Source organism: Zingiber officinale, chromosome 11A (genome assembly GCF_018446385.1).
Source record: "Zingiber officinale cultivar Zhangliang chromosome 11A, Zo_v1.1, whole genome shotgun sequence".
Lineage (NCBI taxonomy): Eukaryota > Viridiplantae > Streptophyta > Magnoliopsida > Zingiberales > Zingiberaceae > Zingiber > Zingiber officinale.
Genome location: NC_056006.1, coordinates 9,533,985 through 9,605,158, shown reverse-complemented (window position 1 = coordinate 9,605,158; position 71,174 = coordinate 9,533,985). Strand labels below are relative to the sequence as shown.

Genomic DNA, 71,174 nt, shown 5'->3' with positions numbered 1-71,174 from the left:
TTATTATTTTCATAAGTTGATTCTATTTTTTTTTTCCTTTCCTTTTGGTCTTATTTTTATTTTTTAACTTTTGGCTTTATATTTTGGTTTGAACATTTTAGATACTTGATGATCTCTATTGAATCTTCAGAGTAACATGACATTTCACCACAACATCTAGCATTTAGTCTCAACTATTTTGGGGCCAGCTACATGAATTTTATATCTTGCCACTTTCATTTTGTTGTATAACTTTTGTTAGGTTGATATCAAAATTATACTGGTAACTAAAGTAAATAAGTTTGCAACTTGTATCTTTGCTACGTCTTCGGCTCTTGATATAAAAATATTATGCCTAGGCCTCTTTTCATTTAATTAATTAATTGATATTCGAGTCTGAGTATTTTTTTATTCAATGCATACTGATGATATCTGATATGATTATTGTTTTGTTATTTAGAACATAAAGTTTGAGAGAATATCCAACATCTAGTGCATTATTGGCAATATAATGCCTTTTATCTATTCTTTAGGCTTCAATGTGGAGAAGGTCCAGTATAAAAATGTGGTATTTACAGTCTGGGATGTTGGTGGACAAGAAAAATTAAGGCCTTTATGGAGGCATTACTTTAGCAACACTGATGCACTGGTAATATGTCATTACTTAAGCAACGTGGTCATTTTAAGCCCTAAATATTGCTTCTTTTCAATTTGAAATTTTTTTACGGCAACATAATATTGAATGTGTTTTTGTCTATTATGGTTCGGTGTTGAAATTGGTTTAATTTTTACTTGTTTTTATCAATGATTTCTGGATGACTAACCATCCTATGATTGCCCATATTTTGTTGCTTACTATTTAGAGATCCTTCAGTCAGTTGTTAAGTTGCTGGTACTCTCAGCTGTACTTCTGTTGGGATCAAACTTGTATGTTGGAAATTTATGAACTGTAGAAAAAAATGATATGATGAATGAAACACAATAGAAATTAGGGCATTCAAGGCCTCCTATGTGGCTCTGCTTATACCATGACCATCAATATCTTTGAGAAAGATACATGTGATCGTAAATTATTACAACAGTAAAACTGCAGTAGATTAGATTCCCACATTCGGTGCAAGAGAGAAGGTTCTTGATATGCAATCTTGCCCTTGGAAGTAGCTTGGCTATTAGTGATTGATGTCCTGGGTACTAATAATCAATCTTACAGGACATCAAGGTTCTCTCCAATTTCAAGGAATTATAACTATGTTCCCTTTAGTTTCATTTATTTATTGGTTAACATAATTTTAGCTTACATTGTCACAGACTCGCTCCACATTAGACTAATCACTAATTATTTTCAATGTTATTTTTTTGATGCATTGCTTTTAGATCTATGTTGTGGATTCGTTGGATAGGGAAAGGATCGGAAAAGCTAGAGAAGAATTTCAGGTATAGAGTATGATTATTTAGAATGTAGTTGTAATTTGGCTCTTTTTCTTCTCAAAATTCTAATAATTGCTTCATAATACTTCTTTCAGACTATTATCCGCGATCCATTCATGTTGAACAGTGTCATATTAGTATTTGCCAATAAGCAGGACTTGGTATGTTTGTATCCTAATTTTCATGATGCCATTCTTAATTTAATAGATTATTTATATTGCAAGCATAAGCTTTTAGTTTGGTTATCTTTTGCTGTTTATCTATTTTTTAAAGGGGAACAGAGAGGTGAATTCTACCTGTTTAGTAAAAACATACCTCATAGATATTAAGGTTATCCTGACAGTTTGTTTTCAAGTCTCAACTGTACTATTTTGTAAATGCTTCATGCAAATCTCACGATAATTGTTGAAATTCTCTGGCCAATTCTTCCCTTGTATGTCGGTTGCTCTTTGGATCAACCTCGTGTCTGTGCCAAAATTTACTTTTCTTAAGTTATTCTTCTGTAATTTCTTTATCCATCATCTAATGTTCTAGAAAGCAGTCTACACAGTTGTACTATGTATTTTAAACAAGAGACCACATTCCACATCGCAAAAATATGCGTTATTCTGCCCCTTTAGGAGGTTATTTTCTATGCGTTAGAATGTTCAAATACCAAATGCTTCATATTATGTAGATTGGCGAGCTCCTAACAAGTGGTATTTTTCATTTCGTATGGCTTTTATTATTATGTATGTTGAATCATGACTATACAATTGTGGCTTTAAGATTTTCAAGTTATTCGCGTATTTGAGAAACAAACCATCTATCTTGATAGATTCACAATGCTTATAACTGTCTTATCTCATTCAGAAAGGTGCAATGACGCCAATGGAGGTATCCGAAGGGTTGGGTCTTTACGATCTGCGGAACCGAACATGGCACATCCAGGGAACCTGTGCCCTCGCCGGGGATGGTCTCTACGAAGGACTCGACTGGTTAGTCACAGCTTTGAAGGAGTTACAAGTCCCAGGGCGACATTTAACTTGATCCATCTCGACTCCTCAGCTACCTTAAGAATCTTAAGATCGACTCATTCGAAGATGACTGTATATTTTCTTCTCTCTTTTCCCTCATAAATGTCTTTTTGGATTGTAGGAAATGTAGACTGATTCACAAGTCATGGATTCATGTGATGCTATAAGTTGTGATTTTATTTTCCTTTTTTTTTTTACATGTTAAAAGAATTAATCATAATCCATTTTATTTCTTGATGATGTTTTATGCAAAATCTTATGTAAGATTTTGTTAGATTACTTGAAAGATAAATCTTTAGAACATTTATTGTTTGTCCATTATGTAATTGATATTATTGAAAATATAATCAATCAATATGTATTTTTTTTATTTTATTTATAGTATTTTTATTTAAATTGATTTATTTATTATAACAAATATTAAATAGCCAATTTTCTATCTCTGGAAATTCCAATTAAATCAACTATGATCTTTAAATATTAATATTTTCAATGGTAAGATTAAAAAAAAATATTTTGCCACTTATTTTTATTAATATTATTCATTTTAGGCTGTAAACGAGGCCTAGGCTCAACTCAATTTATATTGGCTCAACTTGAATTCGCTCGAGCACGTAGAGTTAAATTTGAGTTTGATGTTTAATTACGAGTAAGATTGAATTTTTTTTTTATTATTTTATTATTTTAATAAATAAATTAATATATTATTATTATTGGCTCATTTGGTTGGACGAGCCATCGAGATAGTAATGATTAGACTTAAGTTTGATTTGATTTCTAATTAACTCAATTTGAGTTCAGTTAACTTTAAGCTGAGTTGAGTTTTGATCGAGCCATCATTTACGAGTGACTTGATTCAATTGTATCTCTAATTCACATATATTTTTTTTTCACTACAGTAGGAAGAAAATATAAATATTACTTGATTATTTATAAAATATATTAGCTGTATGAGAGACTGAAAATAAATTTCCAAGAGCTTGAATCTGGATTAAAGTTAGACATTTTGTAACATCAATTTTGATATATCTTATACAGAGAGCTTGAATATTTTACGAGGGATAAGTAGATAAGAGAGGATCCAGGTCCACTTTTGAGATGAGAGGAGGGTTTATAATATAATTACGGTCGAATTATAATTATAATTCAGTCATAATTAATTATAATTTTTTATTGGATTCATTTTGAGTTAAGATGGGCTGTCGAAGGTTGTTGATGATAGAGAGATAGCCGGGCTACCAGACTCCACTCCGAACAAGAGACGGCCTCCGGCTGCACATCCTAACTCAAATTATAGCATATGTGAGAAGATAAATCTAAGAGGAATCATAACTAATTATGATTGAATTATGACTACGATCCGATCATAATTATATTATGGAATTGATGGACCAAGATCCCATCTGTAATTAGATAGCTAGATAATTCATGGAGGGACACAAATCTATATTTATCAAACGTTGTATTTACTTATCCAAAATATATATATATATATATATATATATATATATATATGAGTTATCATAATTATTTAGTTTGTTATTTTTAAATTTTACTAAATTCATTGTTATTTTTTTCTCACAATTATTGAATCTAAATAAATTTTTAATTATTAACCAAAATCTATTGCTTTTAAATATATTCAGATTTCATATCAATTTTGAAAATTCATTTTGTATTTATTAAATACACAAAATAAATTCGTACTAAAATTTGTAGTTAATTTTATATTTATCAATCCATCTAAATTAATACTCTTTTATAAATTAATTAGGCTCCTTGTTGAAGCCTCTTAATTCGTAGTCAGATGCTTTCGGAGCTATAGTATAACGGTAGGATATTTAATTTGTCACTTTGATATTCGTGGTTCGATCCTTAGATATTTGAATTTATCCTCTAAATGGCACATGTAATTAAAGGATGTTAGACTTTTGAAGTGGCGGTTGGTGGAAAAATTTCATGGGACTGAGCCAATCACTTAGGACTCAGGGGCATGTAATCAAAGGATGTTAGACTTTTGAACTGGTGGTCGGTGGAAAAATTTCATGGGACCGAGTCAATCACTTAGGGCTAGATGAATTTATCATTTTTTTCTCCAAATGGGATGTACAATTAAAGAATATTAAGTTTTTGGACCGCCTATCGCAAGTGCTTCTCGATTTTTCCCAATGATTGGTGGAAATTTTTTTTTTAGGTTGGATTGATCACCTAGGACTATTTGAGTTTATCATTTTTACTCAGATCTAGTTAGGTTTATCATTTCTTTACCTGAAGTCGGACAAAATGCTCTCATAATTTACTTATTTGTAGCTTATCGTGGATCATCGATTCTAAATTGATTCAGTTAGGCGATATCACCCCTTTTGCTCTAACGGATTTGTAATCCAAGCTCATCCTATCTGTCACTTGTCTTTTCAGTCATCATAATTTATCTTCTCTATATTTATCATGGAGCAGGCTGATGGAACTTTGGAGACGAGTATAATCACTTTTTATCACAAATTTATAGTCAAGCTCTTCTTTCTTATCTCTCCGTGGTGGACGTTTCGGCACCACATCGACTGGGGAGTGATCTCGAAAAAGTATGAGAGTAAACTCATGATATGCTTTGTCTCAATATTTTTTTTTCTATTTTAATACTTATTTTTACACTTTCATATACTGTTTAGATTATCTAGAATTTATATTACATTATCTTCCTGACTGAATTGATCAAATTTTTTTAATAAAAATTAAATAAATCAAACTCATAAAATATCAATTAATTTGATAAAAATTAAATTAATCAATTTTTTAAATAATGATAGATTTAATTGAAAATGAAATTGTTTTTTTAACAATAATTGAATGAGTGAAGATTTACTGATTCAGTTTTTATTTTATTTTAATTTATTTAGCTTAATCGAATAAAAAATTTAAAAGTCTAAATAGAATCAAATTAATAAAAAAATAACTTTTTAAAAATGAAATGTTAAAATAATTAAATTAAATTTTAAATTTAATCAATTCCATCGATTTATTTAGTTTAACTGAACTTTTATGTTTTTATTTACCAGTACCAACTAATTATACGGGGCACTTTGTCCTGTCTGTAATTGATGTTATTGAAAGCCAAATCAACCAATATTAACCTATAGTATTTTTATTTTATTTATAGTTCTTTTATTTTAATTGATTTATTTATTATAACAAATATTAAATAGCCAATTTTCTGTCCCTTACATTCCATTCTAATTAAATTAACTACTTAAAATTTTGCTAAATCCCTTGTATGCTATTTATTTATTTATTTTCACAATTATGGAATCTAAATAAATTTTTAATTAATAATCAAAATCTCCTTCCTCTAAATTCATTCAGATTCATATCAATCTTGAAAATTCATTTTGTATTTATTAAACAAACAAAAAAAATGCATACTAAAATTTGCAATGGATCTAAATTAATTCTAATTTGAAAATTAATTGGGCTACTTCTCGTTGAAGCTTCTAGATTCGCAGCCCAAACCCTTCCTATTTATTCCCCTTCTTATTTATTCTTATCCTTCGTGGAAGTTTCGGCACCGCATCAGGGAGCAATCTCGAAGGCGCAGTAGAGAGGTAAACCTCGCGATCCGATTTTGTCTCAGTATTTTTTTTTTCCTTCTATTTTGATGCTTGTTTTTGGCACTTTGACTGTTCGATCTAGGGTTAGTGTTCCATTAGTTTCCCGATCTGTTGTGACTTCTTATTTATTCCCATTCTTATCCCTTCGTGGACGTTTCGGCACCGCATAGAGGAGCGATCTCGAAGGCGCAGCAGAGAGGTAAACCTCGCGATCCGATTTTGTCTCAGTATTTATTTTTCTATTTTGATACTTGTTTTTGGCACTTCGATTAGCTTCCCGATCTGTTGTGTCGGTACAGGATTCATTTCTAATGATTTCTTTCTTTTTTTTTTACTGACAATTTGGCATTTAGGGTTCTTAAAATCCATAGGGACTCAATTTTACAATTAGGCTGATAGGGTATTTTGTCTTAGTTTTTTTTTCCCTCCTATTTTGATACTGTTTGATCTATGATTTGGGTGCCATTAAATTGAGTCCCTATGGGCTTTAAGAACCCTAAATGTCCAATTGTCCAGTAAAAAAAGGAATAAAGCGTTAGAAATGAATTCTGTACCAATAATAACAGATCGGGAAGCTAATGGAATCCAAATCCTAGATCAAACAATCGAGGCGCCAACAACAAGTATCAAAATAGAGAACAAGAGCAAGGATCACTTAACTGCTCACCCAGTTCAACAGGCTAGAACTATAGAAATTAACCTCAAATGAATTTTTTCTTTTCAAAAAAAAACATTAGATAATTTTTTTTTTCAATCTATGAAGAGAGAAACATTTTAATAGTCAATACTAATCATAATATTTTAATAGCCTTAATAGTATGATTCAATATAAACCAACTCATTTGCCTTGAATTTTCCTATGTGGTATTATTTCACCTTTCCATTGGAGCCAATTTTAGAAACCTCTTAAATTTTACATTGTGAGACTATTCCACTTTTAACTTTTTCAATTTGTTTTAACCATCCAACACCTAATTTATTAAGTTTATAAAGACTATTTGACTATATGATATGTTCAACAATAACTTGCCGAAGGATATGTTTAGTAATAGAAGTTCAAGGTCTTCTCTGACTCAGTTGATGCACTCTAGAACATCAATTTACGGTCGACACTTTAAAAATTACATAATATAGAGAACAACACAAGTTGATATGAGAACCATCTTAATCGTCAAATTGAGCAGTCATGGGCTTTAAGAACTCTAAATGCCTAATCCTCCAGTAAAAAAGGAAGAAAGTGTTGACAAAAGAACCCTACCATCCTAATTATAAAATTGAGTCCTTACGGGCTTTAAGAACCCTAAATGCCCAATTATCCAGTAAAAAAACCTGTAAGACATTTAGGGTTCTTAAAGCCCATAAGGACTCAATTTTACAATTAAGAGGGTAGGGTTCTTTTGTCAACACTTTCTTCCTCTTTTACTGGACAATTGGGCATTTAGGGTTCTTAAAGCCCGTGATTGCACAATTTGACAATTAGGATGGTTTTCGCATATCAACTTGTGCAATGTTCTACTGTGGATTTACATTTGATGAAATATTGTAAGATTTTCCTTTTTACATCTCTATATTCTGTAATTAAGTGTCTATCGTAATTGATGTTCTAGAGCCCATCAACTGAGTCAGAGAAGACCTTGAACTTCTATTACTAAACATATCCTTTGGCAAGTTATTGCTGAACATATCATATAGTCAAATAGTCTTTATAAATTTAATAAATTAGGTGTTGGATGGTTAATCAGATCAAAAAGTGACTTAATAAGAGAGTTAAATGAGAAATAAATTGAAAAAGTTAAAAGTGGAATAGTCTCACAATGGAAAATTTAAGAGGTTTCCAAAATTGGCTCCAATGGAAAGGTGAAATAATCCCACATAGGAAAATTCAAGGCAAATGAGTTAGTTTATATTGAATCACACTATTAAGGCTATTAAAATATTATTGACTATTAAAATGTTTCTCTCTTCATAGATTGAAAAAAAAAAATGATCTAATATATATTTTTTTAAAAGTCCATTTGAGGTTAATTTCTATAGTCCTAGCCTGTTGAACTGGGTGAGTAGTCACAAGAGCGGTACCACTACAACATTGTGGGTCGACCATCGAACTCTTCCCCCATGTCTATATAAATATATGCCAACACAAAAATTCCTGTGATAATCTTGTCAATGCCAATGAACCAAAGATCTTCATGAAAAGGATAGTGCTCAATATTAGTAATGATATAATCTTTCATGTTGCCCAATAGAGGGAAAAAAATTTATATAGTTCATTATTGAGTAAAGTTGTAGACCTGACAGGTGTTGCAGTATAAAAAAGTATGTTTATTACTTAAACAAATGAGACATGAATCGATGAAAGAAAAAATAGTCATGTTTGACAAGGTACCCCAAAATAATATTGTTGACCCTGGTAAGATAAGCTATTCCATACATTTTTTCTTTGAAGAATATTATACCTCTGGGGATTTCTTAATTACACTTATTGCCTATATTATCCATTTATTCAGAAAGATTCTTAATGTTATACACGTTTTAGGTGTTGTTATCCATGTTTTAGGTGTTGTTACTAATTATAGTTCCACTTTCGCTGTAGTTCAAGCATGTCGGCAGCAAAAATTATAGGAGCTATCGCGGGATCTGTAACTATTTCATACGTATGCCATACCTTAATTTCTGACAAAAAGATATTTGGAGGTCAGTTAATTTACACAGTACTGGAGCCAGCACTACTTCCAATTTGTCAGTGAGGTAACTGCTGCATTTGTTCCAAACCAGGTACGACTCCAAAAACAGTCGCCGACAAGGAATGGTGGGAGGCAACTGATAAAAAGTTCCAGGCCTGGCCTCGTACCGCCGGACCGCCCGTCGTCATGAACCCAATTAGCCGGCAAAACTTCATCGTTAAATCACCTGAATCGTGAAGCAAATGGTAGCCACTCAACTTTTCCCGCACCGAGTTTTGCTAAACTTCGGGTAGCAAGTTTGAATTCTAAAGTGGTGCTGAACTTTAGGTTTGAAGTTTTTCAAATTTAACCTGGTTATGTTTACTTTTAACACTGCATGGATTGCTGGAGATGTGCTTTGGTTGTAATAATACTCCAGAATGATTTCAGTTTTTTTTCCCGATGATCTCATATTACGACAACCTGTCTGTTCGACTGCCTGAAACAAAGGTAAGCTTGGATGCTAAGCTGATGCAGGTTGTGCCGAGTTGGTTGGTTTCTTATCGTACCGCACTTAAAAGCTTTCGCTGTTCTTTACAATCTGATTCCTTTCTAGTAAAAGGAAGGAGATGCATTAAAGTAGTTTTAAACTGATCAAGTTCAGGTGTTTTAAGTGACGAGTTAGCACATTCTTTGTTGCCCGACATGACTTTTAAAGATCAAGCAGTCCCCTAGGCTGAGTGATTCTGATAGGATTTGATATACTGTCTGATCCGGTGGTAAGGACGGGGGATCTTTGTTGGCGGGAGATTAACGACACATGGAGGTCAATGGTCAAGAGGGTCAACCTCAAGGTCGTGCCGAGCAGACAGTGGTCGTGCCGAGCAGACAATGGTCATGCCGAGCGGATTGGCGGGCCGACTGAGCAATTGGCCGACAGAACATCCAGTCAGGGGTCTCCTAGGCCGGACGAAAGACAACCCGACCAGGGGTTGGGTTTTTGATGCTCAAGGTAAAAGAGTCTCTGGGCCGAGCGGTAGAGTTGTAAACAAGCCGAGTCGAGCTTTGGGGTGTTCAAGGTTGTTTGATAAGATAACCGAGTCGAGCTTAAAATGAACCAAGCTTTTGAAATGAGTGTTCAAGCTTGGCTTGGTTTATTTTTTATGAGCTTGAGCTTGTTTGAAGCTTGACTTGAGCTTGGTTCATTTAGATTATCAAGCTCTCAATTCAAGTTTGGCTTGAGCTTGGTTCGAGTTTGGCTTGAGCTTGGTTCGAGCTTGGTTTGAGCTTAGTTTAAGCATAGTTCGTTTAAATGTTATCAAACTCTCAATTCAAGCTTGTTTGATTGTTTGAAACTTTTAATTGTTTGATTGGTTATTAAGATTGATAATTTAAATTTATTTATTTTATTTTATTATTTATTTAGCATATTGAAAAGAATTTTATTAATAAATATTGTTCGTGAACGTTATTCACGAACGTTGTTCACGAACGTTAACGAGCAGAACGCATATGTGTTCAAGCTTGTTTGTTTAGCTTAACGAGCTTGCTTTTTAATTAATCTAATGTATATTGAACGAACATAAACAAGCTCTTATCAAGTCGAACACTAAGCTTGTTCACGAACGCTTGGTTCATTTATAACCCTACCGAGCGGACAGGCCGCTCGACCGAGCCACAGGATAATAAGGCGCAATCCCATCCGAGCACATGAGCAGGGCTTCCCCGCCCGATCCGAGGTATGCGCATTCCCGGAGGCCATGAGCGCCGAGCGGTCGGTCCGCTCGGCCCGGGAACAGGCAAGAGGCGCAAAGCGACAAAAGGAACAACTGGTAACATCATCCTTGAGACACCTACCGCCGACAAACAGCATGGTCGGCGGCCGGAGCGGGCAGAGTATCGTACGGTGGAAGTTTCCACCGTCACGTTAGGGATATGCTCGGACGATTGCGGAATGGCGTCAGACATGCTTTTCTGACACAATCCTACTGATGTATGTTTGGGGAAGCGTGTATGCATCGAGAAGCGTGCCCGCACTTCCCCGGGGTCCTATATAAGGACCCCCAGACTTCGACGGAGGTATGCGATTCTCATCACTATAGCCACAATAGCGTTACTTTGCTCCTCTTCTTCTTCACTGTCTGACTTGAGCGTCGGAGGGTCGTTGCCGGAAAATCCCTCCCGGCTCGACTTCTTTGCAGGTTCGTCGGAGGTCTACACCATCATCAGAGGATAGCGGAGAGTGCCACGTCCCCAGCGTCCATCGACTTAGCGCTCGAACAGGATCAAATTGGCGCCGTCTGTGGGAAGACCGTCGAGCGGCGACATTAAACTCTAGAGTCGGACCGACGACTATAAACCCCCCGGCTTGAAGACCGTCGAGCAGCGACGTTAAACTCTAGAGTTAGACCGGCGACTATAAACCCCCCGGCCGGAACACCGTCGAGTGGCGATGTTAAACTCTAGAGTCGAACAGGCGACTATAAATCTCCCGGTCGGAAGACCGTCGAGCGGCGATATTAAACTCTAGAGTCGGACTGGCGACTATAAACCCCCCGGCTCGAAGACCGTTGAGCGACGACGTTAAACTCTAGAGTCGAACCGGCGACTATAAAACCCCTGGCTGGAAGATCGTCGAGCGGCGACGTTAAACTCTAGAGTCGAACCGGCGACTATAAACCCCCCGATCGGAAGACCGTCGAGCGGCGACGTTAAACTCTAGAGTCGAACCGGTGACTATAAACCCCCCGGCCCGAAGACCGTCGAGCGGCGACGTTAAACTCTAGAGTTGAACTGGGACTATAAACCCCCCGGCTTGAAGACCGTCGAGCGGCGACGTTAAACCCTAGGGTCGGACCGGCGACTATAAACCTCCCGGACGGGACAGCATCGCGCAGATATACTAAGGCCCAGCGTCTAGGGCCGATGATCAGCAAACCTTGATCCTAAGGACAAAAAGAAAACAATGGCGTGCGCCTACCAGCGCCGACCAGCGAAAAGCTAACGGAATGGAAGGTTGTTCGATCGAGCGGTACAGTTGAGAAAAACACTTCAACGAAAAACTAACAGAAGCTCTATGCGGAATGAAAGTCGTTCGACCGAGCGGTGCAGTTACAAGAAACACTTCACAGAAGGCTAACAGAGCAAAAATTAGCATTCCAAAGTTACATTTATAAGTTCGCCGATTTGGAGGGTTACAGAAAACACTTCATTCAAGATAATTGAAAACATGCTTCGGAATGGTGGTGAGAAGCGCTGCATGCTCCGTAGCAGGGATGACCACGGATTCGGGGAGCTGACCCTTGGACTTCAGATAGTCCGCCGTGGCGGTGATGGCCAACTCGAAGGCAATGACCATCCGATCGCAGACCTTCTCAACAAATTCCGCCGAGCGGATGTACGTCTGCCTCAAGGTGGCGACACGGCCTGGCTCCGCCTCCTGGTACTCCTTGAAGGCGGCGTGGGAAGCGTCGAGAGCTTCTTGCAGGGTCTTCAAATCGTCCCTGAGAGCCGCCGCCTCGACCGAACGACCCTTCTTCTCGCGGTCCAACAAATCTGCCAACTCCTTCACACACTGCTCCAAAGCTCGGGCCTCCACATTTTTCGCTTCCAGATCGGCGATAGCGGTATTTTTTCGAGTGGTTGCGAGTTCTATCTTCCGGTCAAAGGTCTTGACCTGCTTCTTGAATTGGGCCAACATGTAGGCCTGGTCGGCCGTCTTCTTCCGCTCAGCCTCTAGCAAATCCTTGGTCTTTGCGAGCTCCTTCTGCAGCTCGGCATACGAAGGGCCTTGAGAAGAAGACGGATCGCCCAGATTCTTCAGTCTCTTCAGCTTCTCCTCCAACATGGCCAAGCGGTTGGCGACAGTAATTTCTTCCACTCATCTCTGATGTACGCTGGAGTGTTAAAATGCTGACCGGGAAGACTATATAAAAGAGCAGAAATGAGGCTTACCCTTGTGGACTGTTGCATGTGCTGTCAGTCAGTTTGTCGAGCGGTATCATGACAACACGGGCCCGGGCGTTCGCCCACATCGCAGCAAGGGGCCCCTTGATAGTGATCATGTGTTCAGGAGCCGTCGGCTGATCTGACTCGGCCATAAACGCCTCAGTGGGGAGGTGCAGGGTGACCTTAATAGTGCGGCGCCGGCCCGGAGTAGTGTGAGCGGACGCCGAAGGATCGGAGGTCGGGTTGGACATCGAGGACAGAATGTCCGAGCGGCGGACTCGGCGGGGTACAGGAGGAAGAGAGCTGACCGACACCGCTTCGATGGGGTCCGTAGGCGGATCAAGTTGGGAGGGGGTCCAGTCGAAGGAGAGCGCCTCGACCGATGGCGCTTTGCCACGGGGAGATGCGGTGCCCGTCCGCTCGGACGCTTGCACTACAGAGGTGGCCGAACAGAGGGGAACCTCCACCCGGCGTCTCTTCTGGTTGAGGGGGAGTTCGTCGTCCGGCTCGGAGTCATCCTCCTGAACGGAAGGGCCCTTGCTGGAAGTTGCACCACCAGTTGCTTCCGCGGGTGAAACTCGAGCGGCCGACTCCCCTACATTTGCCTCGCTCTCATCCTCGTGAGAGCCGACCGGAGCAATGCCCAACTGCTCCATTTCCTTGGCAGCGGCCGCCTCGAACGCCGCCACTTTCCTCTTCAAGATCCCGAACAGCACAGACTCCATTACGATGCTCGCTGCAAGGAAAGGGGAAGAAAATCAGTTAGAACTCAAGGCAAATGCACAAGTAAATTTCTTACCAAAGCTGCTCGGGAGGGGGGTCCGGCTTGGACTCAAGCCAAACATATACATCATGCCTTCAGGAAGAAGCTTGTTGATGTCGAGCTTCAGACCGACGAGCATATTGGCTGCTTGAAGATAATCCGGTCGGGTTTTATACCTCTTCAGTTCGGGGGAGGTGGGTGGTCCGACCTGCCATTTAGTACGAAAAGGGAGCCGCCCGGGAAGACGAAGAAAGAAGAAGTTCTCTTTCTAATGTTTGTTGGAAGAGGACAGTTTATCAAAAAAGACCAAACCAGGCCGAGCCTGAAACAAATAAGTGCCCGGCTCGGACTATTTGGGATAGTAGAAATAATAGAAGACTTCCGGGCGGAGGGGAATGTTGTGTATCTTAAATAATACCACAACTCCGCACAGAAGGCGAAAAGTGTTGGGAACCAACTGGGCAAGCGGAATGCCGAAGAAATCGCAAACTTCGACGATGAAGCGATGGAGAGGAAACCGCAGACCGGCTGTGAATTGGTCGCGGAAGAAACAAACAGTGCCGCGCGGCGGTTTGTGCGGCCGAGCGGAAGGCAAAGGTAAAATCAGTTCGAAATCAGAAGGGATGTCAAAAGCGTTTATCAGGCTCTCGGCATCACGCCGATCGAACCGCGACTCCATGGTAGTATACCATGGGCTGAGAGTGAGGTCCGCGGGCTGGGAAGAGCTAGCCATCACCGGAACAGTGGAGGAGGCAGGGATCGAAAGAAAACGCAAAGGCTCAGGGAAGACGAACGAAACAGTGATCGAAAGGCAAGAACGCGGCAAGGAACACAAAGAAAACACGAGAACCGAAGGGAGAGATCCAGAAAACCTTACAGAAAAGATGAGGATCGAAAGAAGAGGGCAAGGGGTCGCCGGAGTGTCGAGGAACGAGGTCACCGAAGCAAGGAGCGTAGGAAAAGGCTTCTGAGCACGCGACGGCGAAAGTGCGGCGGAAGAAGGCGACGAGAGCTTTATAAGGATGGGCTCGATCCACCTGAGCCGTCGGATGCAGGTCACATAACCCGAGGCCCGCATCCAACCGTCCATTTCAAACCGATGAGCGTCGCATCGGGCGTAAGGCAGCGGGCGTACGATGACGTCAATAGCGGCACGTGGCACTCGGTCAGAGGAGGACATTTAATGAGCCCCATCACGAGGCAGAACCCACCTGCTCAACCATAATGACGGAGATTTGCACGCATTTCGAGAAGATCCCGCGGACATCATCACAGGCCATCGACAGGCCAGTTGGGTAGCCCTCGGCAATTAGCCGACCGGCGCTATTCTACCCCATAGTGGCCGAGCGGAGGTACACTCTCGGGAGTGGCAGGATGACTGTCGCTTGACCAAACTCATAGTCCAGTCAGTCAGACTTAGCGCCTCATTCGACTAGACTTGAGGGGGAGACATGTGATCCGGTGGTAAGGACGGGGGACCCTCGTTGGCGGAAGGTCAACGATACGTGGAGGTCAATGGTCAAGAGGGTCAACCTCAAGGTCGTGCCGAGCGGACTGGCGGGCCGACCGAGCATCCGACCGACCGAACATCCAGCTAGAGGTCTCCCAGGCCGGACGAAAGACAGCCCGACCACGGGTTGAGTTTTATATGCTCAAGGTAAAAGAGTCTCTGGGCCGAGCGGACAGGCCGCTCGGCCGAGCCACAGGACAATAAGGTGCAATCCCATCCGAGCACATGAGCAGGGCTTCCCCGCCCGATCCGAGGTATGCGCATTCCCGGAGGCTATGAGCGCCGAGCGGTCGGTCCGCTCGGCCCGGGAACAGGCAAGAGGCGCAAAGCGACAAAAGGAACAACTGGTAACATCATCCTTGAGACACCTACCGCCGACAAACAGCATGGTCGGCGGCCGGAGTGGACAGAGTATCGTACGGTGGAAGTTTCCACCGTCACGTCAGGGATATGCTCGGACGATTGCGGAATGACGTCAGACATGCTTTTCTAACACAACCCTACTGAGGTATGTTTGGGGAAGCGTGCACGCATCGAGAAGCGTGACCGCGCCTCCCCGGGGGTCCTATATAAGGACCTCTAGACTTCGAGGGAGGTATGCAATCCTCATCACTGTAGCCACAGTAGCGTTACTTTGCTCCTCTTCTTCTTCACTGTCTGACTTGAGCGTCGGAGGGTCGTCGCTAGGAAACCCCTCCCGGCTCGGCTTCTTTGCAGGTTCGCAGGAGGTCTATACTATCATCAGAGGATAGTGGAGAGCGCCACGTCCCCAGCGTCCATCGACTCTCGGACAGGATCACTGTCCAATTACTGTCTCACAATTCAAATAAAATATCTTGTGTTTACCATATGCGTATGGGCAGTATAAGGTTATATAAATAATATAGGTAATGGTAAAAACTAAAGATGTCTATTTAAAATCTCATTTTTTCATTAATTATATATATATTTTTATCGTTTCCTTGAATAAATTATAATGATTTAGACATCGAAAGAATTTTATGTGGATGTCGGATTCTCTGGATTATTTTTTGCAGTCTAGAGGATGATCCTTTTGTATGTATTGATAGGATGAATAACTCTTATTTATAAAATAGGTGACGACATTTCATCTGCATCAATACATATAAAAAGATTATCTTCTGAATCGTATTTTACAGTTCAAGGGATCTATTCTCGATAATTTTTGTGTTATTATAGAGTCCATTATAAAAAAAAATATCAACCATTTTCAATTACAAAGAAAAACAATTGTCACTCAGTTACAAATATAATTATTTATATTTTCCTCCTAATGGATGTTTAATTAATTTTTTTCCCTCGACAATGGTTTTATGCGAATTCGAACTATCACGCATTAGCTTTAGCTTAAAATCCTCCAATCTTTTTTTTACTACAATACCAAAATGATTATTTAATGTATTAAGAAATCATTTTATTATTTATACTTCCAATCAAATAATGACTATATCGGAGAGAAGGTAGGTGAATAGGTGATGATTTATATTAAACGGTGTTACATCGGCTCATGATAAAATATAGATAGAAAATTATAAGGAATATTTTGCACTAACAACATTTATTATCTTGATGGTCTTACGATCTATTATTAGATGAGAATAAATTAGGAAATTAAAATTAACTATCATATGAAAGGATAATTCTTCCGTCTTTATTAGAACTTAGCCATTAATCATTATATGGAAAGATAATTCTTATATTATCAGGGTGGCAAATAATGCCGGTATATTTTCCAAAATAGAAGGGAAAGAAGTGAATTATGGAAGGAAAAGGTCATACTTTCTTGTAAAAAATGCAAATTATAAACTAATATTTACCGGCTATTTAAATACGTTAAAATAAGAAAGCCTTCAAGGTAAATTTATCTACAGATAGAAATTGGCTAGAATTAATTCAAAGGGTAAAATATTATTTGATTTTTTAATATAAAATTTTGAGTCGGCAAAAATTAATTAGAAAAGACGAATTTTAATACACGGATCCATTTTCTCCTTTCTTTCCAAAAAGGTCCTAAATTTTCGGCCCAGCAATAGATCGTGGCCGCCGTCATTGCCCAATCTGGACGATCTCCACCGTCGGATCGATCGGAGCACTCGTTCATTAGCCCAACGTCTTCGACCCGTTCTCAATCTCCTCCCCTTCCCCCGTCGCCCTGCCTGCTGTTTCTTCTTCCCTTGTCACAAGCTCCGCTTGACTCGTCGTTGATCCTCTCCGCCTTCGATCCCTTCCGGCCATCCTCCCCTTTCGCATCGTCGCGAATCCGAATCGGATCTGGTTTCGGCAGCCGCGGCCTTGTCGTCGGATTGACCCCGCGAGAGGAGTTTTCGACTGCCAACGGCGAAAAAAAAAAATCCGATCTTGGAGAGTTTCGGATTAGGGTTTTTGGTCCTTCGCCGGTGGGAGATCGAGGGAGCTGTCTCGCAGGTAAAGATTCTCCGGGAAGAGTATGGCCGGGGAGCGAGGTGAGGTAAGCGGCTACCTCATGGATCCGTGTCTTTATAACAGTCTTCCTTCCCTACCTCCACCGGAAAGTCGCGATCTTGGATCGCCGTGGTCGCCCTCCGCCCACGCGCCCTACTCTCCGTCCAACGTGCTGTCGACGCCGGATGTGCTGCCTGCCGATCCCGCCCACGCCGCTGACAGCGTTTACCCTTCCTCCTCCGAGCTCCTTCTGTTGTACGATGAGCACGATGTTACTTCTTCTACTTCAGAGTCGCCGGGAGTCGATGGGAATGAACCGTTAGCCCGAGAGCCGCTGCGCCTGGTGCGCCGCGATGTTGATGCCCAAATCGCCGTTCCATCGCCTTCTCAGCCTTCCCTGAGAGCTGGGCATGATCGAGTTGAGACGGCCTACGCCCATGTTCGCCTGAGCGAGCTCACTGCTCGTGGCAACACGCTCTCTGCTCAGCATCAGCTCCTCCAACACCCAGAGTACCGTTTCCAGAGGTTGCTAGAATTGCTGCGAATTCGTAGGTCGATCACCACCGAAGCGCAGGGGCTCGATGCTGTTCCCAATCCCTTGACAAACCCTGAAAGGTTGATGCATGACATTATGCAATCTCATAGGGCAATGGAGGATGCCAAGAAGGCCACCGAAAGCGAGAAGTCAGGAGATGTGGAGAACAAAAAAGATGATAGTTCCGCAGCTAATTTCGAGTGCAACATTTGTTATGAGCTCGCCAAGGCACCAGTGGTTACTCCTTGTGGTCATCTCTATTGTTGGTCTTGTTTGTATCAGTGGCTTCATGCTCATTCTGTCAATTCTGAATGCCCTGTCTGCAAAGGGCAGAGTTGAAGAAGTTAACTCCTATTTATGGTCGCGGAGGGGACGAAACGAAAGATCTTAAGCAAGACAACGGCGATGAGGAATCAGGTTTGAAGATTCCTCCTCGGCCCTCAGCTAACAGAATTGAAAATTTGAGGCCACAATTGCGGCAGAGACTGGAAGAAGGAATAGCAAACTCATGGAGGAATTCTATGAATGAAGACACACATGATGAGCACAGAACAGGACCTCGCTCGTCTAGGAGGCAGGAAAGGTCTAGTGCTGCACGAACTGCGGTGAGGAGAAGGCCGGTTCGAAGAATGCAACGGGAGGAGGGGAGGGGTTCAAACTCTACTGGAATCGGCTTGCATGGGGATGAGTCATTGAGCTACCCAATTATTCCACCTCTGGTCTTCCATGGCGGAGTTGTTCCATTTCAACAAGCTGGACTATCATCGTTGTCTAATAGTCTTGAGCCTTTACTACAACATAGGGATAGTGCTGGGTCAGTAGTTGCCGCAGACCAAGCATCGGCTTCGAGAGGGAACCCTCCAGACTTGGCTTTTTCCAATGTAGGTGGAAGTCGTCGTACCCGTGCTAGAAGGATGCACTAAATTACCTTCAAATTATATGGTGAACAATTTCAGTGACCCTTTCCCCTCTTATTTTGTTTTGAAATCGCTTGTCTTATTCTAAGTTTTAATTAAGTCACAGAATTATGATGAATACAGATGTGTTTTGGTAGAACGAAATCTTATTTGTTCATGTACAGGTGAAATTACCGAAAGGCTTGGGATAGATCGGTGGTAAGAGACTGAGGGGGTGTTTGGTTGATGGGTTTGGGAATGAGGGAATGAAATAATAGTAAAAAATAGTGTTTGGATTGTGGGTTTGGGAATCACATTTTGGGAATGATTACCAGATTTATGGGAATCAACCAAACCCATATAACTTGATGGGTTTTATTTTCATTCCTATTCCCATTCCACCCTACTATCAAACCCATACCCATAGTCATTCCTATCATTTAACCAAACGCCCCTTGATATTTGTCTGAACTTTATTTCTGAAACAGTCAATAAAAAACAGTCAAGACTCAAATGTGTGCGACTGTGAATTGTTCAGTTAAATTTACAACTTCATTCGATGACATATGGAAATCACATGAGCTAAGCTCCATATCCTACTAAGAGTTTGCCTAAGCTAAATCTTTCGATAATACTCGCCCAACTATGCGAGGAATGTACTATTGACTATCATGCAGTTGGAGGGGAGATATTTGAAAATTTTGGCTTCACTTGCACTAGTCTAGCATGTTAATGCGAAAGCATATTATTTGGTGAAACCGCTAGTTTCATATCTTGTGTTGATGTCTAGTTGATATGAAACGATTAAGGGAAGGAAAACATGCAAGTATTTATTGTTCCATTCGTATCCTATGGAGTTTAGATCTATGACTCACTGGCATTTGTACTTTATCAAGTATTGGTATGATATACAGTATGTACAGGTCCAAGGATGGACCAAGGTAGGCACAAGATTGAGATTCTGAACATCGATTAGTTGGAGTCATAGAAATTGAAGTTGGCTAAGAAATGATAAAACTTCAAAAACTGAAACAACTCAGATTTTGAACTAACCTTCTATTTGTGACTGCTAAGAAGTTCATTCTTTTGTGTACAATTTCAGTTTATTATTTGCGCACAGTTTCGGTTTGACTAGTACATGAAGTTTTCCTTGATCGATTGTTCAGTGTGATGGCCACTTATGAATGCTTTGTGATCACTACTTAGATTGTAGAAATTTGTCGTAGCACAGTTAGCATGCTTCAAAGGTTTGAAAGGCTCAAACAAGCTATATCGAAACCTCAAATTGTTTGCCGGAAACTGTTTTTTTCTTTCAGGGACGGATGAATTTCGTATGAGTATTTCTTTGAAGGATCATGCTTTGTGATGATTACTTGTAATTGTAGAAATTTATCGTAGCATGGTTACCATGCTTCAAAGGTCTGAAAAGGCCCAAACAAGCTATATCCAAACCTCAAATTGTTGCCGGAAACTGTTTTGTTCTTTCAGGTACACATGAATTTCTTATGAGAGTATTTCTTCGATCGATCATGCTTTGTGATTACTACTTTCGATTGTAGAAGTTTATCATAGCACAGTTATCATGCTTCAAAGGTCGGAAAGGCTCGAACAAGCTGTATCCAAACCTCAAATTGTTGGCTGAAAACAGTATGGTTCTTTCAGGTACACATGAATTTCTTATGAGAGTATTTCTTGGATCGATCATGCTTTGTGATGACTTCTTTCGATTGTAGAAATTTATCGAAGCACGGTTACCAAGCTTCAAAGGTCTGAAAGGCTCGAACAAGCAATAAGTAGTTGTGACCAGGTACATTTATATTTGGCACTTTCGAAAATCTAGTCTAAAGCATATGCTTGTCCTTCAATTGCCAATTCTAAACTTGTAACGTTGTCTATATAGTAAGAGTGTGCAACCCGTGTACTTGCAATGCGTTACTCGGATTCGATTCCGTTGACCGATGCATATGGAGATGCTGTTGTAGAACCTGTAAGACGAGCCACCTCTACCTGACTCCCCGACCCCCGACCCAGATCAGGTACTTCAAAGATCTAGCCAACAACATATGCTTATCCTTCAATTGCCAATTCAATACTCGTAACCTTGTCTATATATTGAGTACTTTAAGGGTATGTTTGGTTGAGGGTTATCCTTGATAATTTTGGTTATCCATCTAAAGTTATCAACGAAAATCTTATTTGGTTTAGGTAATTGATGATTCTCGAGTAATGTTCCATACCTGATGATTCTGTCCGGAAGCTGAATCAGACGGATCGTCGGGGTGATGTGGTTAAAATGTTGATTGAATCGCTATAGCCCGGAGGAGGGGGGGGGATGCTGAGTTGCTTTTTATGTTGACCAAGTCGTTAGAAGTCCTCTTATCAACGCTATATGCAATTAGTGATCGGGTTGCCCCGGTCCCTGATATCCCGATGCTCGAGGCAGATCCAACGAATATATAAGGAACAGAACCAATAGAAGAGTAATGAAATGCGTATAGGATAAGAATGGAGAATGTACTCTGGCTCAGGGGGCACTCTTCGATGGATCGGTGAGCTGGTCGAGACGCTGTCGAGTTGTCGTGACCCGGAAGAGTAGATGACTCCGAGTAGGATGAAGAGTTAGATCTGACGACACCTAGTCGAGCGTGACCTGAATCTGGAGGACGATATGCAGGCCGAGGTCTAGCAGCAACACGTAGACCGGAATATGACATTAGCACGCAGGTCGGGATATGACATTGGCACATAGGCCGAGATAAGACATTGGTGCGCAGGCTGGGATAGGACATCGACACGTAAGTCGGAATACAACAACGGCACGAAGGCTGAAACACAAGAATGACACACAAGTTGGATGGCTACAATGTTGGAATATAGCAAGGCAATAGAGTCGAATGGCGATAGCTGCGGGGGCTCAGAAGTCGAAGACGGATCCGATCGACGAGGTCAAGCAGAATGTTGGATTGTCGGATCAAACATCGGGCTGCGTTGAACATGAATAGATGTCGAGTCGGAAGGCAGGAGCATAGACAAGTCGATTCGATGGTGGGGTGTTGACCGGTAGGATCTGGCCTAGCGGGTGCCTGCATTAGCGACGTCGGCGACTTGGGCAGCGAAGGAGAAGGAGGCGGCTGCCCAAACATCGGGCTGCGCTGAACACGAATAGATGTCGAGTCTGAAGGCAGGAGCGTAGACAAGTCGATTCGATGGTGGGGTGCTGACCGGTAGGATCTGGCCTAGCGGGTGCCTGCATTAGCGGCATCGGCGACTTGGGCAGCGAGGGAGAAGGAGGCGGTGTGCTAAGCAGACGGTAACGTGCATGGCAGATGGCAACATGTGCGAGGGGAGGCGACGCGCGTGAGGTCGAGCCTGATGACATCTTCATAAGGGGAAAAGAAAGGGGCAGGGAAGGCAAAGCTAGCGAAGGAGGTTGCTTGCAGGTGAGAAAAGAGGAGGAGATGTCGTCGCCGACTGTCGACGATGTGGTGAGTGGCATGCGTGAGAGGCTATCGTGGCGCGGTAGTGTCAGAGTGGAGAGGAAGAAGAAAAGGGGCGGCTGACAACAGAGACGGTTGAGCGAGTGACGAGGAGGACATTGGGCTGCCGACATGTTGGCGAGCTCAAGCGGAGGCCACGACAGGTGACGTCGAAGGTGTCTTAGGTCGGTGGCGTCTAAGACACGAAGGAAGAAACCCCCTCGCGAGAGAAAGAGGAAGGAGGGCCCGACCACGTGAGGCGGCACCTGAAGGGCGACGGCTCGATGAGCGGCGGAGGCGTCAAAGGCGATGTCGGCACGGATAGAGAAGAGGGGAGGAAAGCGACAGGAGAGCTTTGGTGGCAATCCACTATGGCGGAGAGGTCGTCGGTGAGCGTCGGCAGATGCCAGAAAAGAGATGGGGAGGCGGAGCATGGGTTGCTGGAGTGGAGAGGGAGATGATGTCGACGATTGAGAAAAAAACCCATACCGCCCGTGTGTGCGGCAGGGGAGCATACACCAAGAAGCCCCTTTTTTCCTTGATAGTGTGCCTTTAAAGCTCTAAATAGTGGAATGACAAAAATATCCATGCCTTTCTCTCTAATTACCTTGGGTCCCCTTAACACCTCCGTATCACCCGACACGTCAGTAAAAAGGACATGTAACATGGAATCGGAAAATCTAGAAAAATTGAGATTTTTCTTGATTTTGAGATTAATGACTTTTTTTTATCAAAAATATCTTTTGATAAATGAAAAATATGGAAAAATATAAATAAAAAATATAAAAAAACTTTAAAAAATAAAAAGGCATAAAAATAAAAAATGTAAAAAAAAATTAAAAATTTAAAAACCATATGAAAAAAGAGAAAAAGACTTGAAAAAAGTAAAACAAAAAGGGGAAAAAATAAAAAAAAAAACAAGCAAAACGTTAAATAAAGTAAATAATTGTAAAAAAATGAAAAAAAATAAAAAGAAACGTAAAAAATCAAAAAAAAAGAAAAATGTAAAAAAGAAAAGTAAAAAAAATATAAAACATGTAAATTTTTGTTAGGTTAAATCAAATAATTCGTGATTATATTTTATTTTCCATAATTATATAACTAAGATTATATAATTATGATAATTTAAATAAAACGCATCCTAAAAATGTGCATTATATTTATTCAACAATGTATTGTCGTCGTATCGATCTCCCGATCCGATCCAACCCGACCCAGAGTAGGTCAGGCCTCACTTGGCATGCTCCAATAAAGACCGAATTATATCAGGTATGGCGATCAGATCAAACCATAGGCGGTGCGGAGCGGTTCGGTTCGGCACCTCTAACTTTGTCCAATCATCTTCTCATGATTGAGAATAAAAAGAATTTCGTGTCTGGTGGTGCGATCCAGCCAGGCGATTGAATAAGACGTCAATGCAAACAAACACAGAACAGGCTTTCCGACTAATAATCTTGTTTTATTACCTGTCAGATCACTATTGGTTTCTTATGCCGACACCAAGGCTGTTGCCTGTCTCCGTATTTTCAGGGACCAGAAACCGAGCGGCAGGACGCGAGACGCCGAGTTCCTCGTCCTTTTTATATCTCTCCCGGTCGCAGAAGCTCCGAGCTCTCTCCGCGCCATCGACGACCGGGAGGAACGAAGAGGAACGTGATCCAGCTCTCGCGATCAGATCCGACCGACCATGAGTCTCTTCGGTCTCGGACGGTACCCTCTTCCTCGATTTCGATCTAGTTCTTTGAATCGTTTCGCTTTCATCGATCCAATCTCGTCGATTTTTGCGGCTGCAAGTGGATTCGTGAGCTGATGTATTCCCAAATTGATTGAAATCACGGATGGGACTTTTGTGTTTTGAGGGTTTGTTTTCTTCTTTCGTTTTCATCGTTTCCTCGGTCCATCTCTCGATAATTCTTCCGTCTGGGAGCCACGCGATTCGTCTTTCACGGATGGGATGTGTTGCAATTATCGGTTGATCCCTTATCAAGAGCTATCCATTGTTTGTTAAGTGTGTCGACAATTTGGTACTGGGATCGCGTTGATGTTTAGGTTGCAGAATGAAAATTTCCTACTTTTTCCCGTTTGAGGTGCATGGTATTACATTTTAGTAGCATAGATGTCGCTTGGAATTAGACTGGTTGGTTGGTAGAACTAGGGGTCAACTTCTTGGATTTTGTAAAAATTCGGCATAAAATTCTCATGCAACTCAAAATTGGTTCAATTGGCTACGTGATCTTCTCTATATTTGTTTGCGCAAGTTGCTGCAGCAAACTTAAACAGTGATCTAGACGTGTATAGTTCCATAGATTGAGGGCTATCTCCATTCGAAGCACAAGGAACTTTTTCAACGAATTCATCAAATGCTCTTCTGCTTACGTGCACATATTCTTCCAGGAACCAGCGGACTTTTCGACCAAAGAAGAGTGCCCCTTCTGGGAGTAAGGTAATGACTCCATATGCTTTCTTATTCATGCATAAATTAGTGACTACCAACAACACTTTTTTATAGGAGTAGATAAGATGTTTAGGTTATTCTTATGACATTTTTTCATTAAAAGTAATTTTCTATTCTAACTTCAATTAGTGAAGGAAAAGCATATGCTACAGATCAGTAGTTCTATAGAAATGAACCTTTTATTTAACTAGCCAGTTCACTTGGTATTATTTCTGTAAATCATACTGGTTATGTGTTTGGTTCAACCATAAGAATTCATATTGCTTGTTCGAGGCAGAAGTACTTAATCCTTTTTAAGTAAATGTTTGAGGCAGTATCAATTGCCATGGATTATCTTCTTTTGAAAATGCCCTTGTTTATGTGGGAGAAGAGACGGGGCTCATAGATATTTAAAATGAGTGCTGATTCATCTGATCCGTGTTTTGGTCAAAACAAAAGTTAGCTATTCCTCAACATGTTATGAGATGTGGTCCATGTGCTTTATGCTAACCTGCTTTTTCTTGACAATTGATTCCATTTTGTTGTTTCAATTGTTGTTTCTTGTCTGGCTCACATGTGTTTTGTCCCTTCTCCTTTTTCTTTTCTTGGTAGTTTTGTTTTTTCCTGTTTAGATGTCAAATTCATATCCAAGTGACATTGCCTGATGGAGAGAGATTTCATTTCAATGCCGGCTCACATGTCTTTTGTCTTTTTTATGCAACATGAACTTTGTCTTTTTTTACTTGGCAGCTGTATTTTCCATTGTTTAAATGTGAAATTCATACCCAAGTGATATTGCTTGATGGAAAGAAATTACATCACAATGCAAGATAAAAACCATTTATATAGGCAAGAGAGGATGGAAATGGTTGTTTAAACTTTTCCCGGATATGAGATTACACTTGGATGTTTGTTTTTCTTAATAATTATGGTTGCCCATGGTCATATATCAGTGAGGATCCATGGGACCATTTCCTTTGCTAATATTTACTCCTCCCCTGGTTACATACACCTAGTTACATATGCAATTTTATCTTATGATATCTTGAATAAGTTCTCACTAATACTATGTGTTATTAGACCTATAAATTAAAGAATGAGCATTCCTAAGTCATTTTCTGTCCCTTTTATTTGTAGGGGGCCCAACTCAGGAAGCATATTGATGCAACATTAGGTAGTGGGAACCTAAGGGAAGCAGTGAAGCTTCCACCTGGTGAAGACTTAAACGAGTGGCTAGCTGTCAACAGTAATATTCTTCATATTTTTCAAATTAATATTTTACTCGAGTTGTTTTTGTGATTCTCTGATATTGTATGTTCATATTCATCATATGATCCTAGAAAGTTGTTTCAATATATCTCAGAAAAAGTTTCTTCAGTTGGTGGGATGTGAAACTAAATGCTCTCTTTTTGTCGTTTCAGCTGTCGATTTCTTCAATCAAGTGAATTTGCTTTATGGCACACTGACAGAATTCTGTACACCAGAGAATTGTCCGACAATGACTGCAGGGCCAAAGTACGCTAGATAAAAAACTTCATTCCCGTTCTTGAATAAAGAATATTACATTGTGCAATACGGTCAAGTGGTTTGTTTAAGACGAAGTATTGAATGTTTGATTTGTTTGACCAAGTTGATTGTTCAATAGCCCAAAAAGAATCACTTAATTAAGGGTTAATGTTTAACAATAAGGACCGGGAAGTCTCCCAGAGGAAAGACAAAACCACATAAAATGAAAATAGTAAACGATTTCTTGGAAAAGACATTTGATTTCTCAAAGATAGTGTGGTACCTGTCCTTCCAAATGCATCTTGTGGAAAGTGTCACAAGAGTTATTCTTTGCTGCATGGTTTGTATTCAGTGGAAGGGTAAAGGTGGTGGCCTTCTGAGTGTCAAAGGCCTAGACAATCCATGGTGCGTATTATGTAATACTAATTATGTAAACTTACATATGGTTCATTGGTTAGATCTGTTCGATAACCCAACAGAAATATATTGCTTGTGATATACTAACTATATTACCTACAGGGTATTAAGTAGTGCTCAATGATGGGATAAGATTTAGGGTGCAGTTGATCTCGGGCAGTCTGTATGATGCTTTGTTGGTCTAGTTTTGCTTAACTATTGATTGTTCCAGATTTCTTTTACGGTTCTTTTAACATCAAGAGGTTCCCTTCATACTAAACCATGAAAGGTAAGACCTCTTTATAAACCATGGGTTGCATAATTTCATGATTCATATGTTTTCAGTTGCATATTCTCATGTTTTGAATATATTCCATTGATGGGCCAATTACTGCAAGATACAAGTTTCAGTAAGTCTAACATTATAAATCTTTCATTTTGTCACGAGGAGATTGAAAGCTGCTAAGACTTGACCTCCATTAGGAATTAACACTAGAAGTGAGAAAAGTGATACATATGTGCAGGTGTTATTCCTGGTCGACCGTGCGTGTGAGTTTTTATTCTTTGAATGCACCATTCCTTAAGGAAATAAGTTCTTTTAAATTTTGTTTTTTTGTTTCTTAGACAAGGAAACTTCCCATGACATTCAATCTCCTGATTATTTTTTTACCAAATAGATTGTGTTGGCACCTCCATGTCAGCACTGAGTATTTGGTTCCATATCATCATCTCAAATTAAAATATAGTATTCTATTTTTAAGCTGATAATTCACTTTTGTGATCGTGAAATTAGTTGTGTTTGTGTAAATCATATGTTTATTTGCAGATTTGTATTTGTAGGTATGAATATCGATGGGCGGATGGTGTCCAAATAAAGAAACCTATTGAAGTCTCAGCCCCAAAGTATGTTGAGTACCTGATGGAATGGATTGAAGTTCAGCTCGATGATGAATCTATTTTTCCTCAAAAGCTTGGTAGATTCTGCCAATCCAAACAGCTCTTTTTTTTTTTTTATCTCTATCATTCTTCATGTACAACAGCAACTAAGGGATCGCTGTTGTTTATCGTCTGCTGTCTTTTCGTAGGAACACCTTTCCCTCCAAACTTTAAAGACGTTGTCAAGACAATATTCAAGCGGTTGTTCCGTGTTTATGCCCACATTTACCATTCACATTTTCAGAAGATTGTCAGCCTCAAGGAAGAGGCACATCTCAACACCTGCTTCAAGCATTTCATTCTCTTCACTTATGTAAGTTCGCGTCATTTACTTTTGTGATAAATAAGTTGTGTCACCGTTTTCGGAGAAATTTGTTGGTTGTCTTTTTTTGTTTGCGCAAGCAAAGAAGGTTGCGCAGGCTGATGTGTTTGTGTTACCATGACCCAGGAGTTTGGATTGATCGACAAGAAGGAACTCGCCCCGCTGCAGGAGCTAATTGAGTCCATCATTGTTCCATATTAATTTGCTGCTAATCTTAAACACCTACATAAATAAATCTTCTTGTAATCTTAATTTCCCTGCTAAGTTTCCCTTAAGTGAAGTTTGTTGATGGTATATTGTGAGCCTATTACACACATTAATGAACACTAATATGATTTTGTAACACATTTGGCTGAGACAACCTCAATTTAGCTGAATTTTTGATGTTCCAAACATTTACCATGTGAAAATTATTTAAATAACTACTATAAAAGAAATATTAATATTTATTTAGTTATTTATCTTTTTTGTAAATTTGTATACAAAGTAGTCAAATATTCTAGGTCTGGTAAGTAATTGATTGATTGATTAGTGATGTAGGGGTTATGTTGGGTAAAAATCAAAAACGTATTTTTTTTTTTCGTTGGAATGGTTTTCAGGAACGTTTCTTTTCCCTTTAATATAAAAGGGTATTATTGTATTTTTTTTTAAATGTCTTTATTTTTAATATTATTGTAGTAATTAGGAATTTATAGTTGTATGACCACTTTAATTTTAATTAAAATTACTAAATTGTATTGTAGTAATTGTGAATTATGATTGTTACAATATAAACAATTCATCTACCATAAATACTAATCAACATTATATTATAGTATCAACATTATTATAGTAGTAGTTGATTATTAATAACAATTCTACTAATCAATTCATGTCTGTTCAACATTGATATTATAACTGATACAGTGATACAAAGGGATCTCATCTTGCGGAGGATAAATGTCACGGTGAAAGTCAAAGTCAAGACGGTCAACGTTCAGATATCATCGGCCGATCGGACGATCAAGGCAACGTTCAAATATCATTGGGCGATCAGGTCAACGTTCAGATATCATCGGTCGGTTGGGTGATTAGGCCAATGATCAGATATCATCTGTCGGTCAGGCGATCATGCCCCGACCGGGAGGAGAAGGTTTTGGTCCAATCCCATCTTTAACACGGGGAAGTGTCAAATGACCGACGCTCAATGGAGTATTGGACACCGGACGAAGGAGGAGGCGATATGCAGAAGCTAGGCCGAGTAGCTACTCCGCTCGGTCAGGCAGCAGGACTCAACATTGGTACAGTGGCGTTCCGGCCAAGCGGACGTGACACATGCATAGTAGAGTTCCGGCTGAGCGGACGCGACACATGCAACGAAGTCCCGGTCGAGTGGGCGGTACATAGGAACAACGAAGTCCCGGTCGAGTGGCTATCCCGCTCGGCCTAGCAACTACCTCGTTGTGTTATCCCTCGACATCCTTTTGGGAGTTGTCGCTGATGCCGGGCATGACCAACCAGAAGATCGTACGACAGAAGCTTCCATTGTTACATCATAGATATGCTCGGCTTGTTAAGACATTACTGACAAGTTTTTTCAGAGGAAACTTTAGGAAGTATGTTCGCCTTAGGGAGCGTGCACGCGCGCTACAGGCGCTCTATATAAAGAGGCGGTCCAAGCATCAACAGAGGTACGCAATAGACACTATTCGTGCTATACTGTTCACTCTTGTTGTTGCTCCGTCTTCTACTTTATTGCCAGTGACTGACTTGAGTATCGGAGGGTCAACGCCGGGGACCCCTTCCCTGGCTCGTCACTGACGTCATCTGTGCTGTAGGGTGGAGCGGAGTCTACAGGCGGTCAGCGGAGCGCCACATCTCCAGCTTTCCATCTCATCGACTTTCGGACATGATCATATTTGATGCCGTCTGTGGGAACTTAACCTGCATTCGAGTTGAGAAGATGGGAGGCGCTGGATGACTCACTACAGTGACGCTCACCAAGGAGGAGCTCGACATGCTTGTGCAAGCTCGAGTGGCGAAGATGTTCGAGCAACAACAACAGGAGGCATTAGTCGATCGACTAGTACAATAGCGGACGACGTCGGCAGTAGGAGGGCGAGCGGGATTGGAAGACCGACCGGAACCAATTTCCATATGGGGGCAGAATAGAGGGCCGATTGACACGCTGGGGGAAGCGCCGCTCGCGCCCATCCCCTTTCATCGCGCCTTGTTCCAAACCCCCTTAGAAATAGCCCAGGCGAACTAGGAACGAGGATCATTTTTGGATGACGCTCTCGTTCGGGATGCACGAAAAGGAAAGGCACCTAGAAGCCACGCTTCGCCCGAACGAATCAATTTGCAGTTCTCTCAGGAGATCTTGTGTGATCCTCTACCCAGGCATTATATCCACTAGCGATCGGGGAGTACAACGGAACAACCGATCCAAATGATCACCTGGATAAGTTTGATAATGTGGCCACGCTGCACTAGTACACAAATGAGGTGAAGTGTCGAGTCTTTCTCACTACTCTCTCCGGCTCAGCGCAGCGTTGGTTCCGAATATTGTCGGACGGATCAATATGTAGCTTCAAGGACTTCCGAGCTGCATTCCAACACCATTTTGCCAGCAGCCGACGCTATCAGAAGACGAGCGTCAACCTCTTTGCCCTAAAGCAGGGGCCCAAGAAAGCGCTCAGAGCGTACATCAGGCGCTTTAACCAAGTAGTTATGGATATCCCCTCGGTCTCATACGAGACGATGATGAACACCTTCACTCAAGGGCTCGTCGAAGGAGAATTCTTCCGGTCGTTCATCAGGAAGCCGCTCAGGGACTTTGGCTACCTGCTCAGGAAGGCCAATGAATACATAAATGTGGAAGAAGCCCAGGCAGCAAGGAAGAAGGAAACGCCGGTTGAGCCTGCGCCGACGCCCAAGCGGCGATCATCGAACAACCACCAACCGCCCAAAGGGCCAAGGGCAGAGGAAGCAAGGCCACACCAGGAGGTCAGGACACATGCTGTGCAGCATGTGACCTTCAGTTTGTAGAAGACGACAAGAGGCAAGGTATGGACAACAATGTTCTGCTCCTTTCACCAGTCAGCGACGCACAATACGCGTGACTGCTACGATCTGACACCGATCGACAGCAAAACGGTGCCAAGAGGATACCGCCGCTGATCTCCAACTCTCGATCGACGACATAGACAACGATCTACCGGGCGACAAGATGACGAAAGAAGGGTGTTGGTGCAGAAAGCATCTAACGATCGAACCTGAGTTTTGATAATGGCAAAGGATTCAAAGTTAAGGGGTTTTGTGATCTGACAGCTTCGTTGAGTGTTTCAGGAAAGTCCTAACTGCGGTTAGGCAGGTGAAAACCCTAGGGGGTGGTAACCCTAGGTCCTAGGGGGTGGTAACCCTAGGTCCTAGTGGGTGGTAACCCTAGGTGGAGAAAAGTCCTAGCTGCGGTTAGGCAAAGGGAAAAACCCTAGGGGGTGGTAACCCTAGGTCATAGGGGGTGGTAACCCTATGCGGAAAGTCTTGGCAGGTCGATGGCTTCAGGCAAAAGTCCTAGGGGGTGGTAACCCTAGGTGGAAAGTCCTGGTGTCGCGAACCAGGTGAAAGTCTGGACTAGCCGGGAAGCGGATGTCCAGCAGAAAGTCCGGAAGTATCGAGTGCTGAGCAAAAGTCCAGTCGATCTGGAGGATCGCACTGACAACAGGTAAATCTCCTGAGTGGAGTAGGTGAGGACGCGTTCCCCGTAGAGGGAACAGTAGGCGTCGGGTCGACCTAGGGTTTCCGGATGGAAATCCGAAGTCAGACCCGGACAGTCCGGAGACTGTCGTAATATTCTTTATTATTTGTGCTGTTATTTTGTGCTAACCTGGTGTTGCAGGATGTTGTTTGGGACTAACATATCTTGCAGGTACAGAATAACGATGATTTGCCTCGGATGAACAGTATCCGAGGCGCCTCCATGGAGCTTGGAGGCGCCTCGGGTGCGAACCAGGAAAAGCCAGCGCAGAAGGTTGGAGGCGCCTTAGATGAAGTTCAAGGCGCCTTGGGTCGAAGGTTGAAGGCGCCTTGGGTAGGCTGAAGGCGCCTTGAACTGGATGAAGTTCGACCAAGTCTGTGCTGATCTCCGCGGGTGACTCGGCCTGTTTAAGGCGCCTTGAAGGGTTTCAAGGCGCCTTGAACACCCTTTATAAGGGGTCTCAAGCAGCAGCACCAGAAGAACAAGTTTCTAGTCTTCTGTCTCCAACGTGCTGCTCCGAAAGACGCCCGGAAGTGCTGCCACAAGTCTCCGACGACCCAAAGCTTCAAAATTCTACTGTTGTCGTCGGTATAACTAGTTTTTCCAATTACTTGTACTTCATCTTGTAATCATTTTTTCGAGCTTATAGTTGTTGCCCACCGGAAGCGATCAAGGATCGCGGGCCTTCGAGTAGGAGTCGATCAAGGCTCCGAACGAAGTAAAAATCCTCCTGTCTCTGTGTGTTTGTTTTGTTTTATTCCGCTGCTTAATTACTCCGATAATTCTTACGTTTCCGATAATCGTACAAAATAGCCACGAGTGCTATTCACCCCCCCTCTAACACGTCTCGATCCAACAATTGGTATCAGAGCAGGGTCGTCTTGAATCAGTGCAACCACTATTCAAGACAATTTTCTTTTCGTGGTTTTGTTCGGAGTCAATTAGAATTTAGCCTCATAGCTATATTCTAATTTCTTTTTACGAATCGATTTTTTGCCCGAAGTTGGTGCAACACCACTCGAGCTCGTAATTATTACTATTCTCTTCCCACACTACTAATCCAAGACTCAGTCTTGGAATAGATCTTGTTGTTTTTTATTCTTTTAGATCTAAATGACCCAACAAGAAGGATATAGCACCGTTCGCCCCCCACTATTTTCCGGAGAAGACTTCGGATATTGGAAGGGGCGAATGGAAATATATCTAAAGATCCAGTTCGACACCTGGATGATCGTCAGAACAGGACTACAACTACCAACTGGTACCGATGGTAAACCTACATCCTGTGAAAACTGGGAGCCCGCATTTATCAAGAAGGTGGAAGCCGACGCCAAAGCAACCTGCACCATCCAATGCGGTCTGACCAAAGAAGAGCTCAACAGAGTCAGTCCATTCTCCTCCGCAAAGGAACTATGGGAGAAACTGATTGAACTACACGAGGGCACCTCGGAAACCAAGGTAAGTAAGCGTGATTTGTTATTAAATAAACTATACAATTTGAAAATGCAGGAAGGCGAGACGGCAAGCTCCTTGCACGCCCGATATCTGAATTCTCTACATGGAATCGGGCAGAAGGTAGAAAACAGAGATATAATAAGGTATGCCCTTAACTCATTCCCTAGGAGTACACTATGGGCATCAATGGTAGATGCCTATAAAGTCTCTAAGGATTTGTCTTCCTTAAAATTAGATGAATTGTTTAGTGAATTCGAACTCCATGAACAGACTAATGCACGGCCATCCGAGAAAGGGATTGCTTTGGTTGCAGGAACGAGTCGAACACGGGAATCAAGAGGACGGCGAAAAGTTGAATCGGAATCAGAAGACGAATCCGATTCAGAAGATTCAGAAGATGAACTGGCCGGCGAATTTGTGAATCTTGTAAAGAAACTCTACAAGAAGAAGAAGGGATTCAACAAGAAAGATCTGAAGAAGGCAGTTCAATCCAAGGAGGCCCAATCAAAGACAAAATTTGAAGTCACATGTTACGGGTGCAACCAGAAGGGCCATATCAAGGCCAACTGCCCCAATCAAAAGGAAGCCAAGAAGCAAAGAAGAAAGAAGGCCCTAAAGGCAACCTGGGACGAATCTTCTTCAGAGGACGAAGACGACGAACTCAACCAAACAAGTTTACTCGCATTGATGGCCCGGGACCAGATCAGCGAATCCGAGAGCGAGTCAGAAGCCGACTCTGAACAAAGCCACGGATCCGCATCCGTTTCCGAAGGACCAGACTCCGCTGTAAGTATTCCTAGACTCAATAATTTAGTCAATTATTTACTTCGCAAATTAGCTAAGTCAAATTTGAAAATTAAGTCACTTTTAAGAGAAATAACCACTCTTAAAGGAGTAACTAACTCAAAATCTTTAACTGAAGATTCAACTCAAGTACAACGACTTGAGAAAGAAAATTCAAATCTGAAAAATCAGTTAAACAAGTTAAAAATTACTCTAGAAAAGTTCTCTCTGGGTTCCAAGAATTTGGATCTAATTCTTGGGACACAAAGAGCTGTCTACAATAGAACTGGGCTAGGATACAAAAGTAAAAAGAAATATAAATCCTATTTATCTTTAATAAACAAACAAAGTAGTAAATTAGTCCAAGCATGGGTCCCCAAGTCCAAATTGATCAATCAAGTTGGATTTGGTCATTACTGGGTCCCGAAGGATCAAATATACTACCTCGATAGACCACATCGAGGCAATGATCCAGGGGGAGCAAAAAGAAAAACGATATTAATCAAACCAAATTAAATTAAAATTCAAAAACTCAAAAGTCAATAGAAGAAGGATCCAGAATAGCTGGCACCCCCAACTAAATTACCCGACTGGGTAACCGAACTTAATCTACCCGGAATGGGTAAACAAGAGTAAACTACCCGGCAGGGTAATTAAGGTTAGATAAATGGGCGAGGTTTAACTTGACCCACGGTACTGGTGAAGTTTTTGGATGATAGTACGTTAGGGAAGCTTGGGCATCGCATGTCTAGGAAGATATGGCTTCGACCTGGTGCATTTGGCCAAGTGGAACTGACCGAAGCTACCCTTAAATGGATCCTAACTAGTTAGACCAGGGTTTAGTATTAAGTTTAATGGGTAGGACTATTTGGGAAACCTCGAAGGCATGGTTACTTTAATGAGTTCCTTGTGACTCACCATAGCCCAGAAGTTTATCCAAAGAATGCTTACTTGTTGAACCCAAAGCTAAACCTGAATCTAACACAAAGTTAAACCTTACCCCAAAATTCAACCATAATTCATCTCACAACAATTATAGGGTTCCCTGATTGACAAGTTAGATCGAGTGAGATGACTAAGGAATTAAAAGTTCAAATTCAAAATTAAATTCGTAATTAATATCATGTTTTTTTTTAATGAAATCAATTTAAAATTTATTTGAAAAATCCTTTCAAAATCATTTTAAAATCTTTCAAAATCAATTTAAAATCTTTCAAAATCAATTTAAAATCTTTTCAAAATCATTTCAAAAATCATTTCAAAATCATTTCAAAAATCTTTCAAAACTATTTCAAAAATCTTTTAAAATTTTCAAAATCAATTTAAAATCTTTCAAAATCATTTTAAAATCTTTCAAAATCTTTTAAAAATCTTTTCAAAATCATTTCAAAATTATTTCAAAATCAATTTAAAATCTTTCAAAATTATTTAAAATCTTTCAAAATTATTTCAAAATCATTTTAAAATTATTTCAAAAATCAATTTCAAAAATCTTTCAAAACTATTTCAAAAATCTTTTAAAATTTTCAAAATCAATTTAAAATCTTTCAAAATCATTTTAAAATCTTCCAAAATCTTTTAAAAATCTTTTCAAAATCATTTCAAAAATCTTTCAAAATTATTTCAAAATCAATTTAAAATCTTTCAAAATTATTTAAAATCTTTCAAAATTATTTCAAAATCATTTTAAAATTATTTCAAAAATCTATTTCAAAAATCTTTCAAAATTATTTCAAAATCATTTTAAAATCTATTTCAAAATTAATCAAGTTAATTATCTTAAATTATCATCAAAGTAATTAACTCAAAATCCTTTCAAAATTATTTTAAAAAAAGAAAAAGGGGGTGCCTCCCACACTGGAAGGCGCCTCATAAAGCGGCGGGAAAGTTCCCACCGCATTACCTTTAGGCGCCTCGGATTAATCCGAGGCGCCTCCTAAACCAACTCAAGGCGTCTTAAACAATTTTAAGGCGCCTTCAACACCGAGCTTTAGAAAACGAACAGATTCTTTCTGTTCGTTTTTCTGCCGACGCCGAAAACCTCTTCCGCGTCTGTTTTCAAGCATCCAAGGCGCCTTTAACCTGTTTAATCTTCCCTCATCACGTGGCAATGCCTCCTAGGTATAATCCCAATCCTTTCCGATCAAGTTTCACTTAGAATTTTTGCTTATTTCTGTCAATTTTTGCTAAAATCGTCAAAAATAGGAAGCGCCGACACATTGATCCTAATCCAGCTAGAATTCCATCAGCAGATATCAGATTCCCAACTATACATCTTAGGGACACCTTTGCTAGCTACATCTTTGAACCTATCAAACCTAGATATGTAAATAAGACTTTTTATACCCAGTATTGTCAACCAACTATCCAAATGATAGAGCACTATCAACTAGACCAATTGGTTTACTGCACTGATACAGTAAACCAGGAATTATGTGCACAGTTTTATCACAACCTTGAGAGGGTTGATGATAATAGGTACAACACCAGAGTTGCTGGCGTTGACATTGAGCTTACTCCCACTTTGCTACGCACCACCCTAGGACTTAGGGTTTCAGAGTCTGCCTTTTTATGCTACCCCAGTAGGGATCTGCCATTTGGCGATCCTTACTCCCACATTACGTTAGATACTATCTATACGTATTTCTTTGGGGGAGTGAGACCTGCTGGCTTGACTGAGTTCAGGTCAGTTACTCTTCGGGTTCAGGACTACGTGATGTATATGGTCCTGACAGCATGTATTCTGCCGATCTCATCTCGGGATGTTCCGAAGATGAGATCTTCCCACTCATTTTTCTTGTACGCCCTGTGTCATCGATTAGATATCGATATAGCCCTGCATATGTTCCAGAACATTATCTGTGCATCTGGGACAGTCACCTCCAAGATAGTCCACATGCCCTATTGTCATATTCTGACACGCTTCTTTTCGACCATAGAGGGTATAGATGTGACCAGAGGAACAGTCATTCCTCTTACTATATATGATGAGCTAGGATCCCGTAGTTGTAGACTAGCCAGTGCCGATATCACAGCTGATGGAGTTCTAGCGTGGATAGGACGACCACAGCAGGCAGCTGCCCCTATCGCTCCGGCAGCCGAGGATATACCAGCTGAAGATCTTTTCGCAGATCCCTCCCCGTCTGCCAGACCATCCACCTCAGCTGGACCTTCGACCTCTTCCTCACTCTCCGTCGAGGACAGACTTGCTCGACTCGAGGTTGAGTCCATCCAGACACGACGAATAGTTCTCTCTATTCGATTCGAGATGGCTGCCGGATTTACGTCTCTTCGTGATGAGATACGACGTCTAGGTCAGCCAGCACCTGAGCAGCCCCATGATCCTCCAGCTGATTCTCCTCGAGCAGATGATCCTGCTATTTGATATGACTCTGTTATGCATTGTACTGTGGATTGTTGTTTCACTTCACCACCTATTTTTGTTTAGACTTCCTTGAAGTAATAGAGACTTCTGTGCATGTTTAGTCAGTTTCACAAAATCTGAGTTTACTTATCACTTACTCAAATTCTAGGAAAAATATTTTGTCAAAATCCCTACTTTTTAAAATTTTAAAAATTGGATTTAGCCTAGGATTTTCCCCTAGAAATCATGTTCCCCTAGGACTCAACCAGAGCATCTCACAAACACCTAGGTTTACCTTGATTGTGTTTGTAAAACATAGAATGGCGTGAGATGCATAGGGTACAGCCTGGACTCAAGAATGCTTATATCTGTGCATCGATATGAGTCTGGGCGTTAAATACGCAATAAACATTAATCAAGTTAAGTTCTCCAGCTCTAGTCAAGTCTATCTGGACCAAATTAACTTAACTTGACTAACCAAGTGAAAGCTATTGTCCTGTAGACAATCAGCAAGTAACTCAAGGTTAGACAGTTGGCAAAGGATACTCAATCTTTTAGTTAAAAATGCCTATACTTTAGGGCTCTGATACCTGATCAACACCAATTACATTGCTATTCAACTTGACTCATGCTTGGACTTAAGGATCAACTGAATAAATAACCTAAATTAAATTTTTAGCTACTCTCTCTCTTCAACTTAAAAATTAACAAGTTTTTTAATTAAGCTAAGTCACTTTTCACTTAAGATAAACTTTCAAAGTTCAATGTTTGCAAAAGGCTTAGCTAAGTGGTTCATAAAGCAACTTTCAAATTTTTTTTTCAAACTTAGCCAACCTTGAAACCTAACGTTACACATTATTGCTAAGATATTTTCTAGGTTACCTCTTAGATAGTTTTGCAAAATTTTAACTCAGTGCTTTCAAAATTTTAGGTGAAAAGTTATTTTTCAACTTAGCACTTATCCTGTTTTTTAGTCTAATTTATTTTTCAAAAAGGAAAAATTAAAACTGGCTTATTTTTTTATAAAGGCAAAGGGGGAGAATACGAAAATTCAAAAGTAAACTTTAAAAAGAAAAAATTTAAAAAGGAAACCCTGTATTAAGGGGGAGCTTCACAAAAGTTTAAATGTTAGCTTAAGTGTTAGCTTATTTTTTTGATAAAGGCAAAGGGGGAGAATAAGAAAATTCAAAAGTAAACTTTAAAAAGGAAAAATTTAAAAAGGAAACCCTGTATTAAGGGGGAGCTTCACAAAAGTTTAAGTGTTAGCTTAAGTTAGGCGTTGATTTGATTTTATATACTTAAGCTTGCTCAATTAAAACAATTAAAACCTTTTTATGCATTTGTTTTTACTTAACTTTGAATTTGGGTTGCCATAATCAAAAAGGGGGAGATTGTTGGTGCAGAAAGCATCTAACGATCGAACCTGAGTTTTGATAATGGCAAAGGATTCAAAGTTAAGGGGTTTTGTGATCTGACAGCTTCGTTGAGTGTTTCAGGAAAGTCCTAACTGCGGTTAGGCAGGTGAAAACCCTAGGGGGTGGTAACCCTAGGTCCTAGGGGGTGGTAACCCTAGGTGGAGAAAAGTCCTAGCTGCGGTTAGGCAAAGGGAAAAACCCTAGGGGGTGGTAACCCTAGGTCATAGGGGGTGGTAATCCTATGCGGAAAGTCTTGGCAGGTCGATGGCTTCAGGCAAAAGTCCTAGGGGGTGGTAACCCTAGGTGGAAAGTCCTGGTGTCGCGAACCAGGTGAAAGTCTGGACTAGCCGGGAAGCGGATGTCCAGCAGAAAGTCCGGAAGTATCGAGTGCTGAGCAAAAGTCCAGTTGATCTGGAGGATCGCACTGGCAACAGGTAAATCTCCTGAGTGGAGTAGGTGAGGACGCGTTCCCCGTAGAGGGAACAGTAGGCGTCGGGTCGACCTAGGGTTTCCGGATGGAAATCCGAAGTCAGACCCGGACAGTCCGGAGACTGTCGTAATATTCTTTATTATTTGTGCTGTTATTTTGTGCTAACCTGGTGTTGCAGGATGTTGTTTGGAACTAACATATCTTGCATGTACAGAATAACGATGATTTGCCTCGGATGAACAGTATCCGAGGCGCCTCCATGGAGCTTGGAGGCGCCTCGGGTGCGAACCAGGAAAAGCCAGCGCAGAAGGTTGGAGGCGCCTTAGATGAAGTTCAAGGCGCCTTGGGTCGAAGGTTGAAGGCGCCTTGGGTAGGCTGAAGGCGCCTTGAACTGGATGAAGTTCGACCAAGTCTGTGCTGATCTCTGCGGGTGACTCGGCCTGTTTAAGGCGCCTTGAAGGGCTTCAAGGCGCCTTGAACACCCTTTATAAGGGGTCTCGAGCAGTAGCACCAGAAGAACAAGTTTCTAGTCTTCTGTCTCCAACGTGCTGCTCCGAAAGACGCCCGGAAGTGCTGCCACAAGTCTCCGACGACCCAAAGCTTCAAAATTCTACTGTTGTCGTCGGTATAACTAGTTTTTCCAGTTACTTGTACTTCATCTTGTAATCATTTTTTCGAGCTTATAGTTGTTGCCCACCGGAAGCGATCAAGGATCGCGGGCCTTCGAGTAGGAGTCGATCAAGGCTCCGAACGAAGTAAAAATCCTCCTGTCTCTGTGTGTTTGTTTTGTTTTATTCCGCTGCTTAATTACTCCGATAATTCTTACGTTTCCGATAATCGTACAAAATAGCCACGAGTGCTATTCACCCCCCCTCTAGCACGTCTCGATCCAACAAAGGGCACCCAAGCGACACCATCAGCACCAATGGAGGGATAACGCTGATCCCTCCCGAGTCCCGGTTGAGTGAAATAGACCCTTCACTCGGGAAGAAGAAAACAGAAGCAACACCGCTCGAGGAGAAATAGGCATGATCGCCGGTGGGCCTACCGACGGCGACTCCAACAGAGCTAGGAAGTCGTATGCTTGGTGACTGGAGATCCACGCCGTGGGATGCAGTAGGGAGAAGGCCGAAGGGCCCGAGATCAACTTTGGCCCTAGCGATTTAGAGGGAGTGGAGATCCCTCACGATGATGCGCTGATCATCCGGACAGTAATTGCTAATTATACTATTCATCGAACTTTTGTTGATACAGGGAGTTCGGTGAACATCTTCAAGAAGGTGTTCGATCAATTACAAATCGATCGAAATGAGTTGTTGCCCATGACGACCACTCTTTACGATTTCACGGGCAACGAAGTACTGCCGCTCAGACAGGCTCGACTGGCCATTTCGCTCGGGGAAGAGCCACTGAGGAGAACCAGGATAACAAACTTTATCGTGGTGGACGCACCGTCGGCCTACAACGTCATCTTGGGCCAACCGACGCTCAACAAATTTCGGGTGGCGGTGTCTACATACTGCCAAAAGATCAAGTTCCCGGTGGACGACCGGGTGGGCGAAGTCAAAGGCGATCAGCTGGCCGCTCGGCGATGCTACATTAAGACGGTCAAGTCCAAAGCGAGAAGCGCTTGAAAGAATCCGCACTTGGAGGTGAACGCTGGCACGGAGAGGCCTCCTGCATTGGTATACGAAGAAAAGGAGGAGGTTTAGATCCACCCAAGTCGGACGGAGGTAACTACCTTCATCGCCGTCGATCTGGAAAGCAGGAAGAAGGTGAAGCCGGTCGGCGACGTCACCAAGCTCAAAGGCCCATGGGCAGGACCTTTTAAGGTCATTCAAAAGTTCCGCTTAGGCGCCTACTACTTGGAGGTTGAGGGAGGAAGGCAGCTCGAGCGGCCATAGAGGGCGAATTATCTCCAACCCTACAGACCGGATGAGAGATGCATGAGTGAATACATGTATTTTTGTATGTTTCCTGAACGCAGGGCATGTTGGAGTGTATACTGAAAGCCTAAGCTTTGTAAACATTCATTATGAATAAAGAATCACATTTGGTCTAATTATCTACATTTGTTTGTAGTTGTTCATTTAATTTATATTGTAGATAACATAGTATGTGGTGTCACATACAGAAGATGATGTTATCAGTACCTTATAAATTATAAACAGTAGCTCACGACCAGAATGGAAAGGAACAAACCATTAAAAAGTCGTAGTGTAATTAGGTATTAGTTTATCTTGACTATATAATTACACTAGTACACTCAGAGTGTATTGAGTAGGACCATTTGAGGTCGTTCCTTTTATACTGACTTTATAAAGGAACAAAGACCTCAGTTATTATGGAAGTGTGTGCTCTTAATCCTAATATAATAACAAGCATATATGTTTGATATTTATTTCTTTAATTTATCAATGGGTGAGATTTAGTTCAATGAATCAATAATCCCGATAAATTGGGAAATGGTATCACTCATAGTGTGTGTTGTTGATTATAGAAGGAAACTGTGTCCTAGTGATACTAGGTTGATAATGTCCTCAAGAGGAGCTCATAAAGATTGTCATGTTAAACCCTGCAGGTGGACTTAGTCCGACATGATAATAAGGTTGAGTGGTACTACTCTTGGACTTAGATATTAATTAAATGAGTTGTCAGTAACTCACTTAATTAGTGGACATTCGATATCTTAAACACAGGGAGACTAACACACTCATAATAAGAAGGAGCCCAAAAATGTAATTTGGGATTGGTGCGGTAGTTCAATGATAGTTCTCTAGTGGAATGAATTATCATTGATAAAATTAAGTTGTGTGTTCGGGGCGAACACGGGATGCTTAATTTTATCGGGAGACCAAAACCAATTCCTCCTCTCGGTCCCTATCGTAGCCTCTTATTTATAGAGTACTATACCCACCTATACCCACCTTCTATACCCACCCAAAGGGGGCCGGCCAAGCTAGCTTGGGAATCAAGCTAGGGCCGGCCTAGGTATATTTTGGGGTGGCCGGCCCTAGCTTGAACCCAAGCTAGTAGGGCCGGCCAAATAAAATTAAAAAAGAAATTTAATTTTAATTTTTATTATTATGTGGAAGATATATTTTAAAGAGAATTAAAATTAAAATATCTCTCTTGTAAAAGATCTACAAAAGATTAAAGAAAGAGATTAGATCTCTTTCCTTATTTGTAGATTGGAGAGATGTTTTATTTTCTCTTTAAAATTATTCACATGTTAATAAAATTAAAATTATAGATATTTCCTTTTATTAACCATGAAGAGATTTTAAAGAGAAATTTTATTTTTTAAAATTTCCGGAAACAAATTAGGAAGTTTTAATTGTTGATTGAAACTTGTCCTATTTGCCTTCCAATGATGTGGCCGGCCATCACAAATTAATTGGGGAAATTTTATTTTATTTCTCTCAATTAAATCATGTCAAGGAAATTAAGGAAAAATTTATTTCCTAATTTGCCTAGGCCAAGGAATATAAAAGAAGGGGTGAGGGTGCCTTCACAAGACACAACCTCTATTGTTTTCTCTCCCTCTTTGCTTGGTGTTGTGGCCGGCCATTACCCTCTCCCTCTCTTCCTCTTGTGGTGGCCGAACCTCTCCCTCTCCCTTGGAGTTCTTGTGGTGGCCGGATACTACTCGGAGAAGAAGAAGAAGAAGGAGAGAAAGCTAGCATCTCTTGGAGCTTGGTTAGTATTTTGTTTTTCCTCCTTGGTGAAGTTTCCCTTTGTGGCCGAATCTTGCTTGGAGGAGAAGAAGGTGGTTGGTGGTTTCTCATCTTGGAAGATCGTTGCCCACACAACGTCCGAGGTTAGAAGAGGAATACGGTAGAAGATCAAGAGGTTTTTCTACAAGGTATAACTAGTAATTTCTATTTCCGCATCATGCTAGTTATTTATGGAAATAATACCAAATACAAGAGGCTTACGTTCTAGTATTTCGAATATGGTTTTTCGAAGTTGTGTTCTTTTGTTTCTTTCTTTTCCTTGTGATTTGATTGTTCTCTTTGGTTAACCTAAAGTTATTTTAGGAAATTAAATATTAGCTTTCTATTAAAGGTTTTGTCTAGTCGGTGGTGGTTGCTCCCATATCCAAGAAGGCCATGTGCCTCGCCACGTCGATCTGGGAACCTTTTATGGAAATTGATATTTAATGGAATTAATAACTTAAGGAGACTTGGGTCGAACGTGTTAAGTTCCGCAGAGATCCAAGTCAAAACCTAAAAGAACAAATAGATTAAGTTTTGGATCAAGCGTGTTAAGTTCCGAGAGATCCAAAATTTAATTTAAAAGAACACATGGTAGCTAGGAAAGGTTCAGACCTTTGTACAAAATTTTTATGCAGTGGAACCTATAGGCTTTCGAGTAGCAACCAACAATTGGTATCGAGCTAGGGTTTTGCCTCTGTGTATTTGGTATTTAGTTTAATTATGCACATGTCATACATAATTTAGGCAGGTTAATAGTAGGATGTGCTAACTCTATGGATGCAGGATCCAACTATTATGGCTTTTAGTTAATTATGTGTGTGATTGGACCCTTGGACATGTCAAGGGCAATTTATATGTGTGTGCATGATTGTATTAAAATACAGCAGGAGCTGTATTTAGTTTTATTAGGATTTTATTTTTGATCTAGATACATGTACATTCCTTTTATGGAATATAGGATCAAAATGTAAAATTCTATTTATGTCGCGGATCGAATCTTGCAAAGCGTGGAACCTTCTAAGGACCAGAGGCGCAGCGGAACTCGGAGCAAGATGGATGCGACAGTTAGACCCGGTGGCGGTGGCCAAATATGGCAGCAGCTTCGGATGACAACACACGGAGGACAATTAAAGATAAAAGCCATAATAGTTGAAAATTAGATTTTCTATTGCTTTTATATTGTGCTGTGTGTGCATGTTAGTTTACAAGTTTAGTAGGCTAGCATAGTTAAAATTCCTCATTTATAAATAACTAAGTGGGAGAGGAATTTTTAAGTAAATCCCATGGTCTCCATTACTGGTTTGTAAGTGATGCAAACAAGCTTGCGCGTTGGCTCTGAGTGCCTTCCTCCATAACGGATGAGCTTGTTTGCGGATCACTAGAACAGACTTCCATTTTTGGATGACTATAGGAAGTTAATTAAGAGCGTGTGATCTTCCCCAACGGAAGGGGCATAATCTTATTAATGGACTTAGTGTCAAGTAATGGTGTACACTTAGACACATCTAATAGTATCCTCCCCAACGGAGTCACTGCTATTATTTGTGTGACCAAATAATACCAACTATTGATTTTATTTGTCAAAAAGTTAGGTTGACAAGATAATAAAATTAATGGGTTAAAACCCTCCTTTTACAAATGTTGAATTTGTATACGTCTACACTAACGTGGCATACAAAATTCACGGTGTTTTAAGGTGTTGGTTAATTTAAAATAGTATTGTTTGAGGAATCAATATTATTCTAAATTTAGAGTTCTGACCAAAAGTTATTTGTGATTCTTAGGATGACTTTCAACCCACTGTCCATCATACTTCAACAAAATAGACTTACTGGACCAAATTACATAGATTGGAAAAGAAACCTGGATATTGTTCTTACTGCTGAAAGCTATAAATTTGTCTTGATGAGCATTGCCCTGATGCACCCATCGGTGAATCTACCCAAGAGGAGATTGAATATCATAGGAAATGGGTAAAAGCGGATGAGATGGCGCGGTGTTACATTTTGGCTTCAATGTCAAATGTATTGCAACATCAGCATCAAGATTTACCAACAGCTTATGATATTATGAACAATCTCAAGGAACTCTTTGGTCATCAGGATAGGGCTTCTAGACAAGAAGCTATGAGAAAGATAATGACAGCCACCATGCAAGAGGGTACTCCTGTAAGGGATCATATCCTAAAGATGATGGCTTATCTGAACGAGATACAGATCCTTGGAGGAGAAATTGATGGGGAAACCCAGATCGATATGATCCTCCAAACGCTACCTAGAAGTTTTGAGCAGTTCCGCCTGAACTATAATATGAATAAAAGGATTTATTCATTAGGGAAACTCTTGACGAACTTCAAGCAGAAGGATTATTTCGTCACAATTGTCAAATTCACTTTGCTGAAAATGGTTCTACTTCTAAACCGAAAGGAAAGAAGAAGAAGAAACAAGCTGGCTCAACAAAGAAAGTGAATAAATCTCAGAGTACGGGATTTAAAGCTGGAGTGAAGAAGCCGAAGGGCAAGTGCTTCATCTGCAAGCAGGCAGGACATTGGAAGGCGGACTGTCCTCGTAAGAACCAAAACAAAGGTATATCTCATGCTCTAGTTGTTGAAACATGTTTAGCGGTGTTATCTACCAGCACCTGGTGTGTAGATACGGGAGCCACTGATCATGTCTGCAATTCCTTGCAGGGGTTCCAGGAAACCCGACGACTATCTGAAGGGGAGATTACCGTCTACATGGGCAATGCTACTAAGGTGGCAGCTATTGCAGTGGGAGACGTCTACTTATCTTTTAGTAGAAATAGAAATTTGGTTTTAAGAAATTGTCTTTATGTACCCAGTTTTAGAAAGAATTTAATTTCAGTTTCTAAACTGTTTTTAGATGGATATTCAGTTTCTTTCAGTAACGATGTAGTTATTAAAAGAAATAAAGTGATTATCTGTTCTGGTGCATTAGTTGGCAATTTGTATATTTTAAATCCAAATTATTCCACAAAGCAAAACATGGAAATTTATAATTCATCTTCTAATTCTAATAAGAGAAAAGAACCTTCAGAAATGAACCAAGCATATCTTTGGCATCTAAGGCTTGGTCATATTAACTTAAGTAGGATTCAGAGGCTTATTGCCGATGGACTTTAAGTTCATTAGAGTTGGAAAATTTTCCAACTTGTGAATCTTGCTTAGAAGGTAAAATGACCAAGAGGCCGTTCAAGGCCAAGGGGTATAGAGCCAAAGAAGTGTTAGAGTTGGTTCACTCTGATTTGTGTGGTCCTATGTCTGTCCAGGCAAGAGGAGGTTTTGAATATTTTGTCTCTTTCATAGACGATTATTCAAGATATGGATACATTTACCTAATGCGCAGCACGAGTGCTTTGATAAGTTCAAAGAATACAAGGCGGATGTGGAGAAACGATTAGGTAAAAGTATCAAGACACTACTGATCGGATCGTGGTGGCGAATACCTCTTAGGAGAGTTTAGGAATTACTTATCGAAGGCCGGGATTCAATCCCAATTGTCAGCACCTGGAATGGTGTGGCGAGCGAAGGAATAGGACTCTTATGGAGATGGTTAGATCAATGATGAGTTATTGAATTACAAATTCGTTTTGGGGATATGCTCTGGAAACGAAGATATGTTCCGAACTTAGTACCTTCTAAATCAGTTTCTTCTACTCCCATAGAATTGTGGAATGGGCGAAAACCCGGTCTAAGACATATTCGGATATGGGGTAGTCCAGCACATGTCTGAAACCAGATCTTGATAAGTTAGAATCTCGTCAGAAGTTCGCGTGTTTGTAGGATATCCCAAAGGAACGAAAGGTGGTTTATTTTATAGTCCTAAAGACCGAAGGTCATTGTTAGCACCAATGCCCGCTTTTTAGAAGAAGACTATATAATGGATCACAAGCCCAGAGTAAAGTTGTTTTAGAAGAACTTAGAGAGGACATGTCTACTTCACTTAAGGACAAGATGAAGTACCACAAGAGACGCAACACGTGTCACACATGATACACAACCACGCATACTGCCTCGTCGTAGTGGGAGGGTTATGTCTGACCTGAAAGATTCATGTTTTGGGAGAGTCTTGGACTTGATCCGGGTAAACATGAACCTGATCCCGATCATATAATGAAGCACTCCAAGATATAGATGCAGCATCTTGGCAAAAGGCAATGAATTCTGAAATAGAGTCTATGTACTCTAATAAAGTCTGGGAGCTTGTAGAACCACTCGATGGTGTAAAAGTCGTTGGATGCAAGTGGATCTACAAAAGGAAAAGCGGGACAGACAGGAAGGTAGAAACCTTCAAAGCTAGGCTTGTTGCGAAAGGGTACACGCAGAAAGATGAAATCGATTAGGATAAAACCTTTGCACCGGAAGACATGCGTAATTCTAGCCGGATACTCTAAGCCATTCCTGCTCATATGGATTATGAGATTTGGCAAATGGATGTCAAGACAGCTTTCCTTAATGGAAGTCTTGAAGAGAACATCCATATGAAGCAACGAGAAGGATTTATTGAAAAGGCAAAGAGCATCTAGTATGCAAGCTCAATCGATCCATTTATGGATGAAAAGCTTCAGGTCTTGGAACATCCGGTTTAATGAAGTACTCGAGTCCTATGGCTTTATTCAACGTCAGGATGAGTCTTGTGTATATAAGAGGTGTAATAGAAGAGTGGTGGTATTTCTTGTACTATACGTAGATGATATTTTGTTAATTGGCAACAATGTCAAGGTATTATCAGACGTAAGGGTATGGTTGTCCAAACAATTCGATATGAAGGACTTAGGAGAATGTGCACACATTCTTAGGATCAAAGTCATAAGGGATCGCAAGAAAATGATGTTGTGCCTATTTCAAGCTTCATATATAGATATAATCCTTGCTCGTTTTAGCATGCAAAACTCCAAGAAAGGTTTCTTACCTTTTAGGCATGGAGTAGCTTTATCTAAAGAGATGTCTCCGAAGACATCAAAGGAGATAGAGGACATGAAGGCAGTTCCTTATGCTTCGGCTGTGGGAAGCCTAATGTATGCAATGCTGTGTACGAGACTGGATATCTGTTTTACCGTGGGCATGGTTAGCAGATATCAAAGTAACCCTGGACAAGGACATTGGACTGCGATAAAGCATATATTAAAGTACCTGAGAAGGACTAGAGATTATATGCTAGTTTACTAAGCAGAAGATTTGCTCCCTGTGGGTTACACGGATTAAGACTTCCAATCAGATAGGGACAACAGTAAATCTACATCAGCCTATGTGTTTACTTTAGAAGGTGGAGCTATTGCATGGAGGAGTGTTAAGCAGAAATGCATTTCTAACTCAACCATGGAAGCTGAGTATGTAGCAGTCTCTGAGGCAGCCAAAGAAGTTGTATGGCTCAGGAACTTCCTAATGGACTTAGATGTGATTCCTGATTTGCCAAAAATCATCACAATTTATTGTGATAATAGCGGTGCAGTTGCAAACTCGAAGGAACCACGAGCCCATAAGGCGAGTAAACATATAGAGCGCAAGTACCACCTGATACGAGACATCGTCAAGCGAGGAGAAGTTGTCGTCGCCAAGATTGCATCAGCAGATAACTTGGCAGATCCTTTCACTAAGGCCCTTCCGGCGAAAGCTTTGGAGGGAATGGGAATCAGATGTATGGTAGAAGATATGGCAGCTTAGTCATTAGTATAAGTGGGAGATTGTTGGAGTGTATACTGAAAGCCTAAGCTTTGTAAACATTCATTATGAATAAAGAATCACATTTGGTCTAATTATCTACATTTGTTTGTAGTTGTTCATTTAATTTATATTGTAGATAACATAGTATGTGGTGTCACATACAGAAGATGATGTTATCAGTACCTTATAAATTATAAACAGTAGCTCACGACCAGAATGGAAAGGAACAAACCATTAAAAAGTCGTAGTGTAATTAGGTATTAGTTTATCTTGACTATATAATTACACTAGTACACTCAGAGTGTATTGAGTAGGACCATTTGAGGTCGTTCCTTTTATACTGACTTTATAAAGGAACAAAGACCTCAGTTATTATGGAAGTGTGTGCTCTTAATCCTAATATAATAACAAGCATATATGTTTGATATTTATTTCTTTAATTTATCGATGGGTGAGATTTAGTTCAATGAATCAATAATCCCGATAAATTGGGAAATGGTATCACTCATAGTGTGTGTTGTTGATTATAGAAGGAAACTGTGTCCTAGTGATACTAGGTTGATAATGTCCTCAAGAGGAGCTCATAAAGATTGTCATGTTAAACCCTGCAGGTGGACTTAGTCCGACATGATAATAAGGTTGAGTGGTACTACTCTTGGACTTAGATATTAATTAAATGAGTTGTCGGTAACTCGCTTAATTAGTGGACATTCGATATCTTAAACACAGGGAGACTAACACACTCATAATAAGAAGGAGCCCAAAAATGTAATTTGGGATTGGTGCGGTAGTTCAATGATAGTTCTCTAGTGGAATGAATTATCATTGATAAAATTAAGTTGTGTGTTCGGGGCGAACACGGGATGCTTAATTTTATCGGGAGACCAAAACCAATTCCTCCTCTCGGTCCCTATCGTAGCCTCTTATTTATAGAGTACTATACCCACCTATACCCACCTTCTACACCCACCCAAAGGGGGCCGGCCAAGCTAGCTTGGGAATCAAGCTAGGGCCGGCCTAGGTATGATTTTGGGTGGCCGGCCCTAGCTTGAACCCAAGCTAGTAGGGCCGGCCAAATAAAATTAAAAAAAGAAATTTAATTTTAATTTTTATTATTATGTGGAAGATATATTTTAAAGAGAATTAAAATTAAAATATCTCTCTTATAAAAGATCTACAAAAAATTAAAGAAAGAGATTAGATCTCTTTCCTTATTTGTAGATTGGAGAGATGTTTTATTTTCTCTTTAAAATTATTCACATGTTAATAAAATTAAAATTATAGATATTTCCTTTTATTAACCATGAAGAGATTTTAAAGAGAAATTTTATTTTTTAAAATTTCCGGAAACAAATTAGGAAGTTTTAATTGTTGATTGAAACTTGTCCTATTTGCCTTCCAATGATGTGGCCGGCCATCACAAATTAATTGGGGAAATTTTATTTTATTTCTCTCAATTAAATCATGTCAAGGAAATTAAGGAAAAATTTATTTCCTAATTTGCCTAGGCCAAGGAATATAAAAGAAGGGGTGAGGGTGCCTTCACAAGACACAACCTCTATTGTTTTCTCTCCCTCTTTGCTTGGTGTTGTGGCCGGCCATTACCCTCTCCCTCTCTTCCTCTTGTGGTGGCCGAACCTCTCCCTCTCCCTTGGAGTTCTTGTGGTGGCCGGATACTACTCGGAGAAGAAGAAGAAGAAGGAGAAAGCTAGCATCTCTTGGAGCTTGGTTAGTATTTTGTTTTTCCTCCTTGGTGAAGTTTCCCTTTGTGGCCGAATCTTGCTTGGAGGAGAAGAAGGTGGTTGGTGGTTTCTCATCTTGGAAGATCGTTGCCCACACAACGTCCGAGGTTAGAAGAGAATACGGTAGAAGATCAAGAGGTTTTCTACAAGGTATAACTAGTAATTTCTATTTCCGCATCATGCTAGTTATTTATGGAAATAATACCAAATACAAGAGGCTTACGTTCTAGTATTTCGAATATGGTTTTTCGAAGTTGTGTTCTTTTGTTTCTTTCTTTTCCTTGTGATTTGATTGTTCTCTTTGGTTAACCTAAAGTTATTTTAGGAAATTAAATATTAGCTTTCTATTAAAGGTTTTGTCTAGTCGGTGGTGGTTGCTCCCATATCCAAGAAGGCCATGTGCCTCGCCACGTCAGTACTGGGAACCTTTTATGGAAATTGATATTTAATGGAATTAATAACTTAAGGAGACTTGGGTCGAACGTGTTAAGTTCCGCAGGAGATCCAAGTCAAAACCTAAAAGAACAAATAGATTAAGTTTTGGATCAAACGTGTTAAGTTCCGCAGGAGATCCAAAATTTAATTTAAAAGAACACATGGTAGCTAGGAAAAGGTTCAGACCTTTGTACAAAATTTTTGTACAGTGGAACCTATAGGCTTTCCGAGTAGCAACCAACAGGGCAAATATGAATAAAAGCGAAGAATGCCACTCTTGAGATGCGTCTTCCCTAACGGTCGAGCGACGACTTAAATTCTAGTCTACATCATCGGTTGAGCGACGACCTTAAACCCTAGTCTACATCAACGGTCGAGCAACGACCTTAAATCTTAGTCTTCGTCAATGGTCGAGCGGCGACCTTAAACCCTAGTCTTCATCAATGATTGAGCGACGACCTTAAACCCTAGTCTTCATCAACGATCGAGCGACGACCTTAAACCTTGGTCTTAATTAACGATCGAGCGGCGACCTTAAACCTTAGTCTTAATCAACGATCGAGTGGCGCCCTTAAACCCTGGTCTTCCCCAACGGTCGAGCGACGACCTTAAACCCTAGTCATCGCCAATGGTCGAGCGACGACCTTATACCTTAATCTACATCAATGATCGAGCGACGACCTTAAACCCTGGTCTACATCAACAGTTGAGCGGCGACCTTAAATCCTGGTCTACATCAACGGTCGAGTGACAACCTTAAACCCTAGTCTTCACCAACGATCAAACGACGACCTTAAACCCTAGTCTTCACCAACGGTCGAGCGACGACCTTAAACCCTCGTCTTCACCAATGGTCGAACGACGACCTTAAACCCTTATCTTCATCAACGGTCAAGCGGCGACCTTAAACCCTAGTCTTCACTAGCGGTCGAGCGACGATCTTAAACCCTAGTCTTCACCAACGGTCGAGCGGCGAACTTATGTTGGTACAATCGACCTCTGGGGTTTCGATATTTGACAATATACCTAGGTTTGGTCAATTTGACCAAGCGTTAATCCAAACAGGACTTGATGTTTGGAAGAGAGAAGTCTAGTCAAGACTAGATGACTAGTAAAGATAAGTCCTACCCAAAGGATAGAGAGGTGAGAAGTATACTAAATGACTACTCCTAACTGGAGGTTAGACAAAGTGGAAGTCCTGGTGAGTGAAGCTGGACCATAGTAACTGTAGCTAGGTGGTGGAAGTCCTGGTGAGTGAAGCTGAGCTCTAGTGAGTGAAGCTAGATGGTAGAAGTCCTGGTGACTGAAGTTAGGTGGTGGAAGTCCTGATGAGTGAAGTTAGGTGGTGGAAGTCCTAGTGAGTGAAGCCAGACCCTAGTGAATGAAGCTAGGTAGTGGAAGTCCTGGTGAGTGAAGCCGGACCCTAGTGAGTGAAGTTAGGTAGTGAAAGTCCTGGTGAGTGATATCAGGCAATGAAAGTCTTAATGAATGAAGTTGGACAACCCTAGAGGAGATAATCCTAGTTTATAAAAGCATATTTTTTTTTTCATTGGAATGGTTTTAAAGAAGGTTTCTTTTCCCTTTAATATCAAAAGGGCATTATTGTATTTTTTTTTTGGAAATGTTTTTATTTTTAATATTATTATAGTAATTAGGAATTTATAGTTGTATGACCGCTCCAATTTTAATTAATATTACTAAATTGTATTGTAGTAATTGTGAATTATAATTGTTACAATATAAATAATTCATATAAATGCTAATCAACATTATATTATAGCAGTAGTTGAGTATTAATAACAATTCTACTAATCAATTCATTTCAATTCAACATTAATATTATAATTGATGTGATGATAAAAAAGGGTTCAATCTCACGGAGGATAGTTATCATAGTGAAAATTAAAATTAAGATGGTCAACGCTCAGATATCATCGGTCAGTCGGACAATCAGGTCAACGCTTAGATATCATTGGTCGGTTAAACGATCATACCCCGACCGAGAGGAGAAGGTTCCGGTCCGATCTCATCTTTGACACGGAGAGGTATCAAATGACCTACGTTCAATGAAGTATTGGACGCTAGATGGAGGAGGAGGCGATGTGTAGAAGCCGGGCCCAACAACTACCCTGCTTAACGAGACAACAGGACTCGACATTGGCACAGTGGAATTCCGACTGAGCAGACGTGACACAAGCATAGTGGAGTTTTGACCAAGCGGACGCGACACATGCAACGAAGTCTCGGCCGAGTGGGCGGTACATAGGAACAGCGAAGTCCCGGCCGAGCGACTATCCCACTCGATCTAGCAACTACCTCGCTGTGTTATCCCTCGACATCCTTTTGGGAGTTAGTGTCGTTGACGCCGGGCATGACCAACTAGAAGATCGTACGACGGAAACTTCCACTATCACATCAAAGATATGCTCGACCTGTTAATTTATTATGTCACAAACATTTTATTGACAAGTCTTTCCAGGAAAACTTTGAGAAGCGTGTTCGCCTTGGGGAGCATGGACGCGCGCTATAGGAGCTTTATATAAAAGGGAGGGGTCCAAGCATCAGCGGAGATACGCAATAAATATTATTTGTGCTACACTGTTCACTCTTGTTATTGCTCCGCCTTCTACTTCATCGCCGGTGACTGACTTGAACATCGGAGAGCCAATGCCGGGGACTTCTTCCCTGGCTCAATATTGATATCATCTATGTTACAGGACGGAGCGAAATCTACAAACGGTCAGCAGAAACATACATCTCTAATTCTCTATCTCATTGACTTTCGGACAAAAATGTACATCTCTAATTACCCATCTCATTGACTTTCAGACAGGATCGATAACAATTACAAATCATAATTGATAACAGCTATACTTTTATAACTGTTTACACCTATGTATTACACTTATGTAAAAAATAAAGATAATTTTAAAAAACAAAATGAACAATGGCAGAATGGAGCATCCTATTAAGAATAAATGAAAAAAGAACGACCCGATTCCAATAAAAAGAGACATCCTCTTATGTTTGTCCAAGAATATTTTATTAAATTGTAAGCATACAAATCCTGTATTTTAAATTCCACTAATTAAATAAAAGTACTTGTACTAATTTAATAGAAGGAGATTTACTGATTTTAGAGGTTTCTATACGATGTGCAAATATGAAATCTGCAACACAATATGAGACGCTGCAAATCCCCTTCCCTACATTGTTAGAACTTTCACCTAACGTCTGTTTATTTATATCATTAGTAAAGCTCAGCTAGTGTGAGTAGAAGTCGAACTAGTAGATGTTTTCTCACACTAGGAATCAAAGCACGAGTATCTACTTTTTTTCATGATTTCTCCAGCAAACAATGCAGTAACAACAAACCAAAATCTATACAAACTTTTAAATTCCCAGCGAGATCGAAAGAGAAAAAAAATCAGCTTTGGAAGAACAATAAAGGATTGTTATCCTACCTAGGTGAACAAGACCAAGAGCAAAAGCACTAGAGGATATCCGGGACTAGCGAATCTAATTTCTGTTGCAATTCCTTGATCGTCGAGCACAGCTCCACCTTCTGTTCCTTATAGCTCTTAAGCAAGAAATCTTTCCCTTCGATGACTTCCTTCAGCTCACTCGTCTCTTTCTTTAGCATCTCAACCATCTCCCCATCTACTTTTCCCTTGTCCACTCCAAGAAAGTGTGACTCCAAGCCATCACAGCTATCGGGATAGGCGCTTACCAGCCCATTCGCATGCAGCGGAGACCAGTTCTTTGTCTCTCCAATATGATGATCAGCAATCACCTTTCTTAGACGCTGGACCTCTTGTTGGCTGTTGAACAAGTCATTATTGGAAGCATCGATTTGGGCCTGGAGATTCGCTGCTTCAGCCATTTGAATGTGCAGAGAATTCTGCATCTCTGTGATTTGGGATTGCATCTCCATTATTGTCTCATCTCGTCTCTTGAGCTGCCGCCTTAGCTTCTGTATTACTTCTTTCTTGGTATAGATGTCAGATCCAGACTCCGAGAAGTATGAGTCGGAGCAGTTTGAGTGGTGGCATGGCTTCCAGGGCAGCTCAAGAAGCTCAGGTGGTTCACCTGTTTTAGTATCTGCACCTGAGACTTTTACCAGGGGAAGAGAGAGATCAGCTCCTTCTGTTAATGAGCTTCTGGATTGCATGCCGCCACTTGAAATCTCTGTATTGAATAATGTATTAATATTGATTAGATCACAATGACTGTCAAAACTTTTAATTAACACTATTTAGATCAAGAAACCTCAATACATAACATTCATCCATTTTCCGTTATAACTCGCTGCAGGATGGAAGGAAAAAGACCTTAACCAAGAACAGATTTTTTTTAAAAATGGTGCCAAAAGCTCATGGTAATATTTGCTCTAGGACAATAACAAGGTTTTTTTTTTTTTTTTTCACTATTGTCAACAAGATTTCATTAAGACTAAACAAATGCTATCACTGACATTAATACCCAGAAGAAAGTAGATGCTAAGCATTGGAAAATACTTTCCATGATATTATTACAAGTATATGCAAGCATTTCATTTACCCTTCATATTCGTTCTATGTCTAGCTCATGGTAAGCATACCTGAAAGAAATTGGGAGCGATTTCCCTCGTCTTGAGCGAAAAGATAGATATCCGATTGCAATTGATGGGCTCTTGATCTCCTAGCTTTAGATTTCCAGGTTTCTGAGAGAACTTGAACAGTCAGGAGGGTTGGACTACAAAATAAAATTATGCTAGAGTACAGAGTGGCACATCAGACCCTTGTTGCCTTTCTCTTGCTGCTTGTTATCAAGGATTCGTTTCAGCTGGCATCCAAGCTTAATCGAAAGTGTGCTCAGCAAGGCACCTCCTATAACAAGAACCCAATTTGTTCCATTGCCTTGATCATAATTCGTCTTATGAGTTGTTTGAATGGATCCAGTTCCATTTATCTTTGATTTCATCTGGCAAAGAAAATAGTTGTGACCCATTTGACATTAAATTACTTGTTTGTATTCCTATAGATGATACTATGTTAAGATCAAGTAGGTGAACAGTCATTCCAAAAACTTAAGCTATTTGTTAAAGCCCTCATTTAAACATTCCCATTCCCCTCAAATATGTCCAGACAGATTGATTGGTCAGCAATCAAAATATAACAGACAAAACTTACTTTAATCATAATCATTGTCAACATTATCAAGCTATGTTTGTTCCAACTGTTTGAGGTCAGTTACATGTATTTTATCCCTCTGTTGAGCTTCATGCAAAACTATATTACTGGTAATAATAATATTAAATACATCATTTCAATATAACTAATGTTCTCTAAACAAATGGTCACAATAATTATGGAAACCAAATTTAAAAGGAACCATAATGCTGTGCTGCATTCAATGTCGCTAAGGTAAACCTTTTTTTGGATCGGTGGTACTGACCGAATCAGGCAATTCAAACATTTACTGGTTAATTAGCATCCATGGATGTGAAGATTTGCAAACAATACAAAGGAGCTCTTCCATGTAATCATCAATTAACCAACTGAGGTTCACCAAATTGCAAGGTTACCATTTTGATTGCTTGACTGAAAATAGACCAGGAGTTTCACTCTTTTTCCTTGGCTAAGAAAACCTTATGCAAAAAGTTAAATCTACGAGCAGGAGAATCAGTGGAGATAAAAGTTTAGTTTGCATAAATGTTCTAATATAAATATAAGTTACAACCATGAAGGCACTCAACTAGAACAAACTGGTGTTAGCTACACTCTCCATCACTTTTCCCTGTGACCCAATCTTTATTAATTTTTAACTCACAATTCTCATTCACACACTTTTTTCTGTTTTCAGTTATCTATATGATTATCATCTTAATTTATGTTGTTTCCCCTGTATGCTGCTTATCTCTTACCCAATGTAACATGAATAACATTGACAACTTCCAACTACATCGAACCTCCTGCCTCAGCATCAAAACGACATTCCTCATACCATTCTTCCATTTATGCCTTTCGTCACCATTCATCCGCTCGCACTTGCACAAAAGGAAAAAACAATATAAGGCAATCCTATCAATAATAACTAATTCTTCCACATCTCTTTTCAGACCTCACACTCATCTAAAGAAAATCATCAAATAGGGTTTTGAAAAAAAGAAGATTATTCCATTATACTATCTTTTCCGTTCACACTCACCGCAAAGAACATTTCTAACCATCAGCAGAAAGATACAAGAAACAAATAGTTTCAAATGGCCTACGGGATTCAACCAAAACATGCTACACAACTTCTTTGCTTTCTGAAACCTTACGCCCTTTTAAATCCATCATTACGTTGTTCTAAGAAAAGTAAGAAACACAAAGGGCGAACCATTCAGCGAGGATTACCAAGAATCGAAGTGCACGATTTAGTTTCAATATCGAAATAAATCCAAAGAGAAGACTCGATTCTACAAAAAGCATAAGAAAAAGAAAAGGCAGGGTAACGAAATAGCATGATTGGACCGACAATACCTCATTCATTCAAACAAGATCGACGAGCCACGACGGGGTCCCTCCAAGTTTCTCTCCGGCGAGCTTCTCTCCTCCGGTGGCGCTCTGATTCGCGTGCTGGGAGACAGCGAGCTCGGCGGCGGTAAGTCGAGCGAGGAAGATGGAGGCGGAGGAAGGTGAGTGGTTTCGATCGGGGCGCCCTCTCTCTCTCTCCCTCTCCGTCCTTTTACAACGTCGAGCCGAAGCGTGGAGTGGCGATCGCGCGTCGCTCGCATCGCAACCGCCCTGCGGCCGTGTGCCCTAACCAGCACTCCACCGCAACGCCTTGCATCCGCATACTCTAACGACTCTCCCTATGCAGACACCGATGGGAACGCCCGCATAGAAAGAGCTGCCTGCTTTGGGTGAAGGTTTTGGCCGCTAGCGGACGTTTGTCGGTAACGGAATCCGTTAACCCCCCTCGAACCAGTCACCGGGGCACACAAGAGTGCCAGCCCGGCTACGTCCGTCGTCGTGACCCCGCACTCGCGTGGACCCCAGCAGTTGCTTCATTGAGGTAGACCAAATCTTTGTTAAATATATCGGCATATATAGTAAAGGGTTTTGCACAAATCTCGAAGGGCAAGAGCCAACTTGCAGAAGCACGTAATTAAAATTTTAAAATATTATTCATTTTACCCCCTTCGCATTTTCAAATCGATTCAGGTATTATAGAAATCGATTCGATAATACTATGTGACAATGAACAGTTTGTCTAATTGATTATGTTAGTGCAGCGAATCAGTCAATTTCATTAAAATGTGGTTGATGGATTGAAATATCTATCTATATATATATATATATTCTATTGCAACTTGAATTTGAAATGTGTAGTTGAATATTTATATGTTTTTGTTGTTATGCGAATGAAAAGCAAATCATCAACTTGAGATATCTCTTGTTATTTTAATACTGAATGTGTATTCGTGGATGTGTGGGGTTGAAGTGCACTACATCATCTTAACTACGGGAATTTACTAGATTATATTTAATTATAGCAACTTAATTAATAGTTTCACAACGGATGAGAAATAATAATAAGTCAAGTAACTTTGTTATATGTATGTTTAAAGTTAGAGATTTTAATGAACTTACTATGAATTGATGGAGCCCACACCTCCTAATCCACTTTTTTTGGAACAGGAATGAAGTACTTATAATTATGATCGAATTGTGACTACGATCCGACTGTAATTGATTACGATCTCTCCTTAAATTCACTGTCCCCCTTCCAGGTCATAGTTTGGGTCCGGAAACGTGGCCGGAAGTCACTCAGAGGTTGCTCCCCTCCCGCTTGGCGCCAGGCTACCTAGCCACTTGCCCACTGCTGGTAGCCTCTAGCCACCCGCCTTGACTCAAACTACAACATGTAAGGACATTGTGTAACGACCCGACCCCTTGGCCCCTTGGGCGGCCCAACTGGCGGCCCATTTGGCGACCCCTTGGCGGTCCTTTGGGCGGTCCAACTGGCGACCCAATTGGCGACCTCTTATGTCGTTGATCAACAACCCAACTGGCGACCCATTTGGCGACCCCTTGGCGGTCCTTTGGTCGATCCAACTGGCGACCTCTTATGTCGTCGACCGACGACCCTCGACCGTGCCGTTACTCACTAGGTCTTCCCACTCCTGGCTAGTGGATTTTTGCCTTCCCTAGGATTCAAACTCTAAACCTCCAGGTAAAGTATTAGAGTTTATGAATTCTGGTAGTCAAGTGAGCGGCGGTAGTACATAGCCTGGAGGTCTAAAGTTCGAATCCTGGGGAAGGCAAAAATCCACTAGCCAGGGGTGGAAAGACCTAGTGAGTAACGGCACGGCCGATGGTCGTCGGTCGATGACATAAGGGGTCGCCAGTTGGGCCGCCAGTTGGGCCGCCCAAGGGACCGCCAAGGGGCCGCCAAATGGGCTACCAGTTGGGCCGCCCAAAGGGCCAAGGGGCCGGGTTGTTACACATTGAACTTAGGGAAGAATCATAACTAATTACGGTCAGATTGTAGCCACGATCCGACCACAATTGTTAGTGGTCCATCCCCTGTTCCACTTTTTTGTGGACCAGAGGATCTACCCCCGAATTGATGTTATATCTATCCAAGTCGAGTTGAAAAAAAATTGTTACGCTCAATACGATATATTGCAATGGTGTTTGAAGGCATGGATGAGTACATAGATCCTTGTTCTATATTATTTTGATGTCTCTATATCCATCAACCACTTTTGGTCGAAACCGACAATAAACCTTATCCATTCAAACAATCAAATTCTTATATGTTCAGAAAGGGAGGAATTCAAAAATCTTATTTATAGTGTTGGTCAATGATTATATTGCCGTATCATTTAAAATGAGCTTCGAACATCATTTCTCATATCTGAATCGAGTTAAAAATATCGTTGCACTCAATACGGTATATCACAATAGTATTTGATGATATGAATACATTCAGGAGAACTAGCTGAGTACATAAGTTCTTGTTCCATGTCATTCTAAGGTCTTTAGATCCATGAGCCACTTTGGGACAAAACTACCTCATGGACCTTAGTCAATAATTTTTTTTAGATGTTCAGAAAGGGGAAGCCCAAAGATCTTATTTATGGTGTCAGTCAGTAATTATCATCGTCGTATCATTTAAAATGAACTTCCAATATCATTTCTCATACCCAAATTAAGTTGAAAAAATTGTTACACTCAATACAGTGTATCACAATAGTGTTTGGGAGCATGGATACATTTAGGAGTACTAGCCGAGGATATAGAACTTGGTTTCGTGTCATTATATTTTGAGGTTTCTAGATCCATTAGCCACTTTTGGATGTCGATTACTGATTATCATCGTCGTATCATTTAAAATGAGCTTCAAACATCATTTCTTATGCCTGGATCAAGTTCAAAAATTATTTTGCTCAATACAGTGTATCACAATGGTATTTGAGGGAATGGATACATTCAAGAGAACTAGTCGAGCACACATGTATGAGCTAGAGGGGTGAATAGCTCGCTTCACTTTTTTAAACTTGATGTTGCAGTGGAAACTTGAAGCAATGTTAACACCTCAATTATACTCGATATCCACCTCTTTAGAGTGACTAATGTAAGGATTCACTCCTTCCTTACACTCACAATATATTCCATTATGAATGTCTCATTTTCAATAACTTTTCGAAAGTGGAGAAGTCTCGTACAACATTGTTGTCAAGGATACAATAAGAAAAGCAAAAGAAAATACAAGGCAAATCGAACACAACTTTACAAAGATAAAATTTTACTTAACTTGCTATCTTGTTGCTTAGAAATGCTCTTTGATTGGTTGGAAATGCAGCAACACTTCGCTTCTAACTTCTCAAGAATTTGCTCCTCGAAATGTCCATGAGAATCCCTTTTCTAGGGTTTCTTTTGGGTTGGAAAATGCCTCCTAATCAATTAGTCTTGCCCCCAATTTATTATCACATCAGATCGATCATTTAAAACCTTCAAAATAACTCTTTTTCACCCAACCAATCGATTGGTCAAGTATGCCAATTGATTGAACGCTTCCAAATCGATTGAGTGAATCAATTTGGAAGTCTTCTATTTTCATGAGAAAACATTCCTAATCGATTATCCACCATGTTGAGTCAACTGCCCCAATAGATTCAACATCTTTTTGTTTTCTCGTAAAAACTGTCCAATTGATTGTCCTAATCGATTGGTGATGCAGAATTGATTGCCTTAATCGATTCCGACACCATCTGTGCGTAGGATCGATGTGTTGGATCGAGAAGCACTAGAGAGGAGGGGGGTGAATAGCGCTCGTGGCTATTTCGTTCGATTATCAGAAAACTATCGGAGTAATTAAAACGCAGCGGAATAAAATAAACACAAAGACACAAAGGGATTTACTTCGTTCGGAGCCTAAGGTGACTCCTACTCGAAGGACCACGATCCTTGATCGCTTCCGGTGGGCAACAACTATAAGCTCGATAAGAATTACAAATTACAATGAAAGTATTAAAGTAACTTTGTACCGACAACTTTAAAGAAGAAGAAAACAAAGCTCCGGGTCGTCGGAATGTTGCAGCAGCACTTCAGAATGGATTTGTTAGCAACACGTTGAAGAAAGAAAGCCTGAAACTTGATTGTCTGAAGTGCTGGTCGAAACCCCCTTATAAAGGGTGTTCAAGGCGCCTTGAAGGTTGTTTAAGGCGCCTTGAAGGCTGTTTAAGGCGCCTCCATGCTGTCGAGTCCTCCGCGTGGATCAAGCTTGAACTGGTCGAACTTCATCTACTTAAGGCGCCTTAAACCTTACTCAAGGCGCCTTCCAAGGCGCCTTATACTCCCTTCAAGGCGCCTCCATTGATTCTTCACAGCCAGGTCAGCTTTTGCACCCGAGGCGCCTCCAAGCTCCATGAAGGCGCCCCGGACACTGTTCATCTGAGGGAAAACTTCATTATTTTGTACCTGCAAGACATGTTAGTCCAAACAACTATCCTGCAACACAAAGTTAGCATAACCAGCAGCATGAATATGATAACGAATATTATGACAGTCTCCGGACTGTCTGGGTCTGACTTCGGATTTTCGACCGGAAACCCTAGTTCGACCCGACGCCTACTTTTCCCTCTACGGGGAACACGTCCTCACCTACTCCACTCAGGAGATTTACCTGTTGCCAGTGCGATCCTCCAGATCGACTGGACTTTTGCTCAGCACTCGACGCTTCCAAACTTTCTGCTGGACATCCGCTTCCCAGCTAGTCCAGTCTTTCACCTGGTTCGCGACACCAGGACTTTCCACCTAGGGTTACCATCCCCTAGGACTTTTGCCTGAAGCCATCGACCTGCCAAGACTTTCCGCATAGGGTTACCACCCCCTATGACCTAGGGTTACCACCACCTAGGGTTTTCCCTTTGCCTAACCGTAGCTAGGACTTTCCTGAAATACTCAAACAAACTTGTTAGATTACAAAACACCTTAACTTTGAATCCTTTACCATTATCAAAACACGAGTTCGATCGTCGGATGCTTCCCGCACCAACACGATGCTGTCGAGAGAGGGGGTGAATCTCAATCATTCATTTTTGTCATTCTTTTGTTTGTTAGTAGTAGTGGAATATATAAAATAAAGTAAGGAAGAAAGACACACAAGATTTTTACTCGGTTCCCAACCTCCCAGAGTCACTACATCCAAGGCCTACGCACAAAGCGTGAATCCACCAGTAGTCTTCTTTTCGAAAGTTTTTCAGAAGGCAGAGAAACTCATCTTATAGTTTGAGATACAAGCACAAATGATAAATAATTAAGTACAAGTTGTAATAAGCAAACCAAGCAAAGATTGAGGCCGATCCAGAAGTCCTAAGCGCAACACACCTCTCTTGGAGCTTCCCTGGTCATTGAGCTTCGTGTCATAACTTTCCTTTCGAGCACAGAGAGAGTAGTAGTATGAAGAATGGATGTTCCTGAAGCTTTGATCGAAGTCACTTTTATAATGACCTTCTAGGTGTTTGGAAGCCTTCAGGGTGCCCCCATCTTAGCGTCTATTTGATCCAAATTCATCATGTCGTTATCTTGACTCGATCAGATTTAGTTTAGGGCGCTTGGAAGCTTTCTGAGTGCCTGGAAGGTTTCCAGGTGCTTGGACCAGTCCAGGGCGCCTGGACTCCAGGCACCTAGACCTAACCCGTCCAGTCCATGTGTTCGGTTGCCTTATGTTTGTGTATATTTGCTCCCCCAGTCTTACTTCCAGCTCTAGGTTCATGCAAGATAAGCATACAATAACAAACAAGCAACCTAAGCCTTAATCCCGTAAGTCTACTTGACCTACTAGGCTTATATTCGAGTTAACTCTTCCAAGACTTTACTACATAAGGTCTATTCCTTAGGATTTTACCTTGCTAAGCCTTCAGTCCTCCATATCTACTTGGACTTTTACTCAAATTGATCTTGACCCTTGGGACTTTCAGTTAGACCTTTGGTCCTCGACCTATCTTGATTTCCTGCCTGATCCCCAGGATTTCTCGCCTCGATGTCCTTAATTTTCCAAGACTTCCTGTCCAATCCCTCCGACTAGGATTTCCTTGCCTAATTTTCAATTAAGGCTTGTCACTTGATAGACTTCTCAACTGTCTAACCTTTAGTTAGGACTTTCTCTTGCCTAACTTCTAGTAAAGACTAGTCACTCAGTAGACTTTTCACATGCCTAATCTCTGGTTAGGACTTTCCCTTGCTAATCATCTGGTCCTTGTTGGTACAATTGACCTCTAGGATTTCAATGTTTGGCAATGTACCTAAGTCTGGTCAATTTGACCAAGGGTTGATCCAAACAAGATTTGATGTTTGGAAGAGAGAAGTCTAGTCAAGACTAGATGAGTAGCAAGGGTAAGTCCTAACTGAAGAATAGATAGGTGAGAAGTCTACTGAGTGACTAGTCCTAACTAGAGATTAGGCAAGGGGAAGTCCTGATGAGTGAAGCCAGACTACAGTGAGTGAAGTTAGGTAGTGGAAGTCCTGGTAAGTGAAGTTGAGCCCTAGTGAGTCAAGCTAGGTAGTGAAAGTCTTAGTGAGTGAAGTCGGTCCCTAGTGAGTGAAGCTAGGTAGTGGAAGTCCTGGTGAGTGAAGTCGGATCCTAGTGAGTAAAGATAGGTAATGAAAGTCCTAGTGAGTGAAGCTGGGCAATCCTAGAGGGAGGTAGCCCTAGGGTAATGAGAAGTCTTGGAGGAGTAAACTTGCGCGGTCGACCGGACCAGCGAATTATTAATAATGCTAACACTACTTTTCTTTACCATTTTATTTCTATTGTGTTAACTCGGTATTGCAGGCAAGTCTTAGTAGATCGGCTTGGTTAGATATTATGCAAGGTCAGAGAAAGTCCAAATAGGTCTGAAGGACCAGATGTTTGGCAGGTAAGTGGAGGCAAGTTATTGTAGGAGAGTGACTAAGTGAGGACACGTCCCGATTGAGGGGACAGTAGGCGTCGATCTAATTTAGGACCATTTCAAAAATCTAAATTGAGACCCTGACTAGATTATAGTCTTCTGGAAGACAGGATCTAATTAATACTATATTTATTGTGTTAACTCTGTTTTGCAGGTTTCTATTTATTTTGAGCTAACATGAACTTGCAGGATCGAATGACACAAATTCTTCTCGGATGAACAGTGGTGAAAGTGTTGGTGCAATATCCCTAGGTCAAGATTGATCTGGTTGACTAAGCTTGGGTTGGTTCAAGCTTGAGTCTTTATGTTTGGGTTTCGATGTTTAACAATACATCGAGATTGCAGATGCAATTGTCCGCTTGAGGAGATTGTTGATACAATTCCCCTTTGGTCAAGGTTGACCAGTTACATGTGAAGAAGAGTCAAGTAGGTCAAAGGGTTGACTGGATACTTGACTGGGAAGATCCTAACTAGAGGCTAGGCAGATGGAAAATTCTGATGAGTGAAGCTAGGTGAAAACCCTTGGAAGTGAAGATAGGTGAAAGTCTTGGTGAGTGAAGCCAGACATGTGTAAGTCCTTGTGAGTGAAGCCGGGCAGATGGAAAATCCTGGTGAGTGAAGCTAGGTGAAAGTCCTAGTGAGTGAAGCTAGGCAGATGGAAAATCCTAGTGAGTGAAGCCAGGTGAAAACCCTAGTGAGTGAAGCTAGGTAAAAGCCAGGCAGATAGAAAGACCTGGTGAGTGAAGTCAGGCATGTGGAAATCCAAGTGGGGTCAAGGTTGATCGGACACCTGATGTTTAGAAGTCCAAATAGGTCAAAGGGTTGACTGGATACTTGGCACAAAGAAAAGTCCAAGTGGGTCAAAGGGATTGACCTGACACTTGGTGAAAAAGTCCTAGTAGGTCAAGGTTGACCGGATGCTAGGCATAATATTCCAACAGGTCACGGTTGACCAGATGTTGGAATTGGAGACCTTAGACTTGAGTTTAGGCAAGTCAAAGGTGAGTCAATCGATCAACCGATCGATTGAACCGAAGTCGAATCGATCGGTTGATCAATTGGATGTGCGTCGCGACAGGCAGATGTCCTGATCAATCAACCGATCGATTGGGAACTTAAATCGCATGCACAGAACCTCTCCTAATCGATCAGCCAATCGATTGGGCACCTCCAATCAATCGACCGATCGATTGGGGAATTGGAAATCACATAATTGAGCTGAATCGATTGGTCGATCGATTCAGGCGATTTCCAGAGAGCACAGAGGCGCTCTGAATCCATTGACCAATCGATTCAAAGCCTCCCCAATCAATTGAGAGTCATTCAATCGATTGGGATCTGACCGTTGCGCAGGTTATAGCCGTTGGCGAGCGCTTTCCTCCGTAGTTCTTCGATTCCTCTTCACCAATTCTTCTCCACTGAGCTCAGTGACACACACTAGTCCTTGGAAGCTTAGAGAGGAGTGTTGTTCCATTCCCAAGCATCTCAAGAGGTGTACTCAAGCAAGAAGCAGAGGAGACTAAGGTTTCGTTGTGTAATCTTGTAAGCTTTCTTATGTATTAGCTTCTTGTTTCTCTCTTCTTATATTTCTTGTGTGTGAGCTTGTACGAGGCTTCTTCGCCTCCGACTATGACTGAGAAGGAGCTATTTTCTTAGTGGAGAAGTGCGTCATGTGTGGATACTTGGATTAGTCACCTCATCTTGAGGTGGATACCAAATAAATCTACGTTGTTAGTATTGGAGCTTGCTTTGAGAGTATTCCGCTGCACATCATCATTGGCGAAGCAAGCAATGAGCACGCGATGAGCTATTCACCCCCCTCTCTAGCTATAAATCGACCCTAACAAGTGGTATCAGAGCGAGGTCGCTCTTTACCGGAATCATCACCGGAAGGGGCAACAAGGCTAGAGGGTGAAGAAGTTGAAGCAAGTTCATCAAGTCAAAGACTTCATCTAAAGCTCAACTTCAAATGGAATTCCAAGATGAACTTGGATATGATACGAGGATGCCTCCACCATTCACTTCAACAAGTTTCGATCTTTGGAAATCAAGGATTGGAAATTTTTTAATGGTGGAGATAGAGCAATGGTTTGCTCTCATGGAAGGCTTTGAAGTTCCAACAAATTCAAAGAGCAAAATTCTCAAGAGGAGCAAGTAGAGCCAAGAGCAAATCCAAAGATGTGAGACTAATGATAAAGTGACCAAGTTATTGGTCAATTTATTGCCTAGCAACATCTTGAAGCAAATTGGAGAATACAAGGATGCCAAGGAGCTTTGGAGCAAATTGGCAAAGATTCATGAGGTCCCCTCTACTATATCAAATCAAGAAGAATTCAAAGAGGATGACTCATTGGATCAAGACCAAGAGGAAGAGGACTCCGAAGTTGAGAGATGCTTAAATTCCGAAGAAGAGGTCCAAGAAGCTTTATCTTCAACGAGGCACAACGAAAAGGGCAAAGAGGGAGCATACTCTTTGTTCAATGGACAAGAAGATGAAGATGAAGAGGCCTCAACCTCTAGGATTGAGGGGGAGAATCATTCACTAACACCGGAGCAAGAAGAGGCTTCTACCTCCGGGTCAAGTGGAATAGAAGAACATGATGCAACCTACAAAAATCAAGAGACATCAAATGGAGGATCGGGTGCCATCCCTACACGTGAAGGTATAATTAGTTTAATTAAAAATAAAAATCATATTATATATTTTGAGTGTAGGGAACATGAGCACTACAAGAGTAAGTGCCCTAAATTGGCCAAGAAGAAAGACCAAGTGACACGTAAGGGCAAGGAGAAGCCCAAGGAGACCACCCCTACAACAAAGAAGAGCAAGGAGCACATTATGTGCTTTTCTTGCAACCAAAAAGGACATTACCGGAGCCAATGTTCAAAGGGGAAGAAGTCGGTCAAGCCAAAAAGAGGAATCACGAGTCAAGGGGGAGCCTCCAAGGTAAAACTCAGGGTATCATTTATTGAGCCTATCCCCTTGAATTATGGTAAAAAGCATGTTAATTCTAATTTATATCACTTTAATGTTATTTATCATAAAAATAGTAGGCATGATAGAATAAATGAAAATCATGTGGCTCTTCATGCTAAGACTACCACACGTAGGGTTAGAAAGGTAGATAACCATTTAGGAAATAACTCTAAGGATTTCAGTTATAAGCCTAAAAATAAAAAGGCTCATAGGAATCAAGAAAAATCAAAATCTATAGATTTATGGAAAGAAAATCAAGTCTTGAGGTCAAGGCTTGATAAATTAGAGAAGTCCCTAAAAAGAATGGAAAATATCCTTAAGGGGCAAAATGAGCACAACCTAGGGCTAAGAACACAAAAGGCATCCAATGGTCATAGGGGTTTGAGATACAAACCTAACACCAAGAAGGATGTGTCTGTTGGGACCTTGACGTTCACTAGAGGGGGGGGGGGGGGTGAATAGCGTCTCACCCAAATGGTCGCTTCCTACGCTTGTTAGTGCACAGCGGAAATACAAAATAAATCTAACAAATAAAAAGCTAAACCTAGAGGCAATAACCAAGACAATCAAACCTCTAACACATTTATGTAACGTGGTTCGAAGATCACTTACTTCTACTCCACGGTTGTCCGTAAGGTGGACGATCGTAATCCGTCGGTGGATGACTCCCCGAAAAACCTGCGGCTAGCTCGAGTAGCTCCTTGTGGGTGGAGAAACCTCGCCACAAACTCGCATAAGCTCTTGATCACTCAAGAAGACCTTGGAGACTCTAATAGGGGTTAACCCACCTCTATTTTCATTAACCTTAACCAAGCTTCCAATGCTTGGTTATATAGGCCACGAGTTGGAAAACCCCGCCTACCAGTCGACTACCAAAACCATCAGTCTGTTAGTATTAGCCTTAGTACCAATTATGAGATGATTGTAAAGGACTCATTTTGTATCATATATCATTATTAATAAAGAGAAATCATATTTGCCGCGACAAATTCGCCGCGACAACTTGCCGCGACACCTACCTGATCGGTCTGTAGACCGATCAGTGTTCCTGTCGCGGCAAGTTGTCGCGGCAAATTTCATTTCTCATTAATAAAAGGCAAAGTTGGTTATTATATTTATTTCAGTTCAGTGTCGATTGAATAAGTATAATAATGTCCTTGGGTAGTAGGTTCTTATCTATAGTATATCAATTAGTTGAATTAATAGTGAGATATTGTAGAGAACACTACTCTTAATTATTCCTAGTTGAGCATTAATATATAAGGATAATATTAATGCATTGAGACTAACATGTAGGTCAACGGATGACTTAATCTCACAAGTCATGGATATGAGATATCAGGTTGACACATGAGTATATATTAGAGAATATATACTGAATGACTCGTTATGAGAATGTTTCATAGATCGTTATATGAGTGTCATAAACATCCTCATGCGACTATTGGTATGAATAATCCTTAGACCTGAAGTCACTACGGTTCCCTACATAAGGAGTTGTATACTTTTGTATCGTCAAACGTCACATGTAACAGGGTGGACTATAAAGTCGATCACTGGGTATGCAATGAATTATGCGGAGGGATATGAGTGATATAGATGGGATCTATCCCTTCCATATGATGGAAGCGATATCTGTGGACCCCTTGATTAGTAGGACACAAGAAAGCATGACCATGCGCAAATGAGTCAATATGGGATATTGAACTTATTTGATTGAGTGAATCTACTTAGAGATCAAGAAACGCAAAGGTTGATAAGAGGATGACATGGTCTATGTCTCATTGATCAATTTAGATATCAAGGATAGAGGGACCAAGTCATACAAGATAATAGTCACGGACAGGTCAAGTCAGATCTCGACTTTCTCGTAACTTGGGTAGCAATGATGTCTTGCTAGATGTCACTCATTGCTTATGTATCTAAATGTTGATTTGGGTATATTGCCGACGTTACAAGAACCTATTGGGTCACACACAAAGAATAAGTTGATATGGAGATGGGTTCATGTGATGAATCATTATATTAAGTCTAATCCGAATTTGACTTATTGAGTTAGACTCAAATGGATCCAATTCTTGGATTGAGTCCAATTCAAACTAGACTCATTGAATCAATTGCATGAGAATCAATGAGTTAGATTCATTGGGTGAACTCAAGTTCACCAAGGATTTAAATGGTCAAAATTGAACCATTGGATTGAATGGTTAATTTTGAGTCATTGGATTAGAAGATGAAAGGGCAAAACCCTTGGTATTCATGGGATGGATATATATATCATTTTGGATGATATTTTTGGGTAAATGAGAAGGTGAAAAGCCTTTTTACATTCTTCTTCTTCCTCCTTCCCTCTCTTGGCCGAAACTCCTATTGAGGTTGCTAGCACAACCTTAGGTGTTTTCTTCTCCATCTTGTTTTGTTTGTGAGACAAAAAAATACAAGGCTTGTTCGTGTGAATACCATAAAGGCGCGGACGTGTGATCGTGCTGAGATCCGAGCTGTCGGGAGATCATGTGCATGCATCAAGGGTATAATCCTATCATGTAACTTAGTATAGATTATTTTTTTTGGCAATATTTCTTCCCTTCGCATGGATTTGCTGGATAGAGGATCTAGTTAATTCCGCTGCACTTTCGTGTGTTTAGCGCGCTAGATCCCAACACAGTCGACTGCCCTCTGTAGAGATTTGACCGTTACAACCCAACAGCTCGATACCAGTCGACTGATACTTCCATCAGTCGACTGCTCCATACTAACCGAATGAACAAAAGCATTCTGTTCACTCCCAGTTGACTGCCCAATTGACCACGTCAGTCGACTAATGAAAACACCAGTTGACTGCTATAGTACTGCTACAGTACTGCTATAGTAACACTATAGTATTTCTATAGTGTGTTACAGTAAAACCAAAATCCTAGGATTTAACTCCAGAGTACATTCACTCAGCATTCATCCTCGCCCGACCAACTTAGACCTAGCCTTCTAGCCTCTTCCATCAGTCTTGCGTCCCTCAGATGCCTCCCTATCCTTCACGTCTTGCCTTCTGAAGCTTCCATCGGCCTTGTCATTGTTGTCGGGTCTTCTTTTGCCAAGAGGTCGTGCCTCCAGGACTTCATCCATTGCCAAGTTACACTTGGACTTACGTTGCCAAGACTACATGCTTGGACTTACACCGCCAAGACTCATCCTTGGACTTTCCTCCTTTGCCAAGATCACCCTTGGACTTTCCTTGTTGTATCTGTATCCTGCACACTCACAATGCATATCAAATGCAACAATAAACCTAACTTAAACCTTTGCCCAAACATCAAAACCTAGGGTACCCAGATTGCTCCAACAGTGTCTTCTTACCATAGGGTTCTATATAGCTATAGAACCAACTCTAGGTTTAGGGGTTAAGTCAAGGATATAAGGGAAGCTATCCCTAGGAGTATCTTTGTAACGACAAATGTGATTAAAACTTCTAAGAAGTCTAAGAAAGTCACTAAGAAGGTCACAAAGGAAGCAATCCCTAGAGTTGACTTAAAGAAGGTGACCAAGGTTTCTAATAAGCCTAACAAAGTCATTAGGAAGGTATCTAGGGAGCTTATCCCTAGTGAGTACCTAGAGCATCCAAGGAGCACCAATAGGTTTTGGATTCCTAGGAGTATTTTTCTCTACCCCTTGATGGGTTAGAGAGTGTCAACTCTAATTGGAGGGGTAGTTAACCCATCCTTGATGAAGTTGACTCTCGTTGAGCATTTTCAAGGTTATTGTTAACCTTTGAAAATGAAATGGATTATTTGTTTACTCTTTGGAAGAGTAAAATGTGCCAAACTTTGAGGAATTAAATTTAATTTTAATTGACACAAATTAATCAAGTGCAAAAGAAATGCCAAGTTGGGTTTTGACATTTTCTTAAGAAAATATGGACAATCTAGGATTACTTTTAGGTTTAGCTAAGGATTTAAGGACACTTAGATAGATAATCTAGGCATATTTTATTTATGTTAATTGTCATACTTTGTTTGCCATCACATGCCATGACATCATATTTTACATTTATGCTTATTATGAAAAACAACAAAAATACTATAGCATGTCATACATACATCATATAGCTATAGTATATTTTCTTTTAAAAATTATTTTCATTTTGATGTATGCCATAA

At 40.9% G+C, this 71,174-nt stretch overlaps 5 protein-coding genes across 7 annotated transcripts; 4 read left to right on the top strand and 1 right to left on the bottom strand.

Annotated features, from left to right (window-relative positions):
• Positions 1-475: 475 nt before the first annotated feature.
• On the top strand, positions 476-2,663 carry LOC122032905 (ADP-ribosylation factor-like). The gene is made up of 4 exons (XM_042592220.1): positions 476-628; positions 1,354-1,413; positions 1,503-1,568; positions 2,260-2,663. The coding sequence occupies exons 1-4, from the start codon at positions 491-493 to the stop codon at positions 2,434-2,436; spliced, it is 441 nt and encodes a 146-aa protein (XP_042448154.1). The 5' UTR covers positions 476-490; the 3' UTR covers positions 2,437-2,663.
• Positions 2,664-5,872: 3,209 nt separating this feature from the next.
• On the top strand, positions 5,873-9,173 carry LOC122032730. Of its 3 annotated transcripts, none has more exons than XM_042592045.1 (4): positions 5,882-6,022; positions 6,111-6,227; positions 8,622-8,722; positions 8,804-9,173. In XM_042592045.1, exons 3-4 carry the CDS (start codon positions 8,629-8,631, stop codon positions 8,947-8,949), a joined length of 240 nt encoding a protein of 79 aa, XP_042447979.1. In that variant the 5' UTR covers positions 5,882-6,022; positions 6,111-6,227; positions 8,622-8,628; the 3' UTR covers positions 8,950-9,173. The 3 variants fall into 3 exon arrangements, with proteins under 3 accessions (XP_042447980.1, XP_042447979.1, XP_042447981.1); XM_042592047.1 differs by having other exon boundaries at positions 5,885-6,022; positions 6,199-6,227; XM_042592046.1 differs by lacking the exon at positions 6,111-6,227 and having other exon boundaries at positions 5,873-6,022.
• Positions 9,174-17,379: 8,206 nt separating this feature from the next.
• Positions 17,380-18,812, top strand: LOC122031209. The gene is made up of 2 exons (XM_042590351.1): positions 17,380-18,139; positions 18,223-18,812. The coding sequence occupies exons 1-2, from the start codon at positions 17,380-17,382 to the stop codon at positions 18,810-18,812; spliced, it is 1,350 nt and encodes a 449-aa protein (XP_042446285.1).
• A 1,358-nt stretch (positions 18,813-20,170) lies between these two features.
• LOC122032427 (MOB kinase activator-like 1A) lies at positions 20,171-28,232 on the top strand. Its single transcript, XM_042591719.1, has 11 exons — positions 20,171-20,273; positions 20,345-20,447; positions 20,519-20,592; positions 20,686-20,821; positions 23,792-23,971; positions 24,656-24,704; positions 25,833-25,941; positions 26,117-26,210; positions 27,438-27,571; positions 27,683-27,846; positions 27,982-28,232. Exons 5-11 carry the CDS (start codon positions 23,949-23,951, stop codon positions 28,054-28,056), a joined length of 648 nt encoding a protein of 215 aa, XP_042447653.1. The 5' UTR covers positions 20,171-20,273; positions 20,345-20,447; positions 20,519-20,592; positions 20,686-20,821; positions 23,792-23,948; the 3' UTR covers positions 28,057-28,232.
• A 25,691-nt stretch (positions 28,233-53,923) lies between these two features.
• Positions 53,924-57,482, bottom strand: LOC122032104. Its single transcript, XM_042591350.1, has 4 exons — positions 57,124-57,482; positions 55,396-55,579; positions 55,218-55,319; positions 53,924-54,805 (listed from the first exon to the last, which is right to left on the bottom strand). Exons 1-4 carry the CDS (start codon positions 57,130-57,132, stop codon positions 54,111-54,113), a joined length of 990 nt encoding a protein of 329 aa, XP_042447284.1. The 5' UTR covers positions 57,133-57,482; the 3' UTR covers positions 53,924-54,110.
• Between the last annotated feature and the right edge of the window lie 13,692 nt (positions 57,483-71,174).

Excerpts from the sequence above, each read along its gene's own strand:
- LOC122032905 (XM_042592220.1), top strand. The coding sequence starts at position 491 with ATGCCTTTTATCTATTCTTTAGGCTTCAATGTGGAGAAGGTCCAGTAT. Across the intron at positions 629-1,353 it reads TTAGCAACACTGATGCACTG|ATCTATGTTGTGGATTCGTT; the intron begins GTAATATGTCAT and ends CATTGCTTTTAG. Across the intron at positions 1,569-2,259 it reads TTGCCAATAAGCAGGACTTG|AAAGGTGCAATGACGCCAAT; the intron begins GTATGTTTGTAT and ends TATCTCATTCAG.
- LOC122032730 (XM_042592046.1), top strand. The coding sequence starts at position 8,629 with ATGTCGGCAGCAAAAATTATAGGAGCTATCGCGGGATCTGTAACTATT. Across the intron at positions 8,723-8,803 it reads TGACAAAAAGATATTTGGAG|GTACGACTCCAAAAACAGTC; the intron begins GTCAGTTAATTT and ends GTTCCAAACCAG.
- LOC122031209 (XM_042590351.1), top strand. The coding sequence starts at position 17,380 with ATGGCCGGGGAGCGAGGTGAGGTAAGCGGCTACCTCATGGATCCGTGT. Across the intron at positions 18,140-18,222 it reads ACCAGTGGTTACTCCTTGTG|AGTTGAAGAAGTTAACTCCT; the intron begins GTCATCTCTATT and ends TGCAAAGGGCAG.
- LOC122032427 (XM_042591719.1), top strand. The coding sequence starts at position 23,949 with ATGAGTCTCTTCGGTCTCGGACG. Across the intron at positions 23,972-24,655 it reads AGTCTCTTCGGTCTCGGACG|GAACCAGCGGACTTTTCGAC; the intron begins GTACCCTCTTCC and ends ATATTCTTCCAG. Across the intron at positions 27,572-27,682 it reads TATTTTTCCTCAAAAGCTTG|GAACACCTTTCCCTCCAAAC; the intron begins GTAGATTCTGCC and ends GTCTTTTCGTAG.
- LOC122032104 (XM_042591350.1), bottom strand. Across the intron at positions 55,320-55,395 it reads GCAAGAGAAAGGCAACAAGG|AAACCTGGAAATCTAAAGCT; the intron begins GTCTGATGTGCC and ends AAGTTCTCTCAG. Across the intron at positions 54,806-55,217 it reads TCGCTCCCAATTTCTTTCAG|AGATTTCAAGTGGCGGCATG; the intron begins GTATGCTTACCA and ends TATTCAATACAG.